We start from the raw sequence: 72,089 nt of genomic DNA, 5'->3' as shown, positions 1-72,089 counted from the left end.
CAACAATTCAAATCTAACATCAATCACATTAAACAGTCAGACCCAAAATCAAAGAACATCTGAATCCTAGGTGTCAAACAAATATACACTATAGAGTAGAACAATAGTTTTATACTGACCTTTTGTGATCTAAGAGGAGGACGAAGAAGACGTCAGAGGGTGACATGTCGCTAGCTGGGGGGAGGGGCTTTTCCGACTGGCAGGTTCAGGGTTGCGTGAACGACGCAACCTGCGCGACGGTGATGCTTGGGCGTTCGCGATGCGCACGGCGGCATCTCCCGAAGCTATGAGCGACTGGGGCTACTGTGGGTGGCGGCGCAGCACTGGTGAGAGAGGATGAGACTAGGGGTTTAGCAAAAATTTTATTTTTTTGTCATTAAATTTTGTTTACCAAAATACTCTTTAATAAATTATTTTTTTATTGATTAAATTATATTTTACCAAAATATTTTTAAAAAAAATTAATAATTAAATTATTTTTCTTAGATACCTTTTCAATAATTTTTTAATTATTAAATTGTGATTTTACCAAAATTTTCGTTAACAATCATAGTTATATTTTACTATTAATCTTCTGATTATATATTATTTTAACATTAAATAAAAGAATCTTAGTAAGATTATTTTTCAATATCAATATATATTAATTGTTATACATATTAACAGTGGTAAGATTTTTTTATTTAATTTTAAAATAATATATATTGATATCAAAAAATTAATAGTAAAATATAAAAATAATTGCTAACAAAAATTTTGGTAAAATCACAATTTAATAATTAAAAAATTATTAAAGAGTATTTTAGAAAAAAATAATTTAATTATTAAAAAATATTTTGGTAAAAATATAATTTAATTAATAAAAAAATAATTTATTAAAAGATATTTTGGTAAGTAAAATTTAATGACAAAAAAATAAAATTTCTGTTAAATGGTATTTTTGTAAAAAATAATTTATTTTTTCTTAAAAATGGATAAAGTTAACATTAGTTAACATAAAAAGAATTAAAATGGATTAAAGAAAAAAATTTTTTAAAAATTATAAAAGAAAAAAATATATTTTACAAATAGAAGGGAAAAGAATACTATTTTAACATCTTTAAAAAAAAGAGTAAAATTTTCTCTAGAATTAGTACCATATAGTAAGAAAGCAAAGTTAGTTCTTCATGTATATTGTAAATATTACATTACCATCAAAATTTCAACTCAAAGAAGTATAATGAACACTACAAACGTGCATATTTCTTTGTCTTTCTGTTATCTTTTTCAATTTTTTTTGTATACTCTTTGTACTTTCTATATATTTTTTATTTGTTGTTTTTCTTTTTTCTTATGTTTAATATATGTTTATTCTTTTGTATTAAACTTTAAAACTAATTATTGTTTTTACTATATATAATTATTTTTTATTTAAATTTATTCTCTAAGTATAACGACCATCGGATTGAAGAACGAAAGAGTTAAGGAAAGTCTTATGATTAGAGAGAAGAGGTGAAAAATAATTCTCATTTATCATCTATAAAGTACAGATAGATATATAAGTTAAGCATGTAACATAACAAATCTCACCTGAATTAGATTGTATCAAACCTACTACATGTTGCAACAACAACTAAAGCACTCCACATGAGTAGCATTATCATTCTCATGGTTAACTACCTAAGGTAAATTACCATTTTTTGTTGATAAAATTCTTTTGAAATAAAAATATGTTGAGATTTTAGCTGTTACAATTAAAAATAATAGCTAGAGAACCGGTATTTAAGTAAAATAATAGTTTGTAATAATTTTAAATTACATTAGATCAATTAAATAAAAGAAAATAAAAGACTAATATTAGAAATAGTTAATTTTATATGATAAATTTGATTCTAAAAAACGTAAAATACTTTAAATTAATTTCTTAAAAATATAAAAAATATAATCCAATTAAAATTATCTTACGTTTTATTTTATCTTATGGATAGATTACTTTACGTTTTATTTTATTTTAAATTTCAATTTTTGATATAAAAATTTTAATTAAATTGACGAGAAACAACTATTTATCCATTATCCATCTATTTATAATCTATCACGAACTATATTATATATTTATTCAATGGCATTATTTTTTTTTAAAAGATTATTTACATCATACAAGATCCTATTTGAAAATTTGTGTGGTCATATTCCTCAATTCTCAATTTTAGTTAATAAATAAAGAAGTGATTACTCAAATCAGTCCCAAAGATTTTAAAAGCAAATATTTTAGTTCCCAAAAAAAATTAATACATAAATTAATCTCTAAGGTTTTACTCCAGCAGATAAATTAGTCCCTAATTCATTTTTCGGCAGCTGAGTAATTACCCATATCAATCCCCAAGGATTTTAAAAACAGATATTTTAGTCTCCAAGAAAAATTAATACACAGAGATCAATCCCCAATATTTTTTTCTGTTAGACATAACAGTTCTCTGTCAAAAAAAAATTAAAATTATTATTATTATTATTATTATTAATATTAATTGCATAATAATATTGTACCATAATTTTTTGTATTTTTATGTATATATATATATATATATATATATATATATATATATATAGTCACTAAATAATAATAATAATAATAATAATAATAATAATAATAATAATCAATAAAATTATTAGAGATTATTCTACAAAAAATTTAAAATTGAAACTATTTTATATTTTTGTATTTAATATAATAAAAAAATATCCTATTTTAAAAATTATATTTGTATTAAAAAAAATATTTTAATTTAAATTTTAAAACATCATTATTTACCTTACTTGTTTCTAACGAAAAAGAGTGTATTAATATTATTATTATTAATTTCATAATATTATTTGAAGGTTGTGGTAGGCTTAAAGAAGGGGGTTGAATCTATGCCTTCCTTTTACGTTGATGTTATTACCCTTTTAAAATGAACTTTCAATTCAGGTTCTGTTTGAACTCAGCAGCGAAAATTTATGAGACAATTTATTTTTGTCTCATGAATATCAGAAAACAAAACTCAGCAGAGAAGAGAAAAGCTAACACCAGTATGTATCCTGGTTCGGTTGCCTTGTGCTATGCAATCTACATCCAGTCTCCTCCACAACTATGGAAGAATTTCACTATAGTTAACATTATTACATACACCAATTTCACAGGATTGACCCAATCCTTTCACATTCAAGTTCTAACCTAACTTGACATTGGCTATGCTAATACCTAACTATTTACTCTTAGTGCTAACCCAACTAAGAAAGGGATACCTCACATGTACAAGATACAAGACATAAACCCACCTAAAGAAATCTAAAAATAACTCTAGGCTTTTCTCTCAAGTGTATCACTCAGCCTTTTTCCACTCATGGCTTTTACTTGAGCTTTCTCACAATGCCTTTTTTCACAAGAAATTACAGAAAGATAAACATAGAAAAGTACATTACAATCTGTAAAACATGAAGGAGATTGACTTCATCAGCAGCCTCTTTGCTATGTGCAAAACCAGATTCGTAAACCTCAGATGCAGTTCTTCAGTATTGGCCGAATGCTTCTTTGAAAGAAAGCATTATCCAAGTAGAGGAACTTCCTAACAGAACACTGTTCTCACACTCTGGTTTTCTCTCCTTACTTCTGAATGAGCAGAAAGTCTTCTTTTATCTCCTTGCATGTTGCTGGGTTCTTCTTCCAAGGTCAACACATTGAGCCTTGAGCTTCACCAACCCACAGAATCACTTTTTCTCATTAAACCTTACAATGGAAACTTTGCTTCTGACCTTCCTTGGTTGACCGAAAGCCACTTTAACAGCAGAAAAGATTTCTTCTATGGTAAACCCAGATCTTGACCATTGAAACACAACTTGGTCCCCAAGACATATTCTCAACCGTTGATGCACAGCAGTGAGGAACGGAAATCCTCTTTTCCATATAACCCGAAATGGAGTGGCAGAGAGTTGAAGATGAAGAGAAGAAAGTGTGTTGCATGTAAAAGAAAATGGGTTACCTTTAACCTAAGCTTGATTTGGTTTGAAATGGGTGATTAGACTTCTGAGTTTCAAGCTTGGACTTTCTCTTTCTTGCTTCTTTGATGATCACCTTAGGGAAGAAGCTTTCTCTTTCTCTTTCTCACTTTTCTGAGTTTTGTGATTTGACATGGTCAGAGAAAAGGGAACGTTGAATTGGTGAAAGCAAGTGAGAGGGAATTTGCTTGCTGAATATCAACTCGGGCTTGGATTGTAATTTGCTTGGCCCGTTTGACTTTTCAACTTTACTTTCTTTTGGGTTTTATTTATTTTATTAACCCATCAGCCTTGTTTTATTTTTCATTCCCTTTGGGCTATAATTCAAGTTTTGGCCTGCAACATTTTATAAATAATTAGTAATATGCAATTTTCAATAATCAACACTAATTATTTATCTTGCCAAAAATAATGTTTGTCATCACTAATAAATTTAGTTAATTTCTTAACTCAACAATCTCCCCCTTGATGACAAACATGGTTTAAGCAATAATCAAAAGAAAATGAATTTGAGTAAGGTTTAGAAACTCCCTTTGATTTTTGTCATTTGTTTTTATGTTGCTCCCCATTTCCTTTTCAAGAGTAGCTCCCCCTGGATTTATGCTTTCCTCTTTGTTCCTATTTTATATTGTACTTAAAGAGAACACAATAGAGAGCTATACACATTTATTTTATCTAAGGAATACCACATAATCAGCCCAACATATCATGTCAACAGCAAAAACAAAGTATCAAGGTTAATCAAGGGCAGACTTATATCATATAAAAGCAATTTCCAATTTGCATGTCAATTCATTCCTGCAATAGCACAGTTGCAACCCAAAATTTATATGCTCAACACTATCATCAGCAGCAATCAGAAATTCACAATTAAATCACAAAAATCAGTAGCATCAAAAGTCAAATTCAGCAGCTATTACTCCCCCTTTTGTCATCAAGGGCGGATAATAAGCAAGATCAATAAAAACAACACCTTAAACCCTGCAGAAAATGGTTAGAGCACAGTCCTAAGGAACAAAAATGCAACATAAGTCAGAGTTATTACAGTCATCCAAGAGAACCATGTAGCAAAAAATAGATAGTAGCAGCTTCATGTAGCAATCCTAGGCATCAAAACCATTTCCCTCCAAATCATTTTCTTCTTCAACATCAGTGGTGGGATCTTCATCCTTTTGAAGATTATCAATGAAAGTCATGGACACAGTCATTCTATCCCTTGATTTTCTTAGGAAATTTTTATGCTTGCTTGCTAGCTTCCTTTGCTCCTTGCTCATTGCAATCAAGTGATTGGATTGGGGGACAAGCTCTTGAACAACATCTTTGACCACATTCAGCAGAGCGGATTTCTTCCCAGTAGAGATGGAAGTACCCTCGGTAGAAGGAGCAGGAGATTCTTCGGGGACAAAATCATCATCTTCATCATCTAAGACCACCCGTTCAGATCGAGTAGGTCCTTTGGGCTGTGTCACTTAACCACCCCCTTTTAGGTATGAATGTATATTTTGATATTCCTCATTGGTCAAGTCAACACCAAAATACTCAAATATGCAAGTTAGAAATATGCCATAAAGAAGTGTTTTGTCTTTTTCACTCCTAACAGAGTCAAACATATATCTAACCATCAAGTATGCAAATGAAATTTCAGTTTTGGTGAGAAGGGCATATAAAACAAGAGTATTAGTGTAGGAAACCCTTTGATATGAACCACTTTGAGGCAGTATGATGTGGTTGACCATTCGGTGCAACTGAGCACGTTCATATCCTAGGACTTTGTGAGTGGGTGTAATGTCATCAATCAAAAAAATATGTTCACACATATGAGCCAAGGCATCATTGAAAGAAACACCAACTCCTTCATCCCACTTAACAGAAGCATAAGCACAAGGTCCAACATCAGTATACCTCAATGAGTCACTGATTGTTTCATTATTTAAAACTATGTCTCGACCTTTTACATATGAGTGAATAGTGCCTTCATGATATGTCAAGTAAGCATAAGACTCTTTGACCAAAGGTGGGTGCACTGGCTTTTTTATGTTAAAAAAATGATTCCAATCCAGAAATTCTAATTTTTCAACAAAAGAAAAATCTTTCTTTTTCAGATTCGGTAAATCAACCAAAAAGACTAGACAACACAAAAAAGTGATTTAATCATATAAAAAATTTAAAACAGAGAGTAATTTTAAATATGAAAACTTTTTTTTTAAAAGAACAAATTAAAATAAAATGAAACACATGTATGATGTAACACTCATTTGGGTCTAGAGGTGGTTCCTTTTAATGAAACATGTATGGACCACCTAGAATCTGAAATTTAAGATAGGCTCAGATGATTCAGCACGTGCAATAAGGCCAGAGAAAGCAATTTAGAGAGAATGTTCTTCATTTGCCCAGAATTTTCTCATCTGAACCTGTGAGACCAAAACTTAACAAACACATCAGCAAAGCTCAAATAATGAATCATAGCTTAAAATCTCTAGATTAGTCCTAAGCATGCAAAATCTGTCCTCAGCTAATGGTTTTGTAAAAATATCTACTAATTTCTCCTCTGATTAAACAAATTGAATACTAATATCCCCCTTTTGGACATGTTCTCTTATTGAGTGAAATTTTACTTCAATATGCTTAGTCCTAGAGTGCAAAACTGGATTTTTAGAAATATTAATGACACTCATATTATCACACATCAAGGGAATACTTTCAGCATTTAATTTATAATCGGCAAGCTGTGTTTTTAACTATAAAAGCTGAGAACAACAAAAAGAAGCAGCTATATACTCAGCCTTTGCAGTGGATAAGGCCACTGTTGGTTGCTTCTTACTTGACCAAATATTTAAGGACTTTCCAAGGAAGCAACATAGACCAGAAGTGCTCCTTCTATCAACTCTATCACCAGCAAAATCTGCATCACAATAACCAACTGCAGAAAAATCATCAATCTTAGGATACCAAAGACCGAAATTGGATGTGCCATGAACATATCTAATGATCCTTTTAACTGCAGAAAGATGTGACTCTTTTGGTTTGGATTGGAACCTAGAACACAATCCAACACTTTGCACAATGTCGGGCCTAAAGGAAGTTAAGTACATAAGAGAACCAATCATTCCTCTATACCTAGTCTCATCAACATCTTTCTCAGTTTCTCCCTTATCTAATTTAGAATTAGGATGCATGGGAGTTCCCATGGGTTTGGCATTTTCCATACCAAATTTCTTAACTAATTCCTTGGCATACTTCTCTTGGTGAATGAAAATACCATTTTCAGTTTGTTTAATTTGCAGCCTAAGGAAAAATTAAGTTCACCCATCATACTCATGTCAAATTCACTTGTCATGAGTTTTCCAAAATCAGAACAGAGGGATTCATTGGCTGATCCAAAAATAATGTCATCAACATATATTTGGACTAGAATAAAAGAATCATTAGAATTCTTGATAAATAGAGTTGTGTCAGTGGTGCCTCTTTGAAAACCATTTTTCAAAAGAAAAGAGCTAAGTCTCTCATACCAAGCTCTAGGAGCTTGTCTTAAACCATAGAGAGCTTTAGATAATTTGAAAACATTATCAGAATGCTCTTTATTTTCAAAACCAGGAGGCTGCTTCATATACACTTCTCTATCTATCACACCATTCAAAAATGCACATTTCACATCTATTTGATATATTTTAAAACCACAAAATGCAGCATAAGCTAAGAGAAGTCTTATGGCTTCCATTCGGGCAACAGGGGCAAAGCATTCATCAAAGTCTATTCCTTCTTCTTGGTCATATCCTTGTGCCACTAGCCTTGCCTTGTTTCTTGCAATGCTACCATCTTCTCCCAACTTGTTCCGAAAAATCCACTTGGTGCCGGTCACTTTCTTTCCACTTGGCCTTGGAACTAAAGTCCATACTTGGTTCTTTTCAAACTCAAGAAGCTCATCATCCATGGCTTTAACCCAAGAAGGGTCACTGAGTGCTTCCTTGACGTTTTGAGGCTCTATTTGTGAAAGAAGGGCAATGTTTGATCCTTCATTTGCCTTTCTAGTGGAAGACCTTGTTTGCACTCCATGAGAGACGTCTCCAATGACAAATTCCTCAGGATAATTCTTCAAGAATCTCCATTCACGAGGTCTGGTGGACTTGGATGCAGATTGAGATACCAAGGGATTCTGGGTGCTGCTGGCTTCAGGATTTCCCTCAGATTCATGAGACAAAATGGAATTGTCTCTTGAATTTTCAGCAGTTGCAGTTTCTGGTTTAGTTTGACCAGAATTTCGTTTTTCATTATTTTGAGTGGTTTCATCTTCCTTTTGAGCTTGATTTCCTGCATCACAATCTTCCAAAATGCTTTGTACCAAGTTAGTATCACAAAATGTAACATGTATGGACTCCTCAATAATTCTAGCATCTTGATGATAAACCCTATATGCTTTACTAGTTGTGGAATATCCTACAAACAAACACTCATAAGCTTTTGGATCATATTTTTCCAAATTTTCTTTGTTATTTAAAACAAAACATTTGCATCCAAAGATGTGCAAGTAGTCTAAGTTTGGTGGGTAGCCTTTCCAAAGTTCATAAGGGGTTTTCTTAAAAAATTTTCTTATGATTGTTCTATTCAAAATGTGGCAAGCCGTGTTAACCGCTTTAGCCCAAAGGAATTTTGGAACATTACTCTCACAAAGCATAGCTCTTGTCATCTCTTGTATGCTTCTATTTCTTCTTTCCACAACACCATTTTGTTGTGGTGTTCTTGGACAAGAGAAGTTGTGAGATATTCCAAATTCCTCACAAAAGGATTCAAATAAATTATTTTCAAATTCAGCTCCATGATCGCTTCTTATAGAAGAGATTTTCAAATCCTTTTCATTTTGAATTTTCTTGCAAAAAGGTTCGAAGGCCGAAAAGGCTTCATTTTTGTGTGCAAGAAATAAAACCCAACCAAACCTAGTATAGTCATCCACAATTACTAAACCATAATATTTACCACCTAGGCTTTGAGTTCTTGTTGGACCAAATAAATCAATGTGCAGCAACTCAAGTGGTCTTTTAGTAGAGATGTCTTCCTTTGGTTTAAAAGAAATTTTTGTTTGTTTTCCCATTTGGCAAGCATCACAAGTGATGTCTTTGTCAAACTTTATCAAAGGAAGACCTCTTACTAATTCTTTCTTTACAAGTTTGTTTATTTGAAACATACTTGCATGGCCCAATCTCTTGTGCCATAACCAATTTTCAGATTCTTTAGAGTGAAGACAAGCTACATTTTGATCTTTTAGTTCATCAAGAGTAAGTCCATACATATTATTAAAACGCTTGGCAACAAACATCACTTCATTTGTCTTTTCATTGACAATACAGCATTCAAGCTTTTTGAAGATAACTAAATATCCTAAATCATACAGCTGACTTATACTCAAGAGATTGTGCTTCAAACCACATACCAAAAGTACATCATCAATGAAAGTAGATTGCTCATTACCTACTTTTCCAACAGCAATGATTTTACCTTTACCATCATCTCCAAAGATCACAAAACCTCCATCATACTTGTTTAGTTTGATGAAGTAGGTTGACCTTTCAGTCATGTGCCTTGAACATTGGTGCACGAAATTGTGATCTCCAGGCTCGAACAAATCCTGGTAATGGCTCCAAAGCTTGGTGCTCTGATCTTAATTCATAATTGTCACAACTTCGATACAACTAACCAGCAAGTGCACTGGGTCGTCCAAGTAATACCTTACGTGAGTAAGGGTCGAATCCCACGGAGATTGTTGGTATGAAGCAAGCTATGGTCACCTTGTAAATCTCAGTCAGGCAGATATAAAGTGATAATGGTGTTTTCGAATATTATATAATAAAATAGGGATAGAGATACTTATGTAAATCATTGGTAGAAATTTCAGATAAGCGAATGGAGATACTTTTCGTTCCTCTGAACCTCTGCTTTCCTGCTATCTTCATCCAATCAGTCTTACTCCTTTCCATGGCTGGCTTTATGCAAGGGCATCACCGTTGTCAGTGGCTACATCCCCTCCTCTCAGTGAATAATATGCTCACGCACCCTGTCACGGCACGGCTATTCATCTGTCGGTTCCCGATCATGCTGGAATAGGATTCACCCTCCTTTTGCGTCTGTCACTAACGCCTAGCACTCGCGAGTTTGAAGCTCGTCACAGTCATTCAATCATTGAATCCTACTCAGAATACCACAGACAAGGTTTAGACCTTCCGGATTCTCTTGAATGCCGCCATCATTCTAGCTTACGCCACGAAGATTCTGGTTAGGAGATCTAAGAGATACTCATTCTAGCTTAATTCATGTAGAACAGAAGTGTTTGTCAGGCATGCGTTCATAAGGGAGAAGGATGATGAGCGTCACACATAATCATCACCTTCATCACGTTCTTGGGTGCGAATGGATATCTTAGAAGCGAAATAAGATGAATTGAATAGAAAACAGTAGTACTTTGCATTAATCTTTGAGGAACAGCAGAGCTCCACACCTTAATCTATGGAGTGTAGAAACTCTACCGTTGAAAATACATAAGTGAAGGTCCAGGCATGGCCGAGATGGCCAGCCCCCTAAACGAGATCAATGGTCTCCTAAGATGAACAATGGATTAAAACTGAGACCAAAGATGGTCAAAAAGACTAGTAAAAGGTCCTATTTATAATAAACTAGTCACTAGGGTTTACATGAGTAAGTAATTGATGCATAAATCCACTTCCTGGGCCCACTTGGTGTATGTTTGGGCTGAGCTTAAGTGTTGCACGTGCAGAGGCCATTTGTGGAGTTGAACGCCAGTTTCTGTGCCAGTTTGGGCGTTCAACTCTGGTTTTGGATCCTTTTCTGGCGCTGGACGCCAGATTTGGGCAGAAGGCTGGCGTTGAACGCCAGTTTACGTCGTCAATTCTTGGCCAAAGTATGGACTATTATATATTGCTGGAAAGCCCTGGATGTCTACTTTCCAACGCAATTGGAAGCGCGCCATTTCGAGTTCTGTAGCTACAGAAAATCCACTTTGAGTGCAGGGAGGTCAGAATCCAACAGCATCAGCAGTCCTTTTTCAACCTCTGAATCTGATTTTTGCTCAAGTCCCTCAATTTCAGCCAGAAAATACCTGAAATTACAGAAAAATACACAAACTCATAGTAAAGTCCAGAAATGTGAATTTAACATAAAAACTAATGAAAACATCCCTAAAAGTAACTAGATCCTACTAAAAACATACTAAAAACAATGTCAAAAAGCGTATAAATTATCCGCTCATCACAACACCAAACTTAAATTGTTGCTTGTCCCCAAGCAACTGAAAATCAAATAGGATAAAAAGAAGAGAATATACTACAAATTCCAAACTATCAATGAAACATAGCTTCAATCATATGAGCGGGACTTATAGCTTTTTGCCTCTTGAATAGTTTTGGCATCTCACTTTATCCATTGAGGTTCAGAATGATTGGCATCTATAGGAACTTCAGATTTCGAATAGTGTTATTGACTCTCCTAGTTCAGTATGATGATTCTTGAACACAGCTTCTTTATGAGTCTTGGCCGTGGCCCTAAGCACTTTGTTTTCCAGTATTACCACCGGATACATAAATGCCACAGACACATAATTGGGTGAACCTTTTCAGATTGTGACTCAGCTTTGCTAAAGTCCCCAATTAGAGGTGTCCAGGGTTCTTAAGCACACTCTTCTTTTGCTTTGGGCCTTGACTTTAACCGCTCAGTCTCAAGTTTTCACTTGACACCTACACGCCACAAGCACATGGTTAGGGACAGCTTGGTTTAGCCGCTTAGACCGGGATTTTATTCCTTTAGGCCCTCCTATCCACTGATGCTCAAAGCCTTGGGATCCCTTTTATTTGCCCTTGCCTTTTGGTTTTAAGGGTTATTGGCTTTTTCTGCTTGCTTTTTCTTTTTCTTTCTATTTTTTCTATTTTTTTCGCCCTTTTTTTTTTCTGCAAGCTTTGTTCTTTGCTGCTTTTTCTTGCTTCAAGAATCATTTTTATGATTTTTCAGATTATCAAATAACATGTCTCTTAGTCATCATTCTTTCAAGAGCCAACATATTTAACATTCTTAAACAACAACTTCAAAAGACATATGCACTGTTCAAGCATACATTCAGAAAACAAGAAGCATTGTCACCACATCAATATAATTAAGCTAAGTTCAAGGATAAATTCGAAACTCATGTACTTCTTGTTCTTTTGAATTAAAACATTTTTTATTTAAGAGAGGTGATGGATTCATAGGACATTCATAACTTTAAGACAAAGTTACTAACTACTAATGATCATGTAATGAACACACAAACATAGATAAGCACATAACATAGAAAACAAAAAACAGAAGGAATAAGAACAAGGAATGAATCCACCTTAGTGATGGTGGCGTTTCCTTCTTGAGGAACCAATGATGTCCTTGAGCTCTTCTATGTCTCTTCCTTGTCTTTGTTGCTCCTCCCTCATTGCTTTTTGATCTTCTCTTATTTCATGAAGCATGATGGAGTGCTCTTGATGTTCCACCCTTAGTTGTCCCATATTGGAACTCAATTCTTCTAGGGAGGTGTTGATGTGCTCCCAATAGTTTTGTGGAGGAAAGTGCATTTGAGGCATCTCCGGAATCTCATGGTGATGAGCTTCTTGCGCCTCTTGAGCTCCATGACTGGGCTCTCTTGCTTGCTCCATCTTTTTCTTAGTGATGGGCTTTTCCTCTTTAATGAGGATATCTCCCTCTATGTCAATCCCAGCTGAATTGCATAGGTGGCAAATGAGGTGAGGAAAGGCTAACCTTGCCATGGTGGAGGACTTGTCAGCCACCTTGTAGAGTTCTTGAGGTATAATCTCATGAACTTTCACCTCTTCTCCAATCATGATGCTATGGATCATGATGGCCCGGTCTATAGTAACTTCAGACCGGTTGCTAGTGGGAATGATTGAGCATTGAATAAACTCCAACCATCCTCTAGCTATAGGCTTGAGGTCCAATCTTCTTAGTTGAACCGGCTTGCCTTTGGAGTCAATCTTCCATTGAGCTCCTTCTACACATATGTCCATAAGGACTTGGTCCAACCTTTGATCAAAGTTGACTCTCCTTGTGTAGGGGCGTGCGTTCTCTTCCATGTATGGCAAGTTGAACGCCAACCTCACATTTTCCGGACTAAAATCTAAGTATTTCCCCCGAACCATTGTAACATAGTTCTTTGGATCCGGGTTCTTACTTTGATCATGGTTCTTGGTGATCCATGCATTGGCATAGAACTCTTGAACCATTAGGATGCCGACTTGTTGGATGGGATTTGTTAGAACTTCCCAACCTCTTCTTTGAATTTCATGTCGGATCTCCGGATACTCATTTCTTTTGAGTTTAAAAGGGACCTCAGGGATCACCTTCTTCTTGGCCACAACATCATAGAAGTGGTCTTGATGGGCTTTGGAGATGAACCTTTCCATCTCCCATGACTCGGATGTGGAAGCTTTTGTCTTCCCTTTCCCTCTTCTAGAGGATTCTCCGGTCTTAGATGCCATCAATGGTAATGGAAAAACAAAAAAGCTATGCTTTTACCACACCAAACTTAGAATATTGCTCGCCCTCGAGCAATAAACAAAAGAATAGAAGAAGAAGAAGAAGAAATATGGAGAGGGAGAGGGAGATATGGTTTCGGCCAAGGAGAGTGTAGAGGGGTGTGTTGTGTGAATTTGATGAAGAATGGAGGTCTTTATATAGGGAAGGGAGGGGGTTTAAGGTTCGGCCATATGGGTGGGTTTGGGTGGGAAATTGGTTTTGAATTTTGAAGGTAGGTGGAGTTTATGAGGTAGGTTTATTGGGAAGAGTGGGTGGATGTGAGTGGTGAAGGTTTAGTGGGGAAGAGAGCTTGAGGTGATTGGTGAGGGGTTTCTAGGGAAGAGCGTTTATGGGGTTGTGTGAAAGAGAGTGGTGAGAAGAAGTGAGTGGAGGTAGGTGGGGATCCTGTGGGGTCCACAGATCCTGTGGGGTCCACAGATTCTGAGGTGTTCAAGGAATTACATCCCTGCACCCATTAGGCATGTAAAAATGCCTTTGTACCCAACTCTGGGCGTTCAGCGCCAGGTTGGTGGCCATTTTGGGCGTTCAACGCCCATTTGTGTGCCATTTCTGGCGTTGAACGCCAGAACCATGCCTGTTCTGGCGTTCAGCGCCCAGAAGCTACCCATTTTGGGCGTTCAGCGCCAGAACCATGCTCTGTTCTGGCGCTGAACGCCAGACAGATGCTCCTCCAGGGTGTGGTTTTTCTTCTGCTGTTTTTGATTCCGTTTTTTATTTTTTTGTTTATTTTGTGACTCCACATGATCATGAACCTAAGAAAACATAAAAATAAGAATTAGATAAACATTGGGTTGCCTCCCAACAAGCGCTTCTTTAATGTCAATAGCTTGACAGTGGGCTCTCATGGAGCCTCACAGATGTGCAGAGCTTTGTTGAGACTCTCCAACACCAAACTTAGAGTTTGGATATGGGAGTTCAATACCAAACTTAGAGTTTGGTTGTGGCCTCCCAACACCAAACTTAGAGTTTGACTGTGGGGGCTCTGGTTGACTCTGCTTTGAGAGAAGCTTTTCATGCTTCCTCTCCATGGTTGCAGAGGGAGATCCTTGAGTTTTGAATACAAGGGAGTTCTCATTCTATTGAAGGACTATTTCACCTCTGTCAACATCAATCACAGCTCTTGCTGTGGCCAGGAAAGGTCTTCCTAGGATGATGGATTCATCCTCTTCCTTTCCAGTGTCCAGGACTATGAAATCAGTAGGTATGTAAAGGCCCTCAACCTTTACTAATACATCTTCTACTTGTCCATAAGCCTGTCTTCTTGAGCTGTCTGCCATCTCTAGTGAGATTTTAGCAGCTTGCACCCCATAGATTCCCAGTTTCTCTATTACAGAGAGGGGCATGAGGTTTATCCCTGAACCAAGGCCACACAGAGCCTTGAAGATCATGGTGCCTATGGTACAAGGTAATATGAACTTTCCAGGATCCTGTCTCTTCTGAGGCAATGTCAGTTGATCCAGATCACTTAGTTCATTGATGAACAAGGGAGGTTCAACTTCCCAAGCATCAATGCCAAACAATTTGGCATTCAGCTTCATGATTGCACCAAGAAACTTGGCAGTTTGCTCTTCAGTGACATCCTCATTCTCTTCAGAAGAGGAATACTCATCAGAGCTCATGAAGGGCATAAGGAGGTTCAATGGAATCTCTATGGTCTCTAGATGAGCCTCAGAGTCCTTTGGTTCCTTAGAGGGAAGCTCCTTATTGATCACTGGACGTCCCAGGAGGTCTTCCTCCTTGGGATTCACGTCCTCTCCTCTCCTCAGAGGTTCGGCCATGGCGCTTATGTCAATGGCCTTGCACTCTCCTTTTGGGTTCTCTTCTGTATTGCTTGGGAGAGTACTGGGAGGGATTTCAGTGATCCTTTTACTCAGCTGGCCCACTTGTGCTTCCAGATTTCTAATGGAAGACCTTGTTTCATTCATGAAACTTACAGTGGCCTTAGATAGATCAGAGACTAGATTTGCTAAATTAGAAGCATTTTGTTCAGAGTTCTCTGTCTGTTGCTGAGTTGATGATGGAAAAGGTTTGCTATTGCTAAACCTGTTTCTTCCACCATTATTAAAGCCTTGTTGAGGCTTTTGATCCTTCCATGAGAAATTTGGATGATTTCTCCATGTTGAGTTATAGGTGTTTCCATAAGGTTCACCTAAGTAGTTCACCTCTGCTATTGCAGGGTTTTCAGGATCATAAGCTTCTTCTTCAGGAGAAGCCTCTTGAGTACTGTTGGATGCAGCTTGCATTCCATGCAGACTCTGAGAAATCATATTGACTTGCTGAGTCAATATTTTATTCTGAGCCAATATGGCATTCAGAGTATCAACTTCAAGAACTCCCTTCTTCATAGGCGTCCCATTATTCACAGGATTCCTTTCAGAAGTGTACATGAACTGGTTATTAGCAACCATGTCAATGAGTTCTTGAGCTTCTGCAGGCGTTTTCTTTAGGTGAATGGATCCACCTGCAGAAGTATCCAATGACATCTTTGATAACTCAGATAAACCATCATAGAATATATCCAGGATGGTCCATTCTGAGAGCATGTCAGAATGACACTTTTTGGTCAACTGTTTGTATCTTTCCCAAGCTTCATAGAGGGATTCACCTTCTTTCTGTCTGAAGGTTTGAACATCAGCTCTAAGCTTGCTCAACTTTTGAGGAGGAAAGTACTTGGCTAAGAAAGCCGTGACCAGCTTATCCCAAGAGTTCAGGCTGTTTTTAGGTTGAGAATCCAACCATAATCTAGCTCTATCTCTTACAGCAAAAGGGAAAAGCATGAGCCTGTAGACTTCAGGATCTACTCCATTAGTCTTAACAGTATCACATATCTGCAAGAATTCAGTTAAGAACTGAAAAGGATCTTCAGATGGAAGTCCATGAAACTTGCAGTTCTGCTGCATCAGAGAAACTAATTGAGGTTTCAGCTCAAAGTTGTTTGCTCCAATGGCAGGAATGGAGATGCTTCTTCCATGTAAATTGGAATTAGGTGCAGTAAAGTCACCAAGCATCTTCCTTACATTATTATTATTTTCGGCTGCCATCTCCTCTGCCTGTTCAAAAATTTCTGAAAGGCTATCTCTGGATTGTTGTATTTTAGCTTCTCTTAATTTTCTCTTCAGAGTCCTTTCAGGTTCTGGATCTGCTTCCACAAGAATGTTCTTATCCTTGCTCCTGCTCATATGACAAAGAAGAAGGCACAGAAAAATAATAATAATAATGGAGATCCTTTATACCACAGTATAGGGATTCCTGTGTGAGTGGAAAAAGATGGGGAGACAAAGAATGTAATATAATGGAAGAAACACATCTGTGAGGATGGAAGAGAGGTGAGATGAGATGTTAGGATATGAATGAATAAATAGAATAAGATGAGAGAGAAGGAGGGAATTTTCGAAAATTAATTTTGAAAAGGAGTTAGTGATTTTTGAAAATTGTTAGTATTTTTTTTTTCGAAAATTTTTTAAATTAAAAATAAAAATAATTAGTTAATTAAAAAGAAATTTTTGAAAAAGGGGGAGATATTTTCGAAAATTAGAGAGAGAGAGTTAGTTAGGTAGTTTTGAAAAATTTAAGAAACAAACAAAAAGTTAGTTAGTTAGTTGAAACAAATTTTGAAAAAGATAAGAGGTTGGGAAGTTAGAAAAGATATTTTGAAAAGATATTTTTGAAAAAGATAAGATAAGAAGATATTTTTGAAAAGATATGATAGGAATTAGTTTTTGAAAAATATTTGATTTTTAAAATCACAATTAATGACTTGATTCATAAAAAATCACAAGATATGATTCTAGAACTTAAAGTTTAAATCTTTCTTAACAAGCAAGTAACAAACTTCAAATTTTTGAATCAAAACATTAATTGATTATGTTATTTTCGAAAATTTGTGAAAAAAATTAAGAAAAAGATTTTTGAAAAATATTTTTTGAATTTTCGAAAATAACTAAGAATTTTGAAAAAGATTTGATTTTTGAAAAAGATTTTGAAAAAGATAAGATTTTCAAATTGAAAATTTGATTTGACTCATAAGAAACAACTTGATTTTAAAAATTTTTGAAAAAGTCAATCCAAATTTTCGAATTTGAGGAGAGAAAAAGGGAAAGATATTTTTTTTTATTTTTGAATTTTTATGAAAAACATGAAAATTATGCAATGCATGAAATTTTTAGATCAAAACAATGAATGCATGCAAGAATGCTATGAATGTCAAGATGAACACCAAGAACACTTTGAAGATCATGATGAACATCAAGAACATATTTTTGAAAAATTTTTAATGCAAAGAAAACATGCAAGACACCAAACTTAGAATTCCTTAATGCTTACGCACTAGGAATTCAAGAATGCATATGATAAACATGAAAAGACACAAAACAAAAAATCATCAAGATCAAACAAGAAGACTTACCAAGAACAACTTGAAGATCATGAAGAACACTATGAATGCATGATATTTTCGAAAAAAAATGCAAGATGCATATGCAAGTGACACCAAACTTATAACATGACTCAAGACTCATACAAGAAACACAAAATATTTTTGATTTTTATGATTTTCTAAATTTTTTTTGTATTTTTTGAAAATTAATATGAAAAAGAAAAATAAGGATTCCAAAATTTTTAATATGAATTCCAGGAATCTTGCCATGTTAGTCTAAAGCTTCAGTCCAGGAATTAGACATGGCTCACTAGCCAGCCAAGATTTCAAAGAAAACTCCAGTCCAAAACACTAGACATGGCCAATGGCCAGCCAAGCTTCAGCATGTAATTCAGATATGACATGCCTGACATACTCATTCCCAAAGGAATAGACATGGCTTTACAGTCAGCCAGGCTTCACATGCTTCATGAAACACTAGAATTCATTCTTAAAAATTTTGAATAAATTTTTGAAAACATTTTTATTTTTTTCGAAAACAAAAGAAAAAAATTTTTTTTTTTTGAAAATATTTTTGAAAGATTTTTGAAAAGAAAACGAAAAGAAAATTACCTAATCTGAGCAACAAGATGAACCGTCAGTTGTCCAAACTCAAACAATCCCCGGCAACGGCGCCAAAAACTTGGTGCACGAAATTGTGATCTCCAGGCTCGAACAAATCCTGGTAATGGCTCCAAAGCTTGGTGCTCTGATCTTAATTCATAATTGTCACAACTTCGATACAACTAACCAGCAAGTGCATTGGGTCGTCCAAGTAATACCTTACGTGAGTAAGGGTCGAATCCCACGGAGATTGTTGGTATGAAGCAAGCTATGGTCACCTTGTAAATCTCAGTCAGGCAGATATAAAGTGATAATGGTGTTTTCGAATATTATATAATAAAATAGGGATAGAGATACTTATGTAAATCATTGGTAGGAATTTCAGATAAGCGAATGGAGATACTTTTCGTTCCTCTGAACCTCTGCTTTCCTGCTATCTTCATCCAATCAGTCTTACTCCTTTCCATGGCTGGCTTTATGCAAGGGCATCACCGTTGTCAGTGGCTACATCCCCTCCTCTCAGTGAATAATATGCTCACGCACCCTGTCACGGCACGGCTATTCATCTGTCGGTTCCCAATCATGCTGGAATAGGATTCACCCTCCTTTTGCGTCTGTCACTAACGCCTAGCACTCGCGAGTTTGAAGCTCGTCACAGTCATTCAATCATTGAATCCTACTCAGAATACCACAGACAAGGTTTAGACCTTCCGGATTCTCTTGAATGCCGCCATCATTCTAGCTTACGCCACGAAGATTCTGGTTAGGAGATCTAAGAGATACTCATTCTAGCTTAATTCATGTAGAACAGAAGTGTTTGTCAGGCATGCGTTCATAAGGGAGAAGGATGATGAGCGTCACACATAATCATCACCTTCATCACGTTCTTGGGTGCGAATGGATATCTTAGAAGCGAAATAAGATGAATTGAATAGAAAACAGTAGTACTTTGCATTAATCTTTGAGGAACAGCAGAGCTCCACACCTTAATCTATGGAGTGTAGAAACTCTACCGTTGAAAATACATAAGTGAAGGTCCAGGCATGGCCGAGATGGCCAGCCCCCTAAACGAGATCAATGGTCTCCTAAGATGAACAATGGATTAAAACTGAGACCAAAGATGGTCAAAAAGACTAGTAAAAGGTCCTATTTATAATAAACTAGTCACTAGGGTTTACATGAGTAAGTAATTGATGCATAAATCCACTTCCTGGGCCCACTTGGTGTATGTTTGGGATGAGCTTAAGTGTTGCACGTGCAGAGGCCATTTGTGGAGTTGAACGCCAGTTTCTGTGCCAGTTTGGGCGTTCAACTCTGGTTTTGGATCCTTTTCTGGCGCTGGACGCCAGATTTGGGCAGAAGGCTGGCGTTGAACGCCAGTTTACGTCGTCAATTCTTGGCCAAAGTATGGACTATTATATATTGCTGAAAAGCCCTGGATGTCTACTTTCCAACGCAATTGGAAGCGCGCCATTTCGAGTTCTGTAGCTCCAGAAAATCCACTTTGAGTACAGGGAGGTCAGAATCCAACAGCATCAGCAGTCCTTTTTCAACCTCTGAATCTGATTTTTGCTCAAGTCCCTCAATTTCAGCCAGAAAATACCTGAAATCACAGAAAAACACACAAACTCATAGTAAAGTCCAGAAATATGAATTTAACATAAAAACTAATGAAAAAATCCCTAAAAGTAACTAGATCCTACTAAAAACATACTAAAAACAATGTCAAAAAGCGTATAAATTATCCGCTCATCAAACATCCACTATCCATGTACCACATGTCCTTTTTGTTCTTGGATGCTAGGCAAATCTGCATGAAAAGTTTCAAGTAGCCTTAGGTATCCAAATTGATTTGGATCCTTTGAAGTTAATCCATCTTGGTTGCCCAAGTGCATTGAAATCACAAACAACATTGTAAACTTTGTTTCCAACAACTCTTTTTTCAAAGAAACATGGTGCATATAAGTGACCAAATTTCTTGCAATTAACACCGTGATTTTCTTATGTGTGTTGCTAAAACTGAGATGAGTTATATTGCTTAAAATGATTAGAGTGTTGAAATTTTCTAGTTTTTGGAGGAGATGAATTTCTTTTGACAAACTGATTTTTATTAAAGTTATTCCTCTTTGCAAAAGCATTTTCACCAGAATTTGTTTGAACATTTTTACCTTTCAAATATGAGGTTTTGTTGTAAAAAAGTGGTTTCTTGAAAACAGCCTCATTTTTCAAAATGTAACCCAAGCCTGCCTGGTTTGAACTCGGATCAGTTGTTGGTGAAGGCTCAGTTTCACTTGTGTATGTTTCATCAAATTTTTTTTCAAAAGTTGAGACATATCCAATACCAGATTTGTTTGGTATGGATTTGGTATTTGATGAAGAAGCCACAAACTTTATAGAGGAAATATTAGAAACTGCATCTTCCTTAACTATGTAGCCTAAACCAGATTTTTCAAACAATGGTCTTTGACTTGCAAGTAAATTGTCCAAGTTACTAGAACCTTGAGCAAATTTTGCTAAGTCACCATTCAGTCTTTTAATCATATCATTTAATCTTTCATTTTCAGCAATTAACTCATGAGAAAGATCCACAATGTGTTTTCCTTTTAATTTTTCAAGTTCAGAGTTTAGAAATCTGTTTTCTTCAATGATGTCTAAAGCAAATTCAATTTCCTTCACTTTTTCTTTTAAAAAATTATTTCAGCTCTTAACACATCTCTTTCAGATCTGCACTCATTGTACTTGTCAAGCAGTTTTGAGGTGTTTAAGGTGAGATCATCAATAATAGCATGTAGATCATCCATAGACAAATCAAAGTAATTTACCTCATCAAAGTTTTTGTTTCCAGTCATGAAACAGTCTTTGTCTTCACCTTCATACTCTTCTTCTTCATTGGAGTCGTTCTCGAGATCCTCCCAAGCTGCCATGAGCATTCTCTTCCTTTCCTTCTTTCCTTTGTCCTCCTTTTTGAGATTTGGACAGTTTAGCTTGAAGTGTCCAGCCTCCTTGCAATGATGGCACGTCACCTTGATCAAGTCGATCTTGTGCTCCTTTGAGCTTGAACCCTTATATTTGCCCTTGTTCTTCATCATCTTTCTAAATTTCCTAGCAAAAAATAAAAGCTCGTCATCTGAAATACCATCACTAGACTCACTCTCTTTTGGTTCTATTTGTGACTTGAGGGCTATTACCTTTTTCTTTGAGTTTGTGTTTGTGTGTGTGGCTTCATAGGCAAGGAGTTTTCCTCTCAGCTCATCATAGGTTATGGGACTTATGTTGTTACTCTCGGTTAGGACAGTGGCAGTGTTTTCCCATTCTTTTGTGAGGCTTCTAAGGAGTTTTCTCACCAAGGTTTGTTCTGCATAGTTTGTACCCATAGCATCAAGGTTTTTAATTATGATTGAGAATCTCTCAAACGCTTCATCAATGCTTTCTCCATCCTTCATGCTAAACATCTCGTACTCTTTTCGCAGCATATCAATCCTTGTTTCTTTTACTTGTTTTGTGCCTTCGTGTGTAACCTAGAGTTTTTCCCAGATTTCTTTGGCTGTCTTGCATCTAGACATCTTCCGGTACTCTTCAAAGCTGATAGCACAGTGAAAAAGGTTGATTGCTTTAGCATTCAGCTCTATCTTCTTCTTATCATCTTCATTCCATTCAGCTTCTTCTTTTGGAGTCACCACTCCATCAGCACTTGTTTTTGTTGGGATCTTGGGACCGCTCACAATAATCTTCCATATGTTGTAGTCAATAGATTGGATGAAGATCCTTATCCTTTCTTTCCAGTAGGAGTAGTTCTTCCCGTTGAAGAAAGGTGGCCGGTTGTTTGACTGGCCTTCAGTGAGGGTGTAGGCAACTGTGGTTGTGCCCAAGTTGTTCGCCATTGGATCTTTGCTCCAAGCGGTTAAGCTTGTTTCTTGAGACCTTAGCTCCTGATACCAATTGAAGGTTGTGGTAGGCTTAGAGAAGGTGGTTGAATCTATGCCTTCCTTTTACATTGCTGTTATTACCCTTTTAAAATGAACTTTCAATTCAGGTTCTGTTTGAACTCAGCAGCGGAAATTTATGAGATAATTTATTTTTGTCTCATGAATATCAGAAAACAGAACTCAGCAGAGAAGAGAAAAGCTAACACCAGCATGTATCCTGGTTCGGTTGCCTTGTGCTATGCAACCTACATCCAGTCTCCTCCACAACTATGGAAGAATTTCACTATAGTTAACAGTATTACATACACCAATTTCACAGGATTGACCCAATCCTTTCACATTCAACTTCTAACCTAACTTGACATTGGCTATGCTAATACCTAACTATTCACTCTTAGTGCTAACCCAACTAAGAAAGGGATACCTCACAGGTACAAGATACAAGACATAAACCCACCTAAAGAAATCTGAAAATAACTCTAGGCTTTTCTCTCAAGTGTATCACTCAGCCTTTTTCCACTCATGGCTTTTACTTGAGCTTTCTCACAAGAAATTACAGAAAGATAAATATAGAAAAGTGCATTACAATCTGTAAAACACGAAGGAGATTGACTTCATCAGCAGCCTCTTTGCTATGTGCAAAACCAGATTCGTAAACCTCAGATGCAGTTCTTCAGTATTGGCCGAATACTTCTTTGAAAGAAAGCATTATCCAAGTAGAGGAACTTCCTAACAGAACACTGTTCTCACACTCTGGTTTTCTCTCCTTACTTCTGAATGAGCAGAAAGTCTTCTTTTATCTCCTTGCATGTTGCTGGGTTCTTCTTCCAAGGTCAACACCTTGAGTCTTGAGCTTCACCAATCCACAGAATCACTTTTTCTCATTAAACCTTACAACGGAAACTTTGCTTCTGACCTTCCTTGGTTGACCGAAAGCCACTTTAACAGCAGAAAAGATTTCTTCTATGGTAAACCCAGATCTTGACCATTGAAACACAACTTGGTCCCCAAGACATATTCTCAACCGTTGATGCACAGTAGTGAGGAACAGAAATCCTCTTTTCCATATAACCCGAAATAGAGTGGCAGAGAGTTGAAGATGAAGAGAAGAAAGTGTGTTGCATGTAAAAGGAAATGGGTTACCTTTAACCTAAACTTGATTTGGTTTGAAATGGGTGATTAGACTTCTGAGTTTCAAGCTTGGACTTTCTCTTTCTTGCTTCTTTGATGATCACCTTAGGGAAGAAGCTTTCTCTTTCTCTTTCTCACTTTTCTGAGTTTTGTGATTTGACATGGTTAGAGAAAAAGAAACGTTGAATTGGTGAAAGCAAGTGAGAGTGAATTTGCTTGCTGAATATCAACTCGGGCTTGGATTGTAATTTACTTGGCCCGTTTGACTTTTCAACTTTGCTTTCTTTTGGGTTTTGTTTATTTTATTAACCCATCAGCCTTGTTTTATTTTTCATTTCCATTGGGCTATAATTCAAGTTTTGGCCTGCAACATTTTATAAATAATTAGTAATATGCAATTTTCAATAATCAACACTAATTATTTATCTTGCCAAAAATAATGTTTGTCATCACTAATAAATTAGTTAATTTCTTAACTCAACATTATTATTAATATTCTTTTATTTTTAGACAAAAGTAATAATAAATTTATTTATTAGATTTTTATATATATATAGTCACTAAATAATAATAATAGTAATAATAGTAATAATAATAATAATAATAATAATAATAATAATAATAATAATACACTCTTTTTCATTAGAAACAAGTAAGGTGAATAATGATGCTTTGAAATTCAAATTAAAACATTTTCTTTTAATACAAACATAATTTTTAAAATAGGATATCTTTTAATTATATTAAATACGAAAATATCAAATGGTTTCAACTTTAAATTTCTTGTAGAATAATCTATAATAATTTTATTATTATTATTATTATTATTATTATTATTATTATTATTATTATTATTATTATCATTATTATTATTATTATTATTTAGTGACTATATATATATATTATTATTATTTTTATCTAAAAAATACAAAAAATTATAGTACAATATTATTATTATTATTATTATTATTATTTTAATTTTTTTTTTTGGACGGAGGATTATTATGTCTAATGAAGAAAAATATTGGGAATTGGTCTCTGTATTAATTTTTCTTGGAGACTAAAATGCAAATTCTTAAAATCTTTGGAGACTAATTTGAATAATTACTCTGTCGAAAAATGAACTAGGGACTGATTTATCTGTCGGAGTAAAACTTTAAAATTGATTTATGTATTAATTTTTCTTGGGGACTAAAATATCCACTTTTAAAATTCTTGGAACTCATTTGAGTAATTACTCTAAATAAAGTTTTTAACATCGCTATTCATGATATAGTATTTGTATATATAATAGTAATTTCTTAAATTTTTTCAATAGTTTAATTTTTTATATGTGAATCTATTGTATTATCATTAGTGATTTCAATTCCCAAATTTTTCCATAGACTTCACTAATAAAATAGTATGAATTATGTTACATATACACAAAAAATAATTATCTATAAACGGTCACGGAGAGAAATATGCATTTGATATTTGACAAAAAAAAAATTAATATTTTGCTATAAATAAGCTTGAATATTCCTCCAAATAGCAGTACTGAATGATAACAAAATGAAGATAAGCATGTCTTCATCAAAATTTTACTGTAAGGAAGAACAAACGCTTTGCAAATAATCTTTTAAAATACAAAATAAAAAAGAAAAAAAAAACTAAAGAAATGAGCTAGAATAACACCAGACAGGAGGACACATGAACTTTACATCGGATAACAGTCTTTGACAACTTCCATCGTCCAAGTCGAAGATGCCAATATCTTGACATTCGGCATAGTCCGGTGATTTCCATTCTATTAGGTTATCTGTAAAGTAGATTTGATTTCCTTTGGTTTGAATACTTGCAGGTAGCATTTGAACAGAAGAGTTGAATCCAATCATCAGTACGTAATTTTCCAAACTATCTAGTCTGGACCATTCTTTTGCATTCTTCTTCAATTCATAGATATTAAATTTGTAAGTACAACAACTTCCAGAAAGAAAATATCTCGCCAACATCAATAAACTTCCATTAGCACACCCAACCAAATAATATTTAAGCCGGTAATAAGGACCCACCGCAGCATCAGAGGGAGGTTTGGCTTCATGAATACCACCTACAGGCCCTGACTTAGTGTTTATATCAAATTCGTATAGCTGGCCACATTCTTCTACTGCATATATCTTCTCTCCAAAAAATATGACATCATGAAACCACGGTTTTCTAGTTGAAAGATCTGACCATCTCTTATTATTTGGTTTGTAAAAGGCTAATGTACAACGAAGTCCATATATGGCCACTGCCAAAAAATCTTCATTGTCATTACTAGGACATGAATTTATAATAACCTTCCAAACATAGATACTATTTATGAAACTACTCGATCCCCGGTAATCATTCATATCGTCAAAATCCAAATCCCGAATAGTATATTCAAAGCCATAATTGTTAGGATTGTAGTAAATTATATCCGGAAAGGTTGATATTGGAGGAAGATCTAAATGGACCTTTGTAAATGCATTTAACATATACATCGAACCTTGGTATATATCTAGGACGATCAACCATCCACCAAAAGAACCACGGATCAATTTGTTCTGCATCTCTGGTAGCTTGAGATGGTGGATCTCATCTTCATCAAGAGACTGAATATCAAGTGGTACTTCATCAGCAATAGGTAACTGCATGAGATGGTAGATCTCCTCGTCTTCATAAATATGAGTACTGGAAGATTCTTCAGGTACCAGCAGCCACAAAATATCGCTGGAGATCTCTGGAAGTTTCAAGCTCCATTGCTTGCAAACTAAACCAAGTTGGATGAAATCATCGTACGAATACAGGTGCTCCGCAATTTCCTTCAAGATGTCATCATGAATGTTTGGCCATCCATCAATGTCGTCCCCCATATCTTAGATATCAGGATTCAGGAGAGACGCAAACTGCAGAAGCTTAAGGACTTATATTGATAAAAAAAATTTGGACGCTTAACATTATATATATCTGTTTTTTTAATATCTTATCTTATCTTTATTTATTTTTATTTTTTATAAACCAATATTATATATATATATATATATATATATATATATATAATTTTATTTTCATAATTTATAATTCAACGTATAATAAAAATTTTTTATCTTTTTTTTTATTTTTTTATAATTTTATTAGTATCTCTGATCACAGTGAATGAGCCACCAGCCTGTGATAATGTGATTTCCAAATATACTATTTTTTTGAAATAAAGAAAGCTCAACACATAAAAGTGGAGCAACTAAAACAGTCATATCAAATAAAGTAGAACATAAAATCGAACTCCTGTCATCTCCGGCATTGTCATCAACAACCAAGAAGATCAGTACCAGTCCACTCCTTATAGCTCAAAAACATCTTTCTTTGGACTATATCAACACCTGTTTCTTTATTGTTGAAAATCTTGTTGTTACGTTCTAACCAAATATTCCAAATCACTGCAAAGAATCCAGTCAGCTACATCTTCCGCTCCTGTTTTCTATTAGGCCAACCAGACCAACTCTCAAACAATTATTTAATGGTTCCTGGAACAACCCACTCACTAGCAAAAAACCTCAACCAAGTGCACCACACCTGCCACGTAAACTCATATGAAAGAAATAAGTGGTGTACAAATTTCACCTCTTTTTTACATAAAACACACATGATATCACTCTGTGAAATAACTCCTAATCTGCTTAATCTCTCTTTAGTATTAACTCTACCGACTAGCACAAACCAAGCAAACAGCTCAATCCTCGGAGGAACTAGCCCTCTCCAAAGCGAACTTGTGAAACTATAGCTCGTAATATCCTCAGAAAGAGTCTCTGAGTGCAGCACCTGCATAAATGAGTTAGTAGAAAAAACACCTGTATTATCAAATTTCCAAACAACATTATCCTCTTTTCCAGCTGACAACTTAGCTGGCCTTAATCTCTCATGAAGTTGGTGAACCAGTTCCAACTCCCATTGGAACAACTCTCTCCTCCATTGGAAATTCCAAATCCACTCTAGCCCATCCCAAAATCCGCAGTCCCCTATCACGGATCCCTGTTGGTTTGAAATAGAGAAAAGTCTTGGAAAGCTCACTTTCAAAGGACCCCCTTGTATCCAATTATCCTCCCAAAAATGAGTTCTTCTCCCGTTACCTACTTCCATTACCAGCCCACTTACCATTTTTTCCTTCACCTATTGTTCTTTAATATTCAACCGACAGATGTCTTTCCACGGCCCCCCTTTGACGGGTAATGACCGAGAAGACAACATTATATGTGACCTCAAATTATTACAAGAGTAAACCACCTTCTTCCACAGCAGACAGTCCTCCTTTGAAAATTTCCACCACCACTTAAACAGAAGCGCTGAGTTTCTTAGGACGGCATCATCATCGTTATGTTTGGCGGTCACAATTACCGAATTGTCCAATCATGCTGACATCAGCACCCGCCGTCATGAACTCCTTCGTCGCAGACGTCGCTATTGTTTCCAAATTATTCACCAAATTTACATACACACAAATAAATAGTAATCAAACTCAAAGAAACAACACTTGACTGAATTCAGAACAAGATTGGAAGTGCATTTTACGGTACCTGCTTTGGTCATTCAAATTCCACTATCGATGATTTAGCCGAACAACAGTAATATTAGAAGATGAACAGATTTATTATCTTTTATTATTAATTAGTCAGCGATAATTTTTTTTATACACAAATTTTAAAAAAAAAAAATCTAAATGCAACGAAGTGTTGAAGACTTAAATACTAACCAAATGTTAGATAAAATTTGTTAAAAATACTGATGACTAATACTTTTCCATGAAAAAAAAAAAAAAGTAGAAAAAGGGATAAAAGGAAAAGTAAGTAAGAAGAATGAAGAATAACAAAATTGAAAGTGGGATCAGATAAGACATAAGAGAGAAGAGAGAGACATTCTTAAAAGTAAAATATACTTTTTTTTTTTATTTTAAAATTTGTCAAAAATTTTAAAAATATTTTAAATTTTATTTTGTTTTAATTTTATGTTAAAAAAATTTTATTTACATCAAATGTATCTTTTTATATTTAATTTTTTAAAAAATTTAGGACTAATTCAATAACAATTTTATACGAATAACCTTTAATATAAGTAAGTCAGATATGAAAAATTTTGTCACTAACTCTTAATTATCAAGCATTATTGATAAATTTAAATAAAATTGGCTCTAAATTTATGAAAATTTAGTTGTTACAGATACTTTTGATTTAAATAAAAAATTTAGAGAATAAAATTAAAATAAAATAAAATTTAAAATATTTTAAAATTTTTAACAAATTTTAAAAATAAAAATTATTTTATCCTATTTTTAATTATTCTATATAAAGATTTATTGGTTCCCTCTTTCTGAAATCTAATTCTATGTGAATTATATATTTGACACATTAGTAAGTAATTATTTAACTAGAAACTTAAGATGTTTACAGACTTATTAAGTATTTTAGAGTACTTTATTTTAAATTCAATATTTTTAGGATTAGGTTATTATTTCATGCATAACAACATTTATTATTGATTTTGATAACTCTAATTCATTTTGACATGTCTTTGTTAGAATCTCAAAAAATCCGGATACTCGAGCTTATAAGTTATAGGTTGGGAGTACCTATCACTGAAAAAATCAAAAAAAAAAAAAAATTAACTTGACATTAAAGGAATAAAAACGTCGACTCTTGATCCTATAATCACAATAAACAAACTTTAATTTTTTTTTAAAAAAAAATCTAACTTCCAAACTTAAAAATCGAGGTAATGATAACCTACAATTGATATAGAAGTTATGGTAAGAGTTTGAATTTTATAAGAAAATTAAGCGAAATAAAAAGTTCACCCGCAAAGGATGAGAAGCTTGAGTTGAGATTTGAAATTCGAAAAATATTTCTTGAAAGAAAGACATGTTGAGTTTGGGAGTCTGAAATATTTCTATAACCCCAATACTAAGATTCGAGTTCAAGAATATGAAGTTCTTCTAAGAAACTAGTTTGATGATTAAGTGTTCTCTCATATTTCAGAGAATATGTTACAAAGAGGACACTAACTCCTCATAATGCATTCTAATGACTAATGACTCAACTTTATGAGTTTAGTTGCTATATTTATGTTTGAAATAAGCACAACAATTTTATGCTTATTAGATGTGTTGTATCTTTATAAATCATTAGATTTTATTAAATATAAATCAAAAGTTAATATAAAAGAAGAATATTAATAGACCGTAATAAATATAAAATACACTAGATGTCATTATTACATAAATAAATAAGTAATTAAATATCTTTTAATATATAATATTTTAAATAAAAAATATAATCTTTTACTTTTAAATTATAAATATAAAATATATAAATACAAAAATATTTTATTTATTAGTATCAATTATTATGTAATAAAATTTTTATAATATTAAAAAATATATTAAAATAATATTATAAACTGTAAAATAAAAATATTTATAAATTGACTTTTCTATTTTTTCTTATGATTAATGATTCTCTGTGTTGAATATTTTATTACATTTTTATAGCTAAAAATTTTTAATTAAATTATTATATTATAAAAATTTGTTAATTTTTAATTTCATCGACGGATACAAAAACCTCACAATAAATTTAAAAAATAAAAATTGAGAATTAATACTTTTTAATTAATAATTAATTAATATTAGTTTTCAATTTTTATAAATTAATTTCCCAACAAAATGGAATAAAATACTCCACTCCTATATAATATATTGCTAATATTATTCATTTGTTTTCTTAATCTATTGTTTTAGTGTTTTATTATTTTTCTATAATATATGTTGGAGGATCAGTAGTATTTGTCTTTTTTTTAATAACTTAAAAAATAATATCTATACATACTTTATGTGATAATTTTTTATACATGGGAGACTTTTTTTGTAAAATACAAAAATATTAAATTTTTTAAAATTTTATCAAAATATAAGGGACAAATTATAAAACAAGAATCATTGATAAGATTTTTGTTTTTCTTTTAAATAAAATTAAAATAAAAATTGTTGCTTGAGAGTTTTATTCTTTAAATTAAAATAAAAATTTGTTGGGTATTCGTTTTAAAAAATAAAATATAAATCATGGTGAGATTTCTGTTATTTTAAATTGAAAATAATAATTTATATTTTAATTTGTATTAAAATAAAAATTTGTTGAGTATTCATTTTAATTTTAACAAAATAATCGGTTAATAAAATTTTAATATAATAATTTAATTATTTGTCATAATATTAAACTAAAATTTAATTATTTTATATTTTTATATTTTAATTTAAAATATTATTTTAATATAATTTTTTAATATTATAAAATTTTATTGCATGACAATCGATCCTAATAAATAAAATATTTTTGTATTTATATATTTTATATTTATTATTTAAAAATAAAAGATTATATTTTTTTAAAATATTGTATATTAAAAGATATTTAATTATTTATTTATTTATATATTAATAACGTCTAGTGTATTTTGTATTTATTATGGTCTATCAATACTCTTATTTTATAATAGCTTTTATTTTATATTTAATGAAATTCAATTGTTTATATAAATACAGTACATTATAAACAAAAAGTTGTTGTGCTTATTTTAGACACATACTCACCATTCTACTATTAAAGAGAAGGTTACAACATTAATTACATAATATATATAGACTTAATAATATATATAGACTTAAGAACATCATATAAAGAAAAAAAAATCACAATAAGACATCAAGTATCTTATAATGAGAGTAGTTCGTAAAAAGACATAAGAAAAGCTTGTAACATCATAATCTTACAATATGTACTATTCCAAATTCATACATTAAGGTATATTTAGAATCTATAGAAATATTTCCCATTATTAAAAATGATAAATTCAAAACATAATAGAAGATGACAACAATATCATCTCTTTAATCTATTCTCTACAATCTTATTCAGGTAATTTTTAAACTCAAAAGAATAAAAATACTTCTGTTCAGTTATATTTCTTCTTTCTTCCATTTAACTCCTTAATCAAGTTCAACATAAATTAAAAGTCGAAATCAACATGTTATATGCTTTAATCCACCATATAAGACCTAGCTTCAGATTCAGCTTTTCAAGAAGCCAGTTTAGTTTGTTCCCCCCAAAGCTACTCTAGTTCTTAATTTTTCATAATTCTAAACAATTGCAAAATATCTTGTCGCCCACCATTTTTTCGTCAGCTCCAATAATCTTATATTTAATGAGGAGAGAGAGATATATATGATTTACTTTTTTTTCTTCATTCACATGTATCAAGATGTAACTTCGGTTCTAATAAACATATTTACTTTTTTTTTATGGCTTTTTCAATAAAGTTGATTGGTTTTGAATATTCTATTTCACTCTCGGATATTATTTTTAGTGAAATTTTAAATATATTTCGGATATGTGGTGTTCGAATATTTATTTGAATGTTAATATGAGTTAAAAATAAAATTTCAAGGGCAAAAAACCCATATATACCAAGGAGAGCTCAAAATTACCAAAATCAGCCAAACCAGAAATTCATACCTGAATCAACCAGGACGAATTATTATATAATTCGAATCAATAAGATTCGAATTATACTCTCAAGTAATTCGAATTTATATAATTCGAATTATCTCCATGCAACAAATGAACGTAATTTGAATCAATATGATTCGAATTATAGTCATCCAAAAAATCATGTAATTCGAATCAATACGTTTCGAATTTACATAACCTATTTCGAATTTAGTTAACTCGAATTACTAGGAGAAGTTTATATTAGAGAGGTTCGAATCTAGTTGATTCGAATTAGGGATTTTTCCGATTTCCATAGTAATTCGAATCAAGTTGATTCGAATTACAACTGTTTCGGCTATAAAAGGAGTTCGAACCAAGTTCATTCGAATCAGTTTGTCTTTCTCTAACCCCACCAAATCCCAGAGAAAACGACCAACCTTTCGTACGAGTAAGAGGAGATCGCCTTTTTTTGTCGATGGGGGACGATCCGGGAAGGCTTTATCGTTTGGATGGAGTTGCGCATATCGCCGGTGTCATCAACGACGAGGTTAGTAGTTTATGAAAGCGTTTTATGATAACGGTATTTGTTAATGGTTTTTGATAATGGTTTATGTTACTGTTAGTGGTTTAGGATAGTGGTTTAGGAGAGTGGTGCAGGCTAGTGGTTTATTGTTAATGGTTTTTTATAGCGGTTTATTTTAGTGTTAGCGGTTTAAGCAAGCGGTTTAGGCCATTGGTTTTTGTTAGTGGTATTTGAAATTGGTTTTTTTAAGCGGTTTGTGCTAATTGTTTTGGATAGTGGTTTTAGTGATGGTTAGCGGTTTAGGGGGTGGTTTGAGTTGGTGGTGTATGGTAGTGGGTTTTTTTAATGGTTTTTTATAGCGGTTTATTTTAGTGTTAGCAGTTTAAGCAAGCGGTTTAGGCCAGTGGTTTTTGTTGGTGGTATTTGAAATTGGTTTTTTTAAGCGGTTTGTGGTCTTTGATTTGGATACTGGTTTTAGTGATGGTTAGCGGTTTAGGGGGGTGGTTTGAGTTGGTGGTGTATGGTAGTGGGTTTTGTTAATGGTTTTGTTATAGCGGTTTATTTTAGTGTTAGCGGTTTAAGCAAGCGGTTTAGGCCAGTGGTTTTTGTTAGTGGTATTTGAAATTGGTTTTTTTAAGCGGTTTGTGCTAATTGTTTTGGATAGTGGTTTTAGTGATGGTTAGCGGTTTAGGGGGTGGTCTGAGTTGGTGGTGTATGGTAGTGGGTTTTGTTAATGGTTTTTTATAGCGGTTTATTTTAGTGTTAGCGGTTTAACTAAGCGGTTTAGCGGTTTAGTGGTTAACGGTAGTGGTTTATGATAAATGTGATCATGCATCTGTTTTTGTTAATGGTATTTGCACTAGGTTTGAGTGAGCGGTTTCTGTATAAAATGTTGGTCGTTTGTTTCATTTATCTTTTACACATGACGATTTATTTTCTGGTTCCTTATGAAACATATTGTATATGTTAGTGGGTTGTGCATCTCTTCTAATTATGCGGTTTATGTACTGGCCAGCCTCGTCGTTGCATATCCAGCGTTAGGCGGCAGCAGGGGATGCGTCTTGATGAGAGGTACGTTCCGTACCTGCAGATGGCCGGATTGTACCATCTTGCGAGACTGAATGACAGATGGTTCCGACTAGACGAGCCCCTAGTCAGCGCATTCGTCGAGAGGTGGCGGCCTGAGACGCACACCTTCCACATGCCGTTCGGAGAGTGCACCATCACTCTTCAGGACGTCGCATACCAGCTGGGGTTGCCAGTGGACGGAGATTACGTTAGTGGTTGCCTGACAGACTTCCACCTTTACATTGAGGGTGGGAGACCTGCTTGGCAGTGGTTCCATGAGTTGCTCGGTGTTTTACCTCCCGAGAACCAGGTGCAGAAATTCGCAGTCAACTGCACCTGGTTTCAGGAGACATTTGCAGAGTGTCCAGACGGGGCTGATGAGGAGACAGTTAGGTGCTTTGTCCGGGCCTATATCATGATGTTATTGGGCACGCAGCTCTTTGCCGACAAGTCCGGCAATCGTATACACATCAGATGGCTACCTTATGTTGCTCGGCTTGAGGAGATGGGTCGCTACAGTTGGGGGTCGGCGGCACTTGCATGGTTGTACAGGTGCATGTGCCGAGTTGCCAACAGACATGTGGTGAAGTTAGCTGGCCCTTTACAGTTACTACAGTCTTGGATATTCTGGAGGTTTCCCACTCTTAGACCATCTGGGTATGATGAGATTAGCTGGCCCCTTGCCTCGAGGTACCGTTATTGTTTTGTATTATATATTCTTCTCGTATTTATTTTCGATTATGAAACCAATTTTAATGTTTCTCGTACGCAGATGGTCTGGTTACAATCCTGGGATTAGCAACAAGGAACCTCGGGTACAGATGGCTCGCCTGAAGATCGACTTGTTACAGCCTCGGCAGGTAAGTACGCAGAACATGTGTATTTCAAGTCATTGTTTCAGTTTATATTGTCCAATCCTTTTAATTTTTATTTTTCCAGTTCATATGGATGCCCTTTAGCGCACTAGACGTCATCCAGGTTGTACATCCGGAGGTCTTGGAGCCTCGGCATACGATGTTATGGCGGTGCAGGACGTCCCTGATTTACTTTGCGGTTGTGGAGTGGCATCAGGTTGATAGAGTTTTACCTCAGTTTGGCGGCGTTCAGCCCATACCGTCTCCCGCCTTGAACATCGACTTCTTGATGTCGAAGGATGGGAGAGGAGGTGACCGTTGGTTCCCGGCACAGTACGCTGACTGGCACGTTCACTGGCAGGAGCGTGCGGAGCACATTCTACAGTTTGACATCGTCCCCGACCCCGGTCCGTCACACGATTTCTTGACATGGTGGTATCAGCACGGAAAGAGGTTTCTGTCGCCGGAGATGTTATTGGGGGATCCGAGAGGTATTCCTATTCCAGATGAGGCTACGCAGAGGGGTGCAGGTCGACTTCCAGATATGGACCGGGTCGAGGACGTTCCCGACAGACGTCGTATTGAGCGGAGAGCTCGAGTTGGGACACGTCGTAGCCAGCGGGAGTGGATCGGGGCGGATCTTGCTATGGATGACGTCGAACCCCCAGTTAGGGGTGGCGGGAGAGTTCGTGGTCGTGGAGGCAGGAGGAGAGTGGGTGCTGCTAGAGAGGGTGCCCAGATGCCTATGGGAGGTGATGTTGTGGGGGTTGATAGGGCCCATCGGGGCGGGCATGAGGGTGGGTCGCGTGGATCTGGTATGGGAGATCCGACGACTCACACTGATGCTGGGCTTGGTGGTGGAGGTCTTGGAGATTACTTCGTAGGTGTTCCCGGTGATGATCATAGCCTCCAGGAGAGTACTCCATGGGTGAGTCCGAGCTCGATGTTTGGAGACTTGCTTGCTAGTGATGGCATTGTGGCCGAGTTTGGTGGACCGCATTTCCTTGATGATATCCGGACCATCATGCAGGAGGATGAGGCTGCAGCCGGACGGGTTCAGACGACAGGGACACAGGCACCCCTGGATGTAGATCTGAACGAGCCTGCCACGGTAGCTCCCCTGCATCCTTTTGCCATGGGTGGGACCCCAGCATCGGCCCAGACTATTGGGTCACATTCAGTTGCCGGCCCGTCATCATCCAGACCCGTGCATGCTGCGCGTGTGACCCCGAGACAGCCAGTTCCGGATGACAGCGACGAGTCTATTGAGGATGAGGAGCCACTTATACGGAGGAGTTTCCGGACACGGGTGCAACGCCGTTGCGGCACTGGATCGCACCTATTTAGATGATTTATGGATAGTGGTGTATGTCATGTTGTTATATTTATATTGTCTACCTTATTGGTTGGTTATCATTGTTATGGTATGTACGTTGTAGTTATGTTATTTGATGTTATGGTATGTACTTTGTTGTTTTGTTATGTCATTTACTATGATGTATTCCACTTTTCTGTTATGATATATAGTTTCATGTTATGTTATTCATTATGATTCATCCCTCGCGGTAATGTTGTTTGTTTTAGAAACTAATTTCAATCATTTAAAACATATTCAGCAAAAATATTTGGTACGAATAACAAGTTTCATTACTAATAGGAAACAACTTAGTACAAAGGAGCACAATGGTTGCTAACTTACGTAGAAGACAAGTGCTAATAGATTAAGAAATCTCCTATTGATTTCCAGCAGTCCTGCTGGGGCCTGCGCCTTGTGGACAACTACGCCTGGTGTGACCTGGCTGCCTGCAGAGGCCACATCTCTTTGGCCGGTTCGGATCTGCTTCATCCATGTTGGTGCGGATTCTTGTGGATCTAGGACGACCCTCCCGCGCACGCCTCATATTCGGATCCGGTATAACGGTTGGCCCTGCATAAGGTGGCCAGAAACCCTCTGGAATGGGAGGTGTAAATCCCATCTGATAGACACCGAAAACGGAACTCAGGCGATAGACCTCGTGGACGTAGGGCTGCCATGTAAGTCGTGAATAAGCACAACATGCCAGTGCGTGTGGACAGGGAAAATGAAGTGCTTGGAAGTATCCACAATCACAAGTCTTAGAACCTAATGAGACCCTGTACGTACCAAGGGAGAATGAACCTGTCGGAGTCGTCTCAGCAACGGTGTATTCCGAGTTATCCCTGTCGTAAACAGTCACCGTGAAGCACCTGGCTGTCTTCAGGTTGGCCTCGATACACTTTACTAGGTATTGACTGAATTGTTGTCCAGTACCCATCTGAGCCTCGGCCTCCCTTCCCTTACGGACAAATAGCTCAGCTAGCCTTCCGTATGTGGCCTTCACCAGCGAGCAAACAGGGAGGTTTCTTACCCCCTTCAGGATTGAGTTGACACATTCAGAAATATTGGTCGTCATGTGCCCGAATCTCCGACCCGCATCACAGTACTGTGTCCACAACGAATACTCGATTCGGTTCGCCCAGTCACACATTGCCGGATTCTCAGAGCGCAGAATGTCAAACCAGTAGTCGAACTCCACTTCAGTCTTCGCATATGCAGCGTTAACAAGAAGCCTCCGGGCATCTTTTCCCTTGAACGTCAATGCAAAGTTCGATGCAACGTGTCGAATGCAGAACGCCCGGTACGCAGCTGGGGGTAGCCATCCCCCATCCGGAGCCTCGAGTGCTGCCTTGATGCCATTATGCCTATCTGAAATAACTAACAGACCCGGCTGAGGTGTCACGTGCTCACGGAGGTGGGAAAGAAAGAAAGACCATGACTCAGCATTCTCACCCTCGACTAGTGCAAATGCCACGGGGAGGATGTTTGAGTTTCCGTCCTGTGCAATGGCGACTAGCAGTGTTCCCCCATACTTCCCATATAGATGGGTCCCATCAATACTCACCAGAGGCTTGCAATGACGGAATGCCTTGATACAAGGGGGGAAAGTCCAGAACAGCCTATGAAAATAAACCTGAGACTCGTCAACCTGTCCCCCAACTCGAACAGGGCAAGTCCTGAGGACGGCTACAGTGCCAGGCATCGTCAGCTGAACTCCTAAAACCCACCTAGGGAGCTCGTTGTACGACTCGTCCCAGTCCCCATATATGACGGCAACGGCCTTCTGCTTCGCCATCCATACCCTCCTGTACGTTGGCCTGAACCCAAATTGTGCGGCCGTGGCATTTTGAAGCACCTTGATGTTCACAGCTGCATCAGCCCTAACCATCGGCATAATGAAGGTGGATATCACATGGTAGTCCAGACTCCTATGGTCGCTGGAGATGGAGCTGGCGAGACATGTATGCGGACCGTTGTATCGCTTCACTTCCCAGATACCCTTCCGCTGTCGGAGACTCATCCGAATGAGCCATGTGCACCCATTCCCAAACTCAGAACACTTTCCCACATACCTCCGATAGTCAGACTCAACGACCTTGTACTGGACCCCTCGGCGGATACTGTACGTCTTCACATTGAACAACGCCTCATCTTTATCCTGAAATTGTTGGCCAACCTGAAACTCGTTCACACCGGCAGACCCCTCGGTATCTCTAGCGCCAAATCCTGAGGGCAGCAGAGCATTTTCGTCCTGCCGCATGGCATCCAGGTCCAACGAGGAAAAATGGGGTGGATACTGCTGTGTGCCAGAACTAGATCCACCTGTAGCCCTTCTCGGAACAGTAGTTCCAACATCATCGCCGCTTTCATCAGCGATCAAATCCGGCTCCACGTCATCGTCATCTGGATCATCAAACAAACCATCACCAACACCAGCCGGTGTGGGACAATGTACCTCGGTGGGAATATGTTCCCCATGCCGAACCTCATCTCCAACATTCCCGCCCAGATCGACGGCAAACGAAGGGGACGCAACAGGCTGCATCGGTGGCTCATACACAGGAGCAGAGGACGAAGCAACAGCAGGTCTCGAGCTCGACCCGGCAACTGCGGCTATAGTATTCGCATTCCGGTTTGAACCACCCGAGCTAGATACCACATCAACCAACTTAGCCAACAACTCTGGTGTCCTTACCTCGGGAAACTGCCTACGACAAAGAAACATAACCTGCAAGTCCTCGTTACTGCCGATTGTGGAACAATCAAACTTCACGGTGTCATGGAGCACCGCTGTTGGAATGCGGTAGAAAAACTTCTTGACCCTTTTAACTCCTTCGAGACCAAGCTTATCCAGCACACAGCTAACAAGAGCATCGTAGGTGGTTGTTGGCGTCACGATAATACATAGTGGATCCTTATCAGTGAACTTCACGCCGGATCGAGTTTTTCTCTTAATCGACCCTCTATAATGTACCAACACTAGGAAACTCTCCTCACTAGCCATCTCCCCACTTTGTTCACAGCATCATGAGTTCACAGCATATATATATAGCCCTGGTTCGTGCTATATATATATAATTCGAAACAATTTGTTTCGAATTATCACAACCTAACCTAGTAATTCGAACTAACTAAACTCGAATTCCTTACTTATAATTCGAAACAATTTGTTTCGAATTATGTTGAAACACAAACTAACCTAGTAATTCGAATTAATAAGACTCGAATTCTTCATATATATTTCGACACAAGTTGTTTCGAATTACCTTATGTTGTTACCTTCATAGTAATTCGAATCATATTGATTCGAATTACTTTAACTCGTTGCATGCACATAATTCGAATGAAATCAATTCGAATTACTTGAGATCATAATTCGAATCTTATTGATTCGAATTACATAATAATTGGTCCTGGTGGATACAGGTGAAGATTTTTGATTTGGCGGATTTAGGTAATTTCGAATGCTCCTTGGTTTATTTGGGTTTTTTGCCCAAATTTCAATGTCCATGAGTTATACTTCAAATAGCAGTCTCTCCATACTCAATTAAGAGGTTGTGGAGCAGGCCCAAAGCTTAGCCCGTGCCTGCTAATGATTGGGTTTCTTTGCTCAATGTTTGACTACTCAACTAAAAAAAAAATTTCAATATATATATATATGAAGGCACCAAGAGAACTAAAAAAACTAGAGGGGGCGAGGGAAAGGAACCTCATATTCTCTAGTTGGACTCACATTTAAATCACCATTTTTAACAGCCTCAAAACACAATAAAAGCTGTTAAAGCAGGCCCAAAGCTTAGCCCATGCCTGCTAATGATTGGGTTTCTTTGCTCAATGTTTGACTACTCAACTAAGTAGGCCTCCCTGGTTTTGCATTACAAACCCAAACCCAAAGAAAATCTTTGAAGGCTGGCCCAAAATTTTTTCGTCCATGGACTCTCGACTAATTGGGCTATACAAGAATTTTAATTTCTTAAATACCTGAAATTAACTAATCCAATTTTATTAGCTCTAATTTATAATATGCGATCTAGCCATTATTTAAAATTTATTTAAAAGACCAATAATGTAGGAAGAGAAATTAACTTATACTTTTTTAAAATAGTTTATCAAAGCTGTTTTTCAAAAAATATTTTTAAAAAAAATTGTAGTATCTATATTTGATAAATTAAACTAAACACAACTTTCAATAAGTATAAGTAGGAACAATTATGTTTAGTAAAATTATTTTTAAAATTTAAAAATTATAATAGACATAAATACTAGAATAAATTTATATTTTTATTAATATATAAAATTACATTAGATTTTATAATTTTAATAAGTATAAGCCAATTCTAAAAATCTCTTTTGTAAATGCATTTTAAAAGCGTCTTCTAACTTTTAAAAACTTTAAGCACATGCACACGGACGGAGGATGTACTTGATGAGTGTTTTGTTCAGAAGAAGTTGCTCATAGCAATATCATTTGGGAAAGAATTGCATATTGGTGCAAGATTTGGGTTAATTAATATGTATAATAAAAGGAGGATGTACTTGATGACTGATGAGTGTTTTGTTAATGATTCTCCTCATTAAATTCATGGCATTGGAGAACGAACCTTTAATTTCCAACATGTGCAGGAAGAAATTAAATAGGTTGTTCCATTCAGGATTTAAGGTATAGGAAGTTCTCTGTATTTGTGGTTCAATCTTGTGAAATATTATTAGTTCACGGATAGAAGGAAATGTGGAATTGAAGTGGATTGGAAATTGAGATTCAATAATCTATGAATATCAATATGGTCACAACTCACAACTAATACCGGTTGTGCATTTGATGTGCAAAACATGGATCAAATGTATTTCACAAATATGCAATAATATTTTACTAACTTTCTCATTGATTTGAAATAGTATATGGTCGGTTTTAACAAGTACAATTCACAAAATATTTCAACACAAGGCCTAACATTTTTTTTTTTGTGAACTAGGAAGAAAATTGTTTGTATAAAATTAAAGTTAGTTAGACTATACCTTAAAAGACTTAAACTAATGTGGAAGGTTAACAACATGCAATGTCACGAGTTCTAATAATATATAGAAGCACCACTTGCGTAGGGTTTAATTTTACTTGTCTTTTTTCTTCTTCTTTTTTTCATACTTATAGAAATTAGTTCAATGCATAAGACAAAGTAATACATATATTATTTTTTAACTTTTCTTTTTTGTAAATTCCAATAAATAGTAATATATTTATCTTTAAAACTTAATTGTTTATAAAGAACAAAAAAAATTAATAAAACCAAAAGAATAAAAAAAAGATCATTTTCGAAAAATTCTTAGCTTCTAGAAAGAAAAGAAGAGGAGACAACCGCCAAAAAATCTTAATTGGTGGTGATTTAATTTGCTTCCCCTATTTGCCATATTTTCCTTGTGCCCGTGACCACTAGATTTGATGTTACTAAGTCATATGAAGAGAGTAGAGAGAAAGGGCACCATATTCAATGATTTGGAAAACAAATCCACGCACTATTTTGTTGTGTTGCGTGTTATGTCCATAGTCACGTGCATGCCTCGTCTATCTTTGGGTTTCTCTTTTGTCCTCTTTACATGCCCATAACCATAATCTTATGTTGTTTATTGTGGTCTACACGTTGTAGATAGGCTTAGCTTTTTAATTTTGCAACTACAAAATAATTAACTTATTACATGCATAATTACTAGAATAACAATATAAATTGCCACCGAATTTTTATTAGTTTATGGTAAAAATTGATATGGTGATTTCTAATCTCTTTTGACAAGAAAAAGAAGTTTCAAACTTTGATGGCGATTACTGTGGAGAGGTTGAGAGGATATATGCCTGGTAACTGCCGTGAACCGTGTGATCGATTAAGATTGAATAAATGACCATTTGTATACATAAAAGATGAAAACGCTGACATATGTACTCACACTAGATCGAAACTAAAACACGTAGGGTACTTTTGTCACACAGAAGACATCTTACGTGGGTATAAGTTTAGTTTCGATCTCGTATGGGTACATATATCAATATTTTCATCTTTTATAGGTACACATGGTTATTTATTCATTAAGATTTGGTATAAATTATGAATTTCGATTTTATGGATAGTCAAGGTAAACAAGTTTTATATAATTAATTGTGTATTATAATTAGATTAGTAAAAATAATTATTTTTTAAAATTATTATTTTAAAAATTATCTAAACGTATAAATCTAACTAAATGATACCATATAAAATTTTTTATATAATTAAACTCATAAAGTATTAATTAGATCTATAATTATTTATATATTTTCTATCTAAATATTTAAAATGTTAAAAAATTAATTTTATGATATAATATTTAAAAGTTTTAAAAAATAAAATTTAATTATTTTTGAACAAGTGATTTAATAAAAAATATTAAGAAGTCATCATAATTTATTATTTTTAGTCATTAGTTAACTATTAATATTTAAAAATATATAATAAAATATATTATTAAATTATTAAACTAAATAAATTAGACTAATAAAATTAAATTAATAATTAAGTGATAATAAAAAATAAAAAAATTTAATAGTCTTTAATTTTTTTTAAAAATATATTAATATTTTTGTGTTCAATATCCATATATCGTAAATATTATGGATGACAAAATAGGTCAAATCTGCGGAACTAACCTGCTGAATCTGTAAAAAAAAGACAAATTGAGTTAAAAATTTAATTTTGTTTAGGATCCAATTTTTTATTATCTGAATAGAAACGGAGCAGATTTCATGTAAATTTTTGTGGAACGAAATGAAATTAGATGTGACAAAAATCCACTCCTACCTGCTTGGTTGCCACCGTACCCCTAATCTTATTAATATCTATCTTATCTCTTTAGGCTACTCGATCTAAAACTGACTCCCTTTGTGCTTTCTTTTCAACAGCGTCCACATCAATGGAAAGTTGTGGCCTAGGCTTTGGCTTTGTGGTATATATATATATATATATATGCCTCAAGATAAAAGTGTTGCTTAATTGCAAATAGTCACAACGAGCTAGCTGTAAGTCTATAACTATTACACTATTCCATTTAAGTTCTCATATACTTTGGTTGCGAAAATAATTGCTATAAATTGATTGATAAATATTACATGATATCTTAAAGCCATATAGAGAGATGAATCCAAAAATTTTAATACGAAAGAGTCAAATTTTAAATAATTTTTTTATAAAGATAATTAATATATAGTTATTAGAATTAATTTTTTTAAAAAGAGTAAAGTATCGTTTTTGTCCCCAACGTTTGGAGTAAATTCTATTTGTGTCTCTAACGTTTAAATCGTCTTATTTGTATCCCTAACGTTTGTAAAAGTGATTTAATGTTATCCTGCCATCAATTACACATCATGAGTGCTTTAGTTTGAGTTTTAAAAATCTCTTCTTGAAGTTAGAATACAAATGTTTGGGATAGAATCGATGATCTACTCCGAAAAATAGCTCATCTAATGTTGAAACTAATTCCTACAACATTTACATAATTCACTTTTCTAAGGACATAATTGAATTTAAACACAAATAGTGGGTATAATATTAAAATCGAACACATCTAAGTAAGACTTAATTGAGAATGAATACATCCAAGTGAGAATAATTGAAAAATATAATCCGATTTGTTAGTATAATTGATAATAGGATAACATTGAATCACTTTCATAAACGTTAAGGATACAAATAGGACGATTTAAACGTTAAGGACACAAATAGGACTTACCCCAAACATTGGGGATAAAAACGATACTTTACTCTTTTAAAAATTTATTAAAATATATATATATATATATATATATATATATATATATATATATATATATATTTTTTCATAATTTTATTTTTAATATGATAATTACATAAAAAAAATATAAGGATTAAGTATGATTTTGGTTCCTAACGTAGAGACTGAAGAAAGAGTCGAGGGGAGAGGGGAGCGAGAAAGAGAAGGGGGGAAGAAAGAGAATCCGGGGGAGAGGGGAGGGAAGGCCGCACTGCCGCACCGCCGCCTGTGATCGGAAGGAGAAACAGAGAGCAAGAGAGGAGAAAGCTAAGGGAGAAGAGAGAGATCGGAAGGGAGAAAGCTAAGGGCCACCGCCGCTGCTCCTCCTCCTCGCCGCTCGCACTGCTACCCGCGTCTTTGCCGCTGCTCCACGACCCTCACCGCCCGCCGCTTCTTCTTCTTCTTCTTCTGTGAACTGAATTTTTTGTGGAATTTCTGAATTTTTGGTGAAATTTATTGTGGAATATCTGAATTTGTTATGAATTTGCTGTGGAATATCTGAATGTTATGCTCTGTTAATGAATCTCTGCTTTTGATTTGGCTTAAATTTGGAATATTGTTGCTACTGAATTTGTTGATTATTGTTCAAAGTGCATGTTGTTTGAATTTCTTTAAATATTTTTGTCTGTTTTTCACTATCTGAAGAATCTTAAGAAAATGAAGAAGCAGTGCATAATCTGAAGAAGATGAAGAAGTAGAGCAAGAGAGGAGATGTCGAAATTGTGATAGAGGGTAAGGGTATAAATGTCCGAAGGACGATTTTAAAATTACGTTAAACCTTAGGGACCATTTTGTAGTGAAAAAAGGTCGGGGACGAAATCGATTTTCGGCCTCTACGTTGGGGACCAAAATCGACTTAACCCGAAATATAATAATATCAATAGTACATTATAAAATTATAAAATATCAATAATTTATAGCGTGTTTAGTTAAAAATTATCACATATCTTATTAATTAAAATAATTCTTTTAAAAATTTTAAAAAGTTTGAATATAAATTATAAATTATTAGTTATTTGAAAGATACATTATCCTTATAGAATACAAGATATAAGATATCTTTATAAAAAAATTTCTTTTAATAGCATAAATTTAGAAGAAAAATGAATATTTTTTACAAGAAAATAATATCTAAAGTACATAATGTGATTACTAAAATATAATTACGTAAGTGATTATTAATATAATAATATAAATATTAAATATATTAATATAAAAAATAAATGATTTTCTAAAAAATAAATATAAAAATTATTATATAAAAATTAATTTAAAAGATACAAAGACTTGAGGATATAATATTAAATTAAATAAAAAATATTAGTAAATTAAATAATTAATATATAAATTTATCATATAATAAAAAGTAATATATATAAAATTATTAAATAATATAATTTTTTTTATTATTTAAACACATATCTCATATATGAGTATAATTTCTTAAATTTTTTGGAGAAACAGATCACTATTTATTCCCTCAACGTCCGTCCCTGGCCACATAATAAATTCAAGCAAGCTTTATTATAGGCCATAAATTTTCTAAATTAAATTTTTGGTTTTCGAGTCCATACGAATTTTGTCGTTAAAACTAAATGACACATTATTATGACATGCTTTGTAACGTTCTACAAAAATTTTAATGAGAGAAAAGGACAAATAGATCCTTAATCTTTTGTTCCACAGATATTTTCGTCTTTGACCATTAAAAAATACTTTTAAGTCATTGACCTTCACAAAATTTGGACGAATCAGTCCCTGACGGAGGTATTTAAATGGATCGGTCCCTAACGGAGACATTTGAACGGAGGGACTGATCTGTCCAAATTTTGTGAAAGTCAGGGACTTAAAAGTATTTTTCAATGGTCAGGAATAAAAATGTCCGCGGGACAAAAGATCAGGGACCTATTTGTCCTTTTCTCTTCTAATGATGTGTCTATTTTCTTAAATAATAGTATAATTAAAAAAATAATATCTCAAATGGGTCTTAATTCTTAAAGAATTTTTGGTGGATGACACTGATACTAAATAAAGATAAACAAAATACATGAATTGAAATTATAATAAAAACAAAAAAATTAAAATTAAATACAAAGAAAATCACTTAATTTTTTATTTAATTTTTTTATATAACAAACAAATATTTTTAAAATTAATTTGTCTATATCATAGTTTAGAAATAGAATCAAATATATACTCAATTTTCTACCAAATTTTTTGATGTAACAAAAAAGAGACTCACTCAATTTAATTTATCTATATTATAATTTTATTATTCTAGATTTTCAATAACTTAGAAAATGAAGGTTGAATCTATAACCTCTTTTAAACTTGTATACTTTAAATTCAAACTAGATTTAAATCAAAATTGCTGTTAAGTCTACAATGTTAAATATGCAGAAGACAATTTTATTTTATCTCTCAACGATTGATCAGTAACAAAGTAAATCAGTTACTTTTGAATACTCTGAATTGTTGTAACATCTGTGAGATAGAATATGAAAGAGACAGCTTTATTTTGTCTCATATCGAAAAAAAAACAGAAATAGAACAAAGAAGAGAAAATGATACAGTCATATATTCTGGTTCAACCACCATATGCAATGTGGCCTACATCCAGTCTCTACCACAACTGTGATGGTATTTTCACCATCTTTCTCAAATATTACAAATACCAATTTTTACAGATTCTACCTAATCTTATTAGGGACAAACCAAACTTCTACCCAAACTTAATTTGATTATGTTTACTATCCAGACTTTCAACCACTAAGTGTGTGTTTGGATTACAGTTTGCAAAAGGGAGTTTGCATAAAATTGATTTTGCAAACTTGATTTTGATCAAAAGTAAGTTTGTGTTAAAGTGATTTATGTTTGGTAATTTTTGTATTAAAATGGATTATAGTAAAATAAATGTTGTTTGGCTTATACCATTCAAAATCACTTTTAGATAAAAAATTACTGAATGGACATCAACTTAAATTTTTTTTATATTATCCTATTATTTTAATTTAGATATTTAAATAGATCTTATTAGTTAATTTTATAATAAAATTAATATTTACTTACTAAAATAAAAATAACATATAAAAATAGACAAAATATATTTTTAAATAAAAAAAATATACACTAAAACATAGTATACGAGAATTACAATTATAAAAGAGAGTACTGAAAATAATAAAAAAAATAAATATTTACTTTATAGTGATCGAAACAAATTTGAAAGTTCTTAATGATCTTTTTATATAATATATTTTTAGTATTTTTAGTAATTTTTTTTAGTATGTTATAATTTTTTACTATTATTATTATTTTCAGTTAATTTTTTATTTAATTTATTTTACCAAATAGAATCAATAAATCATATTATAAAAACATAATAACAAACATAATACACAAAAATCACAATTATAAAAGTGTATAATGTCAAATAAATAGTTGAAAAAAATAAAAATAATAAATAATAGAAAAATAGAGTTCATATAAACAGAAATAACAAGAATTTTATAAATAATACAATAATATATATAAAGGATAAAAATGGTAAAAGGTAAATAAATTGTTAGTATCTATGGCCAAAAGCTCGTTAAGAAAACGCAGAAGCTAAAAATAGTTGCTTCTTGTAAACGTGGTTTTGGCAGCAAAATCACTTCTGCGTTCATGAGAAAAAAATTTGCCAAACCAAAAGTTGAAGCTTTCAAGAAATTTAAACGTGCTTCTTCCTTTCCAACGGGTTTCCCAAACACACCCTAAGTGCTCACCCAACTTAGCAAGAAAATCCTCTTAGGATTATGAATACAAAACAAAAATACACACAAAATAGTTTGACATAATTTTCTAGTTTTTTTCTAAGATTACTCTCTTTACCTTTTCTCTTAATGGCTTTTACTGAAATCTCATGTATTTTTTCATTGATAAGAAACAAAGAAAGATAAAATTTAAGAACAAAAAATTCAATGTAACATCATGAAGGAGAAGAAGATCTAGCTCAAAAACTATGAAGACCCAAATAGTGTGCTCCCTCTCCTTACTTCAATTTTTGGTCGTTTACCCTTTTATATAAGAGTAAAGCATCCTAGCTGAATACCTTTGACTTTGTTCTTCTTTTTCGAAAATCAGAGCAGGGATGCACAGAAGAGATGGGACAACAATAGTGATTTCATGGATAATAGAGTTGGCTTGGATCCTGACCTAACTGTTTTTCTTTTTTCTTTGACTTCAAAGATTTGAACCATTAATTTATTCTTTGACCCCAAATTTCAATTGTGACTTTTGATTTACAGCAGAGAAACACAACCTCTATTTTCTTCTTCTTACCAAAAAATATACAGCAGAAAGATGGTTGCTTCAACAAGCTGTTGCACAAAGATGGTAACTCATCTTCTTTGATTTTTCTCTGCATCATATCATATTTGATTTTTCCTTTTACCTCCAATTTTTGACTTTTTTCTCTCTTTTTCTTTTAGTGTATAGATATAGTGATCCACCTTTTTCACTTTGCTTGAACCTAATATGAACATTTCTTTTTACTTGTGAAATATCTTTTTATCCTTTATTTAGGGTTAGTCATATTACACACACTTTTGAATTTTTAACCCAAAGTTGTAATGTTAGCCATCATCAAATTATTGTTTTTATTTTCTCAAACTCAACAATCTCTTTTTTGATGACAAATATTATAAAAAATAAATTTCAATCAAAAGAGGTGAAAAACGTTGATGGTACTTCCCTTTGATGATTCAATATATCATGTTAATCTCCCTCTTTCTTTTATTTGGATAGCTCCCTGAATGTGTACTTTTTTTCAATCTAAAATCATTATTAAAACAATAATATTTGTACAAAAATAATAGCCAATGATAATACCAAACAACTATTAACCTAACATCCATGATTTTCTAAAAAAAAAAAATCTAGTCTACCAATCAAACTAATTCATCAAACATTTAACTATTCTAATAATGTATAAACTATCAATCCTCAAGTCCATCAAGCATCACCAATCAATCATAAAACAGCACCAAAATAGCCTAGTTTATTAACAACATTCATAATTCATTCAATTTATTTTTTATGTTTACTCCTCCTTTTGTCATCAAAAAAATAAAAATGTCCTGCACAATGTTTTGTTAGGCAAAAAAAATTCAGTAATTCAAAGTTAAATTCTATTAGTCAAATTACAGTCATCGAGATAAGAATAAAGTGTATTAAAAAGTTATCACACACAGAGCAAAAATAGTTTTAAGGAACAGCAACAGAGACAATGGTCTAGATGTCAAATTCTTCATTCTCGGTTTTTATGAGTTCATCATCCTCTTGATCAGATTGGATCGATTCTTCTCTCAAGAAAGAAGTACTCCAACTCAGCCCTAAGACTTTTTTAAAGAATTTTCATTATAAATTACCAATTTTCTTGCTTCTTTGCTCGAGTTGATGAGATGTTTGGTCATGTTTACAAACTATTGCAGAATGTCCTTGACTATACCATTGACCAAATACCTGTGGGAGGAAGATGTACCCGCGATCGAAGATGGAAGAAGGCTTTCATCTTCTTCTTCATCCATGACAGTGCCATTTTCAGTCTTAGTCTCTTTTTTTTAGTTTGTTTTACTGCACCACCACTTTTAATATAAGAGATTCTATTCTCTTATTTCTCATCAGTGAGATCAACACTAAAATATTCGAAAATACAAGTTAAAAATATCTCATATGATAAAAAAATATTTTTGTCACTTCAAATGCAATCATACATGTGATGCATAATGAAATATGCAAAAGAAAATTTAACTTTGTTGAGGATGGCGTATAGAACTATGGTGTCACATAATGTGACTCTTTGATAAGAATTACTTTGAGGCAATAGAATATGAGTGATGGTTCGGTGCAATTGGGCTCTAACAAGACCTAAAGACCATCCATGAAAAAAATGTTCACACATATATTGGCCAATACCTCTTGGTAAAAAATACAAAGATCATTTTTCTATTTTTCAAAAGTATAAGAATTAACACCTAGATCATAATAATCTAGAGCTTCACTAATGGTATCTTTGTTTAAAGAAATTTTATGGTCCTTTACATAAAAGTGAACGTTTTCTTCATGATGGTACATGTTAGTATAGAACTTGCGTATCAACTCAGGATAAACTAGTTTATGGATTTTGAAAAGGTTTTTCTAGCCTAGATAAAAAATATTTTCAACAAAGTTCAAATTTTTTTTTAAGCAAATGCATCTAAATCAGCAAGATAAGTGAAACATAATGGACGATTAGCCACAACAGCCCTATGAAACTCGAAGTTCATACTTGAAGAGAAATGAAAAAGGTCAAAGTGAAAGTGAGGGAGGTTTCCAAAATGAGACTTAAAACCTATGGGATCAAGGTCATCAGGTTCCATGACAGAATGAAGAAAAGGATGATGATTGCTTTTGTTAGAACGATTTAAGGGAGCTTTGGAAGCAGAACAGGAGACATTAGAAGATCTTCCTCTGTCATGGGTTTATTACCCTTTGCCACATTTGTCCTAGAGGTACCAGTGCCTGGAGACGCAGCAGTGGAACAACGAGCATGGTTTTTCATTCGAGCCATAATCTCGGAAACAGGTGAAAAATGTGAAGAGGAGTGAAAATGAATATGTATGTGGGTGTGTGCTTGAGTTTTTGGGGGAAGGTTTCTAGGAGGATGGTTAGCCATAGAGCCTTTGTGAGTAGTCACCTTCTTTCTCATTTTAAGAAACACTTTTGAATGCAATTATTGATGAGAAAGATGAGCAGTTTTTAATAAATAACTGCAATGAATACTGATTTTGAAAAAACAAAAAAATAATATTTCAAAATAATTTGAAAAGGTGTTTCCAAAAAATTGATTAAAAGATTTTATGAGTAAATATTTAAAAAGACAATTCAAAAAGTCTTTAAGGATCTAAATGTGATTTGACTTGGTAGATAAAGACAAAAACAAAGAATATAGATTTATGATAAAAGTGATGAGACCCACTCATAGAAGAGAACTTTCTTTCGGGCGAAATATGGGGTTTAAGGAAACAAAATAGGCTGCCAAAAAAGAGTTTAGCTTGACCCATCTCGTTCAGAAACCAACACTCAGTATTGATCAAGGGAACATAAAGGGGTTCATTATTTGACCAGAATTGTCTCTCGTCGATCTGAGAGACAAAAACACTTAGAAAAGCTCATCATCAAATTAGATTAAGGAATCATCACAGATAATGTCCGGGAAAGTTTTCAACTTGCAGAATCTGTCCTCAGTCAGTGGTTTCGTAAAAATATCAGCAAGTTGATCTTCTGATCTAACAAATTGAATGTCAATATTTTTCTTTTGAATGTATTTTCTAATTGAGTGAAATCTCACTTCGATATGCTAAATTCTAGAGTGAACAATATATTTTTTTAAAATATTTATATCACTCATGTTATCACACAATAAAGAAAAGTTATTTATTTTCAATTTGTAATGAGCAAGTTGAGTTTTTAGCCATAACAATTGTGAATAGCATGAAGATGCAGCAATATATTCAGCCTTGGCTGTTGACAAAGTTACAGTGACTTATTTCTTACTTGACCACACATTTAGTGACTTTTCAAGAAAATAACAGATTCCGATTTTACTCCTTCCATCCACTCGATTACCAGTAAAATTTGCATCACAATAACCTACTATATAAAAATCATTAAATTTGAGATACCACAAACCAAAATCAGAAGTGCCATGAATATATGTAAAAATCCTTTTAACGGCTGAAAGATAGGATTCTTTAAGATATGATTGGAAGCTAGAATAAACTTTAACACTTTGAACTATGTCTAGTCTAGAGATTCATTCCTTTAAATTTAGTTTCATTCACATCTTTGCCATTTTCATTTTTTTCAAGTCTAGAATTTGGATGTATTGGAGTGCTTGTCAACTTAACATTTTCTAATCCGAATTTCTTAACCATTTCTTTTTTGCATATTTTTCTTGGTGCCACTGGGAGTTTGTTTGATTTGGAGACCAAGGAAGACTATAAATTCTCCCATCAAGCTCATATCAAACTCACTAGTAATTAGTTTACTAAAATCAGCATACAGGGATTCATTTGTCGAACCAAAGATAATATCATCCACATAGACTTGAACAAGAGTAAAATGATTATTAGACTCTTTAATAAATAGAGCTATATCTGTAGTACCTCTTTAAAAATTATTTTTTAACAAGAAAGAGCTAAGTCTTTCTTACCAAGGTCAAGGGCTTGTCTCAAACCATAAAGTGCTTTAAATAGTTTAAAAACATGGTTTGAAAAATTTTATTTTCAAAGTCGGGAGGCTGAGCCACGTATACTTCTTTATCTATGATCCCATTCAAAAAAGCACAATTAACATCCATTTGAAAAAATTTAAACCCTTGGTTTTCGGCATAGGCAAGTAGCAATTTAATGGTTTCCATTCTTACAACCAGTGCAAATGACTCATCAAAGCCAATTCCTTTCTCTTGATCATATCCTTGTGCCACGAGTCTTGCTTTATTTCTTGCTATGCTCTCATCTTCTCCCAATTTGTTTCAAAAAATTCACTTTGTTCCCATTACTTTCTTCCCATTGGAGTTAGGCACAAGTGTCCACACTTCATTTTTTTTAAACTGATGCAGCTCCTCTTCCATAGCCTTGACCCAAGATGGATCTCCTAGAGCTTCATTTATGTTTCGTGGTTCGATTTGATAAATGAGTGCAAGATTGTTTTGTTCTAACCTCCTTCTACTTGAAGATCTAGAAGTGACACCTTATGACGGATCTCCAATAATGAATTTTTGTGGATAATTTTTTAAGAATTTTTGTTTTCTCAGTTTGGTAGTCTTAGGATCAGGTTCAAATAGAGTTTGGTTTATTTGGCTGTCAGTTCCAGGATTTTTTGTAGTTTCATGAGATAAAACAGAATTCTCTCCTGTAGAATCGACTCTCAGAGTAGGTTGAACGTTCTACTGTAGATCAAAATCTGTTTGAGCTTGATTCTCATTTTTTACATCAATATTCTTATCACCTGCATTGCCATCTTCTAAAGAGCTTGAAATAACATTAGTATCACAAAACCAAACATGTATGAATTTCTCAACAATTCTAGAATCTTTGTGATAAACTCTATAAGCTTTGTTAGTTGTGGAATATCCAATAAAAATGCATTCATAGGTCTTTGGATCAAATTTTTTCAAATTATTTTTAGTGTTCAATACAAAATATTTGCATCCAAAGATATGAAAATATTTAAGATTGGGAGGGGTTCCTTTCCATAATTCATAAGGTGTTTTCTTCAAAAACTTCCTAATGATTTTTCTATTCAAAATGTAACACGTCGTACTGACCGCTTCGGCCCAAAGAAACTTAGAAACATTGCTTTCATATAACATGGCTCTAGCTATTTTTTGAAGGCTTCTATTTCTTCATTCAACAACACCATTTTGTTGAGGTGTTCTTTTTCATTTTGAACCTTTTTGCTAAACATCTCAAAAGCCGAGAAAGCATCATATTTATGAGTAAGAAAAAGAACCTAACAAAATCTTGCATAATCATCCACAATAACAAAGCTATAACGTTTACCACCTAGACTTTGTGTTCTAATTGGCGCAAAAAGATCAATATGCAACAATTCAAGAGGTCTTTTAGTTGAAATGTCTTCCTTTAATTTAAATGAATTTTTTGTTTGCTTTCCCATTTGGCATGCATCACACGTGATGTCTTTGTCAAATTTAATTTTAGGAAGACCTTTTACTAAATTTTTCTTTACTAGTTTGACTATTTGAAACATACTAGTATAACCTAGCCATTTTTCAAAATTCATGGAATTAAAACAAGTTATATTTTTATTTTTGAGCTCATCTAGTGTGAGGTCATACACATTATCACATCTTTTAGCCACAAACAACACTTTATCTGAATGTTCATTAACAAGACATTCAATTTTTTGAAAATTACCCAATAACCTAGGTCATAAAGTTGGCTAATACTCAAAAGATTATGTCTCAACCCATCAACCAAAAATACATTATCAATACAAGTAGAAAAATTCTTACCCACTTTACCTATGACAATGATCTTGCCCTTTCCATCATCGCCGAAAGTCACAACAAATCCTCCACTGTACCCATTTAGTTTAATGAAGAATATAGACTTTTTGGTCTTGTGCCTTGAATATCCACTATCAAGATACCACATGTCTTTCTTCTTTTTGGATGCAAGGCAAATCTACACAAAGCTTCAATTGATCTTAGGTATCCAAATAAATTTGGATCTTTTGATGTTAATCCTCCTTGATTGTCCAAGGACATTGAAATTATTTACCACTTTGTATACTTTATTTTTTATTTTTCTCTCAATAATAAAGTATTGATTAGAGGTATGACCATTCTTTTTGTAAGTGTGACAATGATTTCTTTTTGCAGAATTTAGAGATTGGTATGAGATTTTGTGGTTATAAGTTCTTGAAGTTGATACTTCACTTTTAGAAAGTGATTTTTCAAAAATAGCATCATCTATCTCAAAGTAGTTTAAACCAGATTTTTCAAACATAAGTTTTTGACTAGCTAACATTTTGTCTAAGTTGCTGGAACTTAGAAAAAACTATATTAAATCACGTTTCAAACCTCTAATAACCTCATGCAGTTGTTCATTTTCCTTAATGAGATCAAGTGAAGTATTAACTGATTGTTTATCTTTAAGTTTTTTAATTTTCAAATTTAAAAAATTTATTTTCTTCAACTAAATCAGTGACATTTTCAATTTTCTTTACTTTTTCTTTAAGGAAAGCTTTTTCAGCTTTTAAGAAATTATTTTCTGACTCACATTTATAAAATTTATCCAGAATATTTTTAACATATGCTGTTAGGTCATCAATAATTTGATGCAATTTCTCATCAGATAGGTCAGAATAATTTACTTCTTCCAATTGATCTTAGTCAGCCATAAAACAAGATTGTATTTCGTGTTTGAACTCTTCTTCATCATTGGAATCATTTTCAAGATATTCTTATGATGCCATCAGCACCTTCTTCTTGTCTTTCTTCATCTTGTCCTCTTTCTTGAGTTTAGGACAATTATATTTGAAATGATCAGCCACCTTGCAATGATGACATATGATCTTGCTGAAATTCTTTTTTATTCCTTTGAGATTGAGCCTTTACTCCTTCCTTTACTTCTCATGAGTCTTCTCAATCTCCTAGAAAAAACACAATTTCATCATCTAAAAAACTATCATTAGAATCCTCTTCCAATGCATCAATATTGAATTTCAAGGCCACTCTTTTTTTTTTTTGTCTTGGTTCATGGGGGTGATCTCATAAGCAAGTGTCTTTCCTTTTAACTCATCATATGTCATTTGGTTTAGATTGCTATTTTTAGAGATGACAATTGCTTTTGTTTTTCACTCTTTAGTGAGACTTCTAAGAATTTTTTTTTCACGAGCTCTTGTTCAGTGTGAGTCATTCTCATAACATCTAAATTATTGATGATGATTGAAAATTTTTCAAATATTTCACCGATGGTTTCTCTTTTTTTCATAGAGAACATATCATGTTCTTTTCTAAGCATAGCAATCCTTGTTTCCATGAATTGTTGTATGCCTTTTTGTGTGACTTAAAATTTATCCAAAATTTCTTTTACTGTTTTGCATCTTGACACTTTTCAGTATTCTTCAAAGCGAATGGCGCAATGTATCATGTTGATAGCCTTAGCGTTTAGCTGCATTTTCTTTTTATCTTCATCATTCTATTCGACTTCTTCTTTGAGAATCATCATTCTTTCAGCACTTGTCTTTGTTGGGACTTGTGAACTATCCACAATAATCTTTCAAATGTTGTAATCAATGGGCTGCACAAATATTCTCATTTTCTCCTTTCTGTAATACCCTCACTATCAGAAATCACGCTTCCGGCTGCGCTACTCTGATAGCAAGAAGTATTACGACTACTTTACATACTAAATACTAGAATAGGAGCCTGTAACTCAATACTGTATCGCTGATTTCTTTGAAAAAACGGAGATAAATACTTTATTTTAAGAAAATTACAAGCAGGCATAGATTCTTATACAAGACTCATTACATAATAACTCAATATAATATATATATAAAACACACAATTCCTATCCCTCTTACAAACTTGTAATAACAAAGATGAGGGAAGAAAATAATCTAATTAATACAACAACATATAAACCAAACATAGTATAACTCTTCTTAATGCTTCTTCATCTGATTCCTGAAAAGGTAAAGCTGTAGGGGGTGAGAACCTAACCACACGGTCTCACCACAGAGTTTCAAAGTTGTCATAAGAAGATATTCAATAAGAAAACTATTTTCAAATTCAGTGATTATCATTGCCTTATGAATCCTTTTAAAATTCAATAGCTAGTCGTTCAAAACCATTTCAAGAAACAATGTTTAATATTTTCAGAAATCCAAAGTCTTTCTTTTCTCATAAGCAAATCTCAATCAGAAACCAACCACGCAATCAAACAACACAATCATTAATTCAGCACCAAAAATCCATTCTCAAATGTAACACGCCAGGACAAACACAGGCAATACAGATAAGGAAAACACAAGTAGGAAGCAGTTACAGCAAATTGTTCAAGTAGCAGTTAAGAACAGTTTAGCAATTAGGCAAACCAAAGCAAGTTCAAACCCAAGCAAAGCATACAAATGCATATGATGCATGCCTGTCCTATGGCTGATGAGGCTCATCTGTCGGTTATCCAGCCAACCCGACAAGTCTGAATTGTCCTTAGACTGTCCCCCGACGTGCATCCCCAAGAGTCTATGCATAGCTTTTTCTCAAATAAACAATATTGCTCAATGGGGGTAACATTCCCGGGAATTTATATAGTGCCCGGTCACACTTACGTCGTAGGGTCAACAGAGTATCGAGTTTTCAACCTGGTACACGTGGTGGCAAGCCACGGCACTTAATCCAGGGAACCTCGTATCTCAGATATTTCAAATTCATAAGCCATGTGAATAATTCAAAGTTCATATCTCAACATTCTCAACATTCTCAACACCATAATCATTCATCAATCCAAATCTCATTTTCCAAATTCATTCAGAAACCATATTTCAAAGAAAATCCTCATTATCCTTCTTTCCATTTCGTTTATTAACAAATCTCAATTCAAAACATAATTCTTTCTTCAATAAATAAATCAATCTTAAGACATATAATGTTTAAAACCAAATCTTTTTAAATAATTACTTCAAATAAAACTTCCAATTTTATAAAATTTCGGCAGCATCTCCTCTAAAACTCGGATTCTGCCACCCTTATCGGGTCCCAACCAAACCAAACCAAACGCCTGTAAATAATTCAAATCACTTCCAAAAACCATTATCACAACAACAACACTCAACCCAAAGAAATTATAAAATCCAGAATTCAATCAACCAATCTATAAATCGCAATTTAAACCAGCTTCAATCAACAGCATCAATCAATAATAAAGAATTCTCGGTCTTCTCAAACAGTTTCAAACCAAACCCTTCCTCTAACCCTTTTTGAATCATTTCCAAAATAGCAAATCATTCTCAATAAAGAAACAATTTTCAAATATCAAGTACTTTCCAATTTTGTTTCAAAATCAAATTCCGATAATTCAAGAAAAACCACTTTAACAACATCAGTCAATTAACCAGAATATTCAACTTTCTCAATCGATCGATCAATCGAACTAACAATCCCATTCATCCAAAGCAACTAAATTCAATTCATAAGACTTACGAAATCACAAAAAAGTATTTTATGCATTAATATCGATTTATAACAACTCTGGAAAGTAAAACAAGTTTAAGAAAAGTGCCCCTACCTCGAATAATCAAAACCCATAAATCAAATACGTCCAAGAAACCTTTTTCTCTCGACTCGCACTCAACGGCAGCTGCATCTGCCACTCCGTTCACTTCCACAACAACAGAAACGGCTTCTATTTTAACCATGCAATTACTGGAACTCGACCCTAGAACGTCAACATCACAAAATTCTCAAAAATCTATAGCAGAATAACAGCGGTAAGGATATCAAGGTTAGAATAACTTACTGCAGCCATAGAAAATAGAACGATGGGGCAACAAAGAAGAGAATCAGGGACCTGTGCATCTGTTCTAGTGGCAATAACACCATTCTGATCGGTAAGACAGTAGAGATACCAGCAAAATCAGAATAACGGGGCAAAATAAAAATGGAATAAATTCAAGAAAAGAGAAAGTGGTTACCGGTAAATCTGGCCTGATTCCGAAAACGGCGTACAATCGAGTAATTAGCAACAATCAAAACCCAAGAAGACAGAGGCCTCATCTGCGTTCTCCGGCGGCCAGTACAGCGGCGTGAAGCTCCGACGACACAGCAGCAACATGGGTGCATCGACGGCGAGCCCAGTAGCTTCGGTGATGGCGGAAGAAAGGCGGCAACGACACTGGGTGTGACCCTCCTCTCACCGCGTCTCTCTCTCCTCGGCTTCAATAGTGACGACGGCGGCTCCAAGGCGGACCAGCAGCGACGGCGACGGCTCGGGCTGGACGGACGGACAGCAGCGGCGACATGCTTCCTGGCGAGGATGACGACGAAAGTGAGGCAGTGGTGGCTTCTCCTCTGCATGCGTCTCTACTCCCAACGGCAGCCAAGGCGACCCGACGGCGTGGCCTAGCAGCTCCGGCGCCCTTCCACCGGCGCGCTCTCACCCTCGGATCTCCCTCTCTTCCTCCCCCTTTCCTTCTTTCTCAGATCTCCCTTTCTTCCTCCCCCTTTCCTTTTTTTTTTCTCTTCCTTTCTTTCTTCTTTTTTTTTTTATTTCTTTCTTTCATTTCCTTTTGTCTGAAGCTGGGAAAGGTTAGGGTTTTGGGGAAAGGGTAAGACGGTGGGGGTAGAAGGTTAGGATTAGGGTAGTTTAGGTAATTTTAATAAAATTAGGGGTATAGAGTATTAATTAAAAATCTAATTTAATCTATTAAAATTATTTTGAAAATGTTATTTGATTATTAATTTACTAATTGACTTTTAATCGAATATTTTAATTTAAAATTAAAGTATTAAATTCTAGAGTTTCTATTATTTAACTAAATTGTATAAAATTCTTATTCTTTTACAACTGTTAAGCTGTATAACTTAAATATAGAAAATTATTCAATAATTATAAAATTAAGTAAAATTTCTAATTTAATTGTCAAAACTTGATTTAATTACTTTTAATAAAATAGTTTCTAAAAATAAAGTCTTTAATGAATAAATACATTGAAATTAACTCATAATAATATTTTTCGAAAATTATGGGTCTTACATCCTACCCACCTTATAAAAATTTTCGCCCTCGAAAATTAAAGTAATATACAAGGTAATACATAGTCTTTGCACTCTACTTTTTAAACACTTTATAGAAAAGTATGAAATCTTAGTATGCATATATAAATGTTCAAAATTTTACAAAAGCTTGGAGGAACAAAATAGAGTGCAAATCAAGATAGGCGTTCACAAAACAAAACGGTAGCTAGTGTAGCAAAAGGGCTACAAAGCAGGCTGGTATAAAACAACGGATATAAGGCTCACTCACAGATCTCTTACCCATCTCAGAACTTCAACTCCCCAACTCCATCATTCATTTCACAACTCCACAACCCGTCAGAATCCTAACATGTACAAACTCTTACGAGGAACGAATTGCTATACTCTTCATAACGTTGCACACTTATTAATCCATCTTTCACGTTTACGAATGGCATCTTAAAGTTTCGTTTGCTACCTCTAAAAGTCGTATGTGATTCTAAGGCAATCCTCAAATTTGTTTCAAAGAACACAAGATCTTGAAAAAAGATAAGCAACAAAATCTGCCAGGGCTTGAAAAGATTCTTGAAACCACAAGTAATCAAAAATGCATAAGGATTGAAGAGTGTGAGACAGAAAATTAGTTTGGACAATTCTCAAGAATGATTCCCGAATCAACAAAATCCGATAGGAATAGCAAAAGGAAAAGTAGTGCAGTAGTTTGAAGCAAAATTAAGTCGAGTCAAGGAATATGAGGTTTACAAAAAAAAAAAAAGAATGTCTAAGATCAAAGACAAGGCTCATAAGTCTCGAGTAGAATTAAGGATATTTTCGAATGAATTGCGCATAGAGAATGAAAAACATTTCAAAAATTATTTTCACATTTTCAAAGGAAAAGTGCGCATCAAACACTTTGTAAAAGAAATAACAAAAGTATATTTATGGCATTACGTTAATACAATTCCATGTTAAAATAAATTATGTAGAGTTTTGAAAGAAAATGAATACCGATATGACTAAGAACAAAAATATTCTCTCAAATATTTGAGAAAAATAGTTAGACGAACCACTTAACCAAAAGTAGGCATAAAACTCAGAAGGAAATCAAATTGCCTCTTGTCAAAATAATTTACAAGTTAAAGATAAAATAGGTGAGATTTGAAAAGGGAAAGTCAATTGAGTTAAGGCCAAAACAATTTTTCGAAAATCTTAAAAGACATTTAGGTATTCAATCAAATAAAGGTATACAGTGAAATCGTGACAAGGTTGTAAGAAAATTAAACGTTTGTTAAAAAAAAAAATTTCAAGGTTTATATTCAATCAAGTGTGTATAAAAATTATAGCAAATATGGAAGAAGAAATTAAACTTTATTTAGAAAAAAAATTCCAAAGTAAAAATTTGCTTGTAAGTCGGTTTCGAAACTTTATTTAATACAGTGCATGCCGACCTTAAAATAAATTTGTCAATTTAAAGAATAGCTATGGATGCAATTTAAGCGAGAAAAATTGATTTAAATTTCTTAAGAAGAGAATCTAAAACTTGTTTTAAAAGTTCATATCAAAATGAATTCGCCATTACATAAAGAATATTCGAGAATATTAAGATGTACTTAAAAAGAAATCAGGCCATATGAAAAAGGATCTTAAATTAAGGGAGTTCAAACAAGATCAACTAGGCATAAGACATCGAACAAGCCTTCAATCGAGCTACTGAAAACTTAAACCTCCTCTTCTACCAGTCGTTCCCTAAAGAGCTAACTCATTGGTTTTTACCTCTAAGGACCACGTGTGACACTGAGATAAGTACAAGTACATTCAAAGAGATACAATTCGTAGGAAGAGAAGAATAAGCAATAAAATTATGTTTCTCATGAATTTGGAAGGAGGTGTAAGATTGCAACTAAGCAATGATGTACAGGCACAAGAAAACATTTTGGAAAGAGTCATTTCGCATCATAACAAGAAATATGTAATTTAGGAATTCTAAGAGGTACAAGAAAATGGTAGTAGTAAATTAGATCAAAATAAACTAAAACCAAATCAGAGGAGTACAAGGTTCACAAAAATGTGAAGGAATGGTTGAAATGACCAACAAATAAGAATGGTTAAAAGTCATAAAGTATGTCAGAAGGGAGAATCAAAATGCAAATAGAAAAATTTTTTTTTTTCAAAGAACTCCAATAAGAATTATAGAGAAGAACAGGGTAATTGCTTTATAAAATTCAAGAGAATCATCAAAAACGAAAATATTGTGTCATATTAAAACAAATTCAAGTCGAACTAAATTATGAAGAATTTGTGAAAATGAAAATTAGCTAAGCTAAGGATGAAATGTTTTCTCGACAACCTTGAAAGGTACTTTACATAATCAATTAAGAATTTGCATAAAAACAAAACGATGTTACTAGGAAATCAAGTTATTTTTTGCCAAAACTATTTCTAAGGTAAAGACAAAATATGTGAAATTTGAAAGATGGAATCTAATTGGACTAAGAACCAAAAATAATTCTTTAGAAATCTCAAAAGGTACTCATGCGTTTAGTCAATTAGGAATATATAGAGAAATTACAGTAAAATTGAAAGGAATTTCAAATTCTGTTTAAAAAAGAAAATTTGAGGAATGATTTCAAAAATGCATATGAATAAAAACATGCCAAATTCAAAATACCTTTATCAAAATTTAAAGAATGATTATAGGTACAATAAGGTAAGAAAGGATTGAGTTAAAATTTTCTTCTAAGAAAATCGAAAATCTCTTTTAAAAAGTTTAAAACTAAAATTCCAAGTATATATATATTTTGAAATCACAATCTCATAAAAATATTTAAGAAGATTGAGAGATGTAAGGAAGGAAAGCCACTCACATTTTGAGAAAGAAAATTAAATCAAAGAATTCGAACAAAATTCACAAGACATGACAAATCGAATAAATTCTCAGCTAAGTCGAAGAAATACAAAATTCTTAAAGAAAAACAACCCAGTCAATAGCAATTTCTTAAAGATTTCAAAGACCTTCCTGATACATTAAACGATTTTCAAAATCACATAAAAGAGTACATAAATAAAGAGTCTGAACAGACAAAAACAAATCCTCGAGAATTAACTCCTAACGTCCTCAAGCCGCGTGATAAGCGTTACCTATTTCTTATCAATTCCGATTCGCCTATAATAACCTATTAACTTCCCGTTCACATAAGTCATCAGTATTAAGTTGGCCAGACTTAACATCAACAGATATGCAACGGTAAGTTAACAGTGTTAATTAATAGGCAGTCATGTACATAAAGTTCTATTCTCGTTATTTAAACAAGACCTACTACATGACAGACTCTCAGAGTATGCAATTAAAGCATAATCAGTCCATCCCAAGGCTCTACAGGAAAGACCGCTCTGATACCATAATGTAATACCCTCACTATCAGAAATCACGCTTCCGGCTGCGCTACTCTGATAGCAAGAAGTATTACGACTACTTTACATACTAAATACTAGAATAGGAGCCTGTAACTCAATACTGTATCGCTGATTTCTTTGAAAAAACGGAGATAAATACTTTATTTTAAGAAAATTACAAGCAGGCATAGATTCTTATACAAGACTCATTACATAATAACTCAATATAATATATATATAAAACACACAATTCCTATCCCTCTTACAAACTTGTAATAACAAAGATGAGGGAAGAAAATAATCTAATTAATACAACAACATATAAACCAAACATAGTATAACTCTTCTTAATGCTTCTTCATCTGATTCCTGAAAAGGTAAAGCTGTAAAGGGTGAGAACCTAACCACATGGTCTCACCACAGAGTTTCAAAGTTGTCATAAGAAGATATTCAATAAGAAAACTATTTTCAAATTCAGTGATTATCATTGCCTTATGAATCCTTTTAAAATTCAATAGCTAGTCGTTCAAAACCATTTCAAGAAACAATGTTTAATATTTTCAGAAATCCAAAGTCTTTCTTTTCTCATAAGCAAATCTCAATCAGAAACCAACCACGCAATCAAACAACACAATCATTAATTCAGCACCAAAAATCCATTCTCAAATGTAACACGCCAGGACAAACACAGGCAATACAGATAAGGAAAACACAAGTAGGAAGCAGTTACAGCAAATTGTTCAAGTAGCAGTTTAGAACAGTTTAGCAATTAGGCAAACCAAAGCAAGTTCAAACCCAAGCAAAGCATACAAATGCATATGATGCATGCCTGTCCTATGGCTGATGAGGCTCATCTGTCGGTTATCCAGCCAACCCGACAAGTCTGAATTGTCCTTAGACTGTCCCCCGACGTGCATCCCCAAGAGTCTATGCATAGCTTTTTTTCAAATAAACAATATTGCTCAATGGGGGTAACATTCCCGGGAATTTATATAGTGCCCGGTCACACTTACGTCGTAGGGTCAACAGAGTATCGAGTTTTCAACCTGGTACACGTGGTGGCAAGCCACGGCACTTAATCCAGGGAACCTCGTATCTCAGATATTTCAAATTCATAAGCCATGTGAATAATTCAAAGTTCATATCTCAACATTCTCAACATTCTCAACACCATAATCATTCATCAATCCAAATCTCATTTTCCAAATTCATTCAGAAACCATATTTCAAAGAAAATCCTCATTATCCTTCTTTCCATTTCGTTTATTAACAAATCTCAATTCAAAACATAATTCTTTCTTCAATAAATAAATCAATCTTAAGACATATAATGTTTAAAACCAAATCTTTTTAAATAATTACTTCAAATAAAACTTCCAATTTTATAAAATTTCGGCAGCATCTCCTCTAAAACTCGGATTCTGCCACCCTTATCGGGTCCCAACCAAACCAAACCAAACGCCTGTAAATAATTCAAATCACTTCCAAAAACCATTATCACAACAACAACACTCAACCCAAAGAAATTATAAAATCCAGAATTCAATCAACCAATCTATAAATCGCAATTTAAACCAGCTTCAATCAACAGCATCAATCAATAATAAAGAATTCTCGGTCTTCTCAAACAGTTTCAAACCAAACCCTTCCTCTAACCCTTTTTGAATCATTTCCAAAATAGCAAATCATTCTCAATAAAGAAACAATTTTCAAATATCAAGTACTTTCCAATTTTGTTTCAAAATCAAATTCCGATAATTCAAGAAAAACCACTTTAACAACATCAGTCAATTAACCAGAATATTCAACTTTCTCAATCGATCGATCAATCGAACTAACAATCCCATTCATCCAAAGCAACTAAATTCAATTCATAAGACTTACGAAATCACAAAAAAGTATTTTATGCATTAATATCGATTTATAACAACTCTGGAAAGTAAAACAAGTTTAAGAAAAGTGCCCCTACCTCGAATAATCAAAACCCATAAATCAAATACGTCCAAGAAACCTTTTTCTCTCGACTCGCACTCAACGGCAGCTGCATCTGCCACTCCGTTCACTTCCACAACAACAGAAACGGCTTCTATTTTAACCATGCAATTACTGGAACTCGACCCTAGAACGTCAACATCACAAAATTCTCAAAAATCTATAGCAGAATAACAGCGGTAAGGATATCAAGGTTAGAATAACTTACTGCAGCCATAGAAAATAGAACGATGGGGCAACAAAGAAGAGAATCAGGGACCTGTGCATCTGTTCTAGTGGCAATAACACCATTCTGATCGGTAAGACAGTAGAGATACCAGCAAAATCAGAATAACGGGGCAAAATAAAAATGGAATAAATTCAAGAAAGGAGAAAGTGGTTACCGGTAAATCTGGCCTGATTCCGAAAACGGCGTACAATCGAGTAATTAGCAACAATCAAAACCCAAGAAGACAGAGGCCTCATCTGCGTTCTCCGGCGGCCAGTACAGCGGCGTGAAGCTCCGGCGACACAGCAGCAACATGGGTGCATCGACGGCGAGCCCAGTAGCTTCGGTGATGGCGGAAGAAAGGCGGCAACGACACTGGGTGTGACCCTCCTCTCACCGCGTCTCTCTCTCCTCGGCTTCAATAGTGACGACGGCGGCTCCAAGGCGGACCAGCAGCGACGGCGACGGCTCGGGCTGGACGGACGGACAGCAGCGGCGACATGCTTCCTGGCGAGGATGACGACGAAAGTGAGGCAGTGGTGGCTTCTCCTCTGCATGCGTCTCTACTCCCAACGGCAGCCAAGGCGACCCGACGGCGTGGCCTAGCAGCTCCGGCGCCCTTCCACCGGCGCGCTCTCACCCTCGGATCTCCCTCTCTTCCTCCCCCTTTCCTTCTTTCTCAGATCTCCCTTTCTTCCTCCCCCTTTCCTTTTTTTTTTCTCTTCCTTTCTTTCTTCTTTTTTTTTTTATTTCTTTCTTTCATTTCCTTTTGTCTGAAGCTGGGAAAGGTTAGGGTTTTGGGGAAAGGGTAAGACGGTGGGGGTAGAAGGTTAGGATTAGGGTAGTTTAGGTAATTTTAATAAAATTAGGGGTATAGAGTATTAATTAAAAATCTAATTTAATCTATTAAAATTATTTTGAAAATGTTATTTGATTATTAATTTACTAATTGACTTTTAATCGAATATTTTAATTTAAAATTAAAGTATTAAATTCTAGAGTTTCTATTATTTAACTAAATTGTATAAAATTCTTATTCTTTTACAACTGTTAAGCTGTATAACTTAAATATAGAAAATTATTCAATAATTATAAAATTAAGTAAAATTTCTAATTTAATTGTCAAAACTTGATTTAATTACTTTTAATAAAATAGTTTCTAAAAATAAAGTCTTTAATGAATAAATACATTGAAATTAACTCATAATAATATTTTTCGAAAATTATGGGTCTTACACTTTCCGTAAGTGTAGTTCTTGCCATTAAAGAAGGGAGGTCTATTATTAGATTGATCCTCAGTTAGTGTATAAGCCACAATGTTTACACCCATATTATTGGCCATTGGATCTTTACTCCAAATTGTGAAGTTTGCTTCTTTGAGACCGGGCTCTAGATACCAATTGAAGGTTTTCAATGGCCTAGAAAAAAGGGTTGAATCTGTGACCTCTTTTAAACTTGTACACTTTAACTTCAAACTAAATTTAAATTAGAGTTGCTGTTAAGTCTGTAATATTGAATATGCAGGAGATAATTTTGTTTTGTCTCTCAATGATTGATCAGTAACAAAGAAAATTAGTTACTTTTGAATACTTTGAGTTGTTGTCACATCTGTCAGATAGAATATGTAGGACACGGTTTTATTTTGTCTCATATCGAATGAAAATAGAAACATAATAAAAAAGAAAAAATGATACAGCCATATATCCTGATTCAGCCATCATGTGCAATATGGCTTACATCAAGTCTCCACTATAATTGTGGTAAAATTTTTACTATCTTTCTCAAAGATTACAAACACTAATTTTCAAGGATTCTACCCAATCCTATCAAGAATAAACCAAACTTCTACCCAAATTTGATTTGATTAAGTTCACTTTCTAGACTTTCAACAACTAAGTGCTCTCCCAACTTAGTAAGAAAATCTTTTCAGGATCATGAATATAAAATAGAAATATATACAAAAGAATTTGACAATTTTTTAGCTTTCTCCAAAATTACTCTCTTTGCCTTTTCTCTCAATGGCTTTTATGGAAACCTTACATAATGTCCTTTTTCATTTTTAAGAAACAAAGCTTCCAAAACTTCCAATACTTGAGCTTGGTTGAATACCTTTGACTTTGTTCTTCTTCCCCAAAAACCAGAGTAGAGACAAAGAAAAGTGATGGAACATCAGTAGTGATTTCATGGATAATAGTGTTAGCTCGAATCCTGACCTAGCTACTTCTCTTTCTTCTCTTTTTTTTTTTTACTTCAAATATCTGAACCATTGATCCATTCTTGGACCCCAAGTTTCAATTGTGACATTTGATTTACAACAGAGAAAGGCAACCTCTATTTTTTTCTTCTTACCTGAAAATATACAGCAGATAGATGGTTGCTTCAACAAGTTAAAGAGTTGCAAAAAGATAGTAACTCATCTTTTTTTATTTTTCTCTGCATCATATCAGATTTGATTTTTTCTTTTAGCTCCAACTTTTAACTTGTTCCTCTTTTTTTCTTTTAGTACATAGGTTTGGTGATCCACCTTTTTCACTTTGTTTGAACCTAATTTGAACATTTCTTTTTACTTGTGAAATATCTTTTCATCCTTGATTTAAGGTTAGTCACATGGGTTATGGTCAAAAGAGAAAAGTGATTGCTTGGTTAGAAAGTTGAATAATTAGTTACGGGCCAGAGAAAAAAATAAGTGCTGTTAAAGGAATTTTGGGCCTGTTTTTGAATATTTTATTTTTCTTCACAATAAACACACACATCACACACACTTTTGGCCCTCTTATCTGACCATACAACTTGAAAATAACTCACAAGATAAAAAATTGGCCCAACTTTCACAGAATTCCCATGATCAGCAAGACACCCACCCAAAACCAAATACCCCCTTACACTACCAAGAGAATTGGGCTAGCCAGACCTCTCCTAGCCAAGCTCTCACTTTTGAAATCAATGAGACTAAACTCCCTGACCCCACACATGAGGAATCCCTAACCCCATTAATATGGATTTTGGCTCCATAAACTCCACTGGTTTAGATGAAGCTATGCAACAGTTTGAAAATGATGAAGGCCAAGAAAAAGAACAGCAAGCGGGAGAATCTCCACATCAAGTGGAGGAAATGCAATGCTCTTAATCATAGCGTGGACTTAAAGTCCTCAGCTAGTAATATTTCACCCTGTACTTTGTTCCTTTCTTATCTAGATTTTATCATGAATATAGTAGCTTGGAACATCAGAGGGGCTACGAATAATGCAACCATTCGCACCCTAAAAGAAATCAAAAGGCAACACAAACCTACTATTACTCTCCTCTACGAAACTAAGTGCAGTGGGGACAGAGAAAAAGAAGTCATTAGAGTTATGCAGTATAATTTCTACCATATCAAAGAGGCCGAGGGTTATGTAGGGGGCATATGGATTCTTTGGGACCAACCTTCTATCAGGATTGATATCCTAATATCACATCAACAGTTTGTTCATATAAAGATAAGAGACTAGCAAAATAAAGTCTGGTATCTCATAGCTGTGTATGCTAGTCTCCAAGAGGTAGTGAGAAGAACTTTGTGAGAAAGTCTTAAAAGAGTTGCTGAAAATGTAGCAGAAGCTTGACTTGTGGTTGGGGATTTTAATGAGATTGCTGATAAGTGAGAAAAAAAGGGAGGAGCTAGTGTTGATAGAAATGTTTGCAGAAATTTCAAGGATTGGATACAAAGCTGCAATTTGCTAGACTTGGGATATGTGGGCTCAAAATTCACTTGGAGGGGTGGTCAAAGAGAGGGGTTGGATCAGGTCTTCAAGCGGCTGGACAGGGGACTATCAAATGCAGATTGTCGGAGAGAGTTTGCGAATGCCAGGGTAGAGATTCTTCCGAGAGTAAATTTGGATCACCACCCCCCCCCTCTTGGTTAACATGACTCCCTTGATACAGGTGATGGGAGAGAAACCCTTCCGGTTTGAAGCTATGTAGAAAACCCACCCCACTTTTAATGATTTCATAAGCAATTCTTGGCCGAAAGACTCCTCATTCCCTAGAGCGCTCTCATTTCTTACTACAGCTCTCAAGAAGTGGAATAGAGAGGTTTTTGGTAACGTCTTCAAGAGGAAGAGAAAGCTCTTAGGAAGTATTGCTGGAATTCAAAGAACACAATCATATGACAAGAACCCTTTTTTGGAAGATTTGGAGAGAGAATTAAATCGGGAGCTAGAGCAAATCCTTGAGCAAGAAGAGATCCTATGGATGCAGAAATTCAGACAATTGTGGATAACAGATGGAGACCGTAACACAAAATATTATCACACAAAAACAGCCATAAGAAGAAGAAAGAACAGAATTTTGAAGCTGCGATTGGAGAACGGTAGCTAGAGTGAAGATTAGGAGGAACCGAAAAATTCAGAAATAGCTTATAATTACTACTCAAAGCTTTATGAGGAAGATAATTTCTGCAGCTCTTATCTCAGAACTAGCACTACTTACCCTGTATTGAGCAACCAAGATAAGACATCTATCTCAAAAGGTCCAAATCTTGAAGATATTAAAGCAGCTTTGTTTAGCATCAGTTCGCTAAAAGCCCCGGGAGAGGATAGATATCCAGCTTATTTCTATAAAGATAACTGAAATACAATCCAAGAGTCACTATATGCTTTTATTAGGAATGTTTAGGAAAATCCGCGCAAGAGATGGGAGCCATTAATCAGACCCTTATCACCCTTATTCCAAAAATAAAACAACCAAAATTTATCAACCAATATAGGCCGATTGCTTTATACAATGTGATCTATAAGATTATTACGAAGATTCTGATGGCTAGAATTAAATCTTGCAGATCGCATAGCCCCTAACCAATCCAGTTTCATACCCAGCAGAATCATTTACAACAACATAATCATAGCAAAGAAAATGACACATGATTTAAGGAAGATGAGAGGCAGAAAAAAGTATATCACTATCAAAATAGATTTTGAGAAGGCATATGATCGTTTAAAATGAAATTTCATTCTTCAGTGCCTAGAAAAGTTCGAGGTGGATGCGAAAGCTAAAAGAATTATTGAGGCATGCATCAGTTCAGTCACTTACAAGCTGCTATGGTATGGAGGAAAAACTTGTAGCATCAATCCTTCTCAGGGACTAAGACAGGGGAATCCCCTATCTTTTCGTGATAGCCATAGATAAGCTGTCTCATATCATAGAGGAGAAAGTTGAAATAGAAAGCTGCGAGAGATGGGCCAAACATCTCTCATCTTCTATTTGCTAACGACCTCCTTTTGTTTATAGAAGCATCTGTAGATCAAATGGCCACCATTATGGAGACCCTCAACTCTTTTGGAAGGGCGTCGGGATTGAAAGTAAACCCAGAAAAAACTTCAATAGTCCCTGACAAAATGAGAATTTGCTCCGTCAACTCTAATGGAGGACAAAATGGCCCCCGACAACTCTAACGGGGGACAAAATAGTCCATGGCCGCTCTATTCAGAAACGACGCTGGTCTCCCCCAATTTTCATTGTATCTCACATAACCCTAACAGTTTAACACTGCAACTTCAAGCTACACAATGCACACTCTGCAACTTTAATGTTCACAAGAAGAAAAATCATTAACATTTTTCTCTACCAATTCATATTCAAGAAACTGATGACTATGTCTCTCAAGTATTTATCGTCTTCGATGGATCACATGAATCTAGACAGTAAGTCCAATTTGTTAAAACCCATCGTCATCATCGTCATCTTCCTCTTCCTCTGCCCTATCATTTTCATGGCCACATTAACCACCACCCCGATCGCTTCCTTCAGTTTTTTCTCCAAACCAAAGTTCAGTAATCGCTTCATTTTTCATATGAGCGTTGATGGCAACATTGCTCGCTGTACTGATAATTTGGATGCGAGGTCGAAGCTGTCTATCAGCTTGGACTCCGGGAGAGAAGGAATGAAACACTTGGAGTCCATTCCAAATGAGAATTTGCATATGATGTCGAAGAAGAATCTTTTCATGATGTCCTAATGTCCAACAATCTATATTGCTTGTCGGAGAGTGGAGAAAGGCGTGTTCTTGGAGTAATTGTGGAGCTTGGTCTTGAGGATGTGGAAGATATTATCGGGGTTGGAGGTGATGTTATTATCGAAGATGTGGAGGTAGATACTTCTGGTGGATGAAGTGCAGAGGAGGTAGATGTACTAGTCACAAAGATTTGGAAAGTGTGTGGTTCATGACATGTTGAGATATGTACGATACGCGTGACAATTATACCATGACTTGATTTTGGAGTTGAAAAGGAGGAAGGAGAAGATGGAAAAGAAGATTGTGAAGGTGAAGAAGGAGAGTACGAATGTTAAGGTTATGCAAGATAGGATAGAAATTGAGAGAGAATGGCATCGTTTCTAAACAGAGGGGGCATAGAGCATTTTGTCCCCCATTAGAGTTGTCAGGGACTATTTTATCTTCCGTTAGAGTTGATGGGGGCAAAGGACCTAAGTGACTGACGGATTTAATTGTTAGGGACCAATCGAGTAATTAATTTTAGATGAGGACTAAAGTGTTTGGTCCGAAATTTTTTGGGAACCAAAATGGGTAAATATTCTAAAAAAATGACTTCTCTTATAATAAAAATTTTTTTTATCATTTTTTTAAAATAAATATTTTTAAGACTAAAAAACTAAACACAAAATAATTTATTTATAAGTTACTTTTAATATAAGTATTTATTATTTAATTTTTTTTAAAATAATTAAAAACTGAACCTTATAAGTCCATAATAGATATTTTATGTTCTTTCTTCTTGGGTATTGGATATTTTATCCTTTCCTTACCAAGAAATATCTACATATTCAATTGAAAAAAACAAAGGGAAAATACACGAGAAATAATTGAGAACTATATTTTTTATTTGTTATATATATATACATCTGTTTTGCTTTTAATTTTGTATAGTCGCGTGATATAATTATCAAAATTAATTTAATATATAGTTGTAGCTACTAGATAGCTATAGCAACAAACAAGTTCCGAAAGGCAAGGACGAGTATTATGACGAAGACGGGGTATTAAAGACACCATAGATAATGATGCGTGCCATTGAATCCATTCACTTCAGTCTTGCTTTCTTTCATAATTTTTTTCTGAAAGTGTGTGTCAATTATAACAGTGCTGGCGTATTGATGGGAATTGCTAATAGTGGTAGAAATAGTAGTAGTGATTACTGAGAACTTTTTCTTTTTAATATTGTATCACTAGAGGTGAAATCCTTCGTCATGAACCAAATTGTGTGTTAAACACAACTATGGCCATTTACAAAACGTTAATGACGTTTTGTGTTTCTTCAATTAAAATAATATTTTTCTAACAAAACGTCAGTGACGTTTTCTGTTTTAATAATTAAAATAATATTTTTTATTACAAAACGTCAGTGAAGTTTTGTTCTTTGATGATTAAAAAAA

The 72,089-nt window shown here is 34.2% G+C and overlaps 5 protein-coding genes and 1 non-coding gene across 6 annotated transcripts; 1 reads left to right on the top strand and 5 right to left on the bottom strand.

The window, feature by feature from the left end:
• Nucleotides 1–16,134: 16,134 nt before the first annotated feature.
• On the top strand, nucleotides 16,135–16,238 carry LOC148569962 (small nucleolar RNA R71). The gene has a single exon (XR_015908637.1). It is a non-coding gene; the product is annotated as a small nucleolar RNA R71 (small nucleolar RNA).
• Nucleotides 16,239–25,280: 9,042 nt separating this feature from the next.
• Nucleotides 25,281–26,510, bottom strand: LOC110269399 (putative F-box protein At5g55150). Its single transcript, XM_021117198.1, has one exon. The coding sequence runs from the start codon at nucleotides 26,508–26,510 to the stop codon at nucleotides 25,281–25,283; it is 1,230 nt and encodes a 409-aa protein (XP_020972857.1).
• Nucleotides 26,511–36,349: 9,839 nt separating this feature from the next.
• Nucleotides 36,350–37,861, bottom strand: LOC148569961 (uncharacterized). Its single transcript, XM_088506757.1, has one exon. It carries the CDS (start codon nucleotides 37,859–37,861, stop codon nucleotides 36,350–36,352), a length of 1,512 nt encoding a protein of 503 aa, XP_088362883.1.
• A 95-nt stretch (nucleotides 37,862–37,956) lies between these two features.
• On the bottom strand, nucleotides 37,957–38,977 carry LOC148569960 (uncharacterized). Its single transcript, XM_088506756.1, has 2 exons — nucleotides 38,046–38,977; nucleotides 37,957–37,978 (listed from the first exon to the last, which is right to left on the bottom strand). The coding sequence occupies exons 1-2, from the start codon at nucleotides 38,975–38,977 to the stop codon at nucleotides 37,957–37,959; spliced, it is 954 nt and encodes a 317-aa protein (XP_088362882.1).
• Nucleotides 38,978–57,740: 18,763 nt separating this feature from the next.
• Nucleotides 57,741–58,411, bottom strand: LOC148569959 (uncharacterized). The gene is made up of 3 exons (XM_088507918.1): nucleotides 58,030–58,411; nucleotides 57,855–57,913; nucleotides 57,741–57,773 (listed from the first exon to the last, which is right to left on the bottom strand). The coding sequence occupies exons 1-3, from the start codon at nucleotides 58,409–58,411 to the stop codon at nucleotides 57,741–57,743; spliced, it is 474 nt and encodes a 157-aa protein (XP_088364044.1).
• A 6,139-nt stretch (nucleotides 58,412–64,550) lies between these two features.
• LOC148569958 (uncharacterized) lies at nucleotides 64,551–65,221 on the bottom strand. Its single transcript, XM_088508062.1, has 3 exons — nucleotides 64,840–65,221; nucleotides 64,665–64,723; nucleotides 64,551–64,583 (listed from the first exon to the last, which is right to left on the bottom strand). The coding sequence occupies exons 1-3, from the start codon at nucleotides 65,219–65,221 to the stop codon at nucleotides 64,551–64,553; spliced, it is 474 nt and encodes a 157-aa protein (XP_088364188.1).
• Between the last annotated feature and the right edge of the window lie 6,868 nt (nucleotides 65,222–72,089).

The sequence above is a fragment of the Arachis ipaensis genome, chromosome B3, assembly GCF_059453495.1.
Source record: "Arachis ipaensis isolate K30076 ecotype BB chromosome B3, ASM5945349v1, whole genome shotgun sequence".
Classification (NCBI taxonomy): domain Eukaryota; kingdom Viridiplantae; phylum Streptophyta; class Magnoliopsida; order Fabales; family Fabaceae; genus Arachis; species Arachis ipaensis.
This window is presented reverse-complemented; position numbering and strand designations above follow the sequence as displayed.

Coding starts and splice junctions, on each gene's coding strand:
- LOC110269399 (XM_021117198.1), bottom strand. CDS start 26,510: ATGGGGGACGACATTGATGGATGGCCAAACATTCATGATGACATCTTG.
- LOC148569961 (XM_088506757.1), bottom strand. CDS start 37,861: ATGGTTAGGGCTGATGCAGCTGTGAACATCAAGGTGCTTCAAAATGCC.
- LOC148569960 (XM_088506756.1), bottom strand. CDS start 38,977: ATGGCTAGTGAGGAGAGTTTCCTAGTGTTGGTACATTATAGAGGGTCG. Junction 37,979..38,045: donor GTTGAGTCTGACTATCGGAG/GTATGTGGGAAA, acceptor AGTCTCCGACAG/CGGAAGGGTATCTGGGAAGT.
- LOC148569959 (XM_088507918.1), bottom strand. CDS start 58,411: ATGCAGAGGAGAAGCCACCACTGCCTCACTTTCGTCGTCATCCTCGCC. Junction 57,914..58,029: donor GAATCAGGCCAGATTTACCG/GTAACCACTTTC, acceptor CCACTAGAACAG/ATGCACAGGTCCCTGATTCT. Junction 57,774..57,854: donor TTCTATTTTCTATGGCTGCA/GTAAGTTATTCT, acceptor TTGACGTTCTAG/GGTCGAGTTCCAGTAATTGC.
- LOC148569958 (XM_088508062.1), bottom strand. CDS start 65,221: ATGCAGAGGAGAAGCCACCACTGCCTCACTTTCGTCGTCATCCTCGCC. Junction 64,724..64,839: donor GAATCAGGCCAGATTTACCG/GTAACCACTTTC, acceptor CCACTAGAACAG/ATGCACAGGTCCCTGATTCT. Junction 64,584..64,664: donor TTCTATTTTCTATGGCTGCA/GTAAGTTATTCT, acceptor TTGACGTTCTAG/GGTCGAGTTCCAGTAATTGC.